Below are 71,278 nucleotides of genomic sequence, written 5' to 3' on the forward strand. Positions count from 1 at the left end.
ACCGAAAGAGTCACGAAAGCACATCGAGTCGCCTCCTGCCCCGAGCTAGAGAGGTCGGCTAGGCAATGGGAGGCACGCTGAGTCGTCTGTGGCGTCCAACCCCCGAGCTTGGGAACCGGACGAGTCGTGGAAGCATGTCAAGTCACCTCCCACCCCGAGCCAGAGAGGTCGACCGGGCGACGGGAGGCATGCCAAGTCATCTGCGGCGCCCAACCCCCGAGCCTAGGAGCCACACGAGTCACAGAAGTACGCCGAGTTACCTCCCGCCTCGAGCTAAAGAGGTTGGCTCAGCAACGGGAGGCACGCCGAGTCGTCTGTGGTGCCCAGCCCCCGAGCCTAGGAGCTTGACGAGTCTCGGAAGCACGTCGAGTCGCCTCCCGCCCCGAGCCAAAGAGGTCGGTCGGGCGACGGGAGGCACGTCGAGTCGTCTGTGGTGCCCAGCCCCCGAGCCTGGGAGCCGGATGAGTCGCGGAAGCACGTCGAGTCGCCTCCCGCCCCGAGCCAAAGAGGTCGGCTGGGCGACGGGAGACACGTCGAGTCGTCTGTGACACCCAGCCCCTGAACCTAGGAGCCGAATGAGCCACAGAAGTACGCCAAGTCACCTCCTGCCCCGAGCCAAAGAGGTCGGCCGGGCGACGGGAGGCACGCCGAGTAGTTTTTGAGTTGTTAAAAGGACAAACAAACATTATGTAGCATTGTGTAGATCATTTAATAATTGAACAACTCGGAAGTTTGATTCGCTGTAGACGTAAATTCTTGCACGTCCTGCTCTTGTAGGTCATGTAATTTCCCCGGGTAGTTAGCTTGTTACGTTCAAGCACCTAGCCCAGCTGACCACTACTCACGGAGAGGACGAGTTATCTCAGGCTATAGCGCTAGGGCTAACCCGATGCTGGCATATAGGAGACGCGTATGATGAGTCAATGTTTCACAGATTAAGGCATGTATTACCTGAGTACTTTAGCAACCATTAAGAAAAGATGTACAAGACATAATAGAGATCACAAAGCAGTCGGAAATGTGCGAAAGAGCGAGAGTGTGCACTAGGCACTCGTAGGTCACAGTCCTGACTACCTGTGTAGGGGATGGATTAAGCCAGGGGTGAAACCAGGATGAACACCTCGGGGGGGCTAAATAGTAGAGATTAAGGGCTAGAGGTAGAAATTAATGGTGATTTGAGACTTTATCTACAGTATTTTACAGGTAAAATTAGGCTTTCGAGGGGTGCAGCCCCCCTAGCCCCCCTGGATCCGCCCCTGGATTAAACTGTATGAGCAATCGGGGTATGACCAAAGTGGTCGGCGGAAGTCATAAAGACAAGGAGGAGTCGAGGCGTATGTAGGTATATGAAAGCCGTAAAATATTTAATTATAAATAAACCTTAGCTTGATTCTTGGTCGAGTCAGAAAGTCAGCGTCCTGTCCGAGGGTCCAATGGTTGAAGTTGTCGTGGTCAATCATTAACGCTGCTCTGCTATGGAAGGCGTTCGAGCAGAAGTAGACCCGCAGGCCAAGCCATGCAAGGAGTAGTCCCGATTTGCATGTGTTGAGAAATAGAACGTGCTTAGTGTAATCCTTGTTAGCCGTCCCAAAAATAAGAGATGTACAATAAATAAACTAACCAAAAGGAAGAGAAGGAGCTTCCTATTCCATGGATGGACCGATCACGTAAAAGTCAGGTTCCTCATTTGCGAAGTGCATGCCGAGCACCCTTCACGCTTATCTGACAGGGCCTTCGGCCGTTCCTGTATGCCGTCATGTTATGCTTGTGCATGTATGCCAAAATGCACAGGTATCTCCTTGATCCATCGACGACGGTAATGCAAGGTGCCCGATGATGGCGACTGCGACAAAGTGCTTGACGATGGTGCGAACTGATAGGTCGCCGGTGATACCGCTACTGGTGAAGTTGCTAGAGCCCCAGCGATGTCATGGACTTTAACCGGCCACCGTGCGAACTATTCCCGGCTTTCAGAACCGGGCGTGGTTCAGAACCGGACGTGGGTGGGTGGGTGAGCGCGAGGAAGTTCTTTATGCTCTCGGGGAAGATGATACCGAGGCGAGATGCTATCAAGCTCGTTGGGGAGGATCTACAATCACCCATACCTGGCATGCCAAGTGTCGGATTTATAAGCCCGGCAGTCCACCAGGAAGTTACCCAAGTGGTTGATTTGTAGGTGGAGGGGCGATTGTGAAATCAAGAACTCAGAAGTGATCGTGAGAACACAAGAGACACGAGGGTTTTAGACAGGTTCGGGCCTCCGTAGAGTAATACCCTATGTCCTGTATGCTTAAGAGATCCGATGCCCTCAGGAGGCTTTCCTGGCCGCCTTATATAGGCTGATGGCCTAGGGTTACAAGTCGGTTTTTACTTGGTAGTTACATGGAAGGTAGTCTGAGTCGGACTACAACACGTGTTCCGCAATATTCGGGCTGATTTGAATCCCCCTGCCTCCTTAACTTATGCTCCAAGTATCTTCATGTCCTTAACCCGCACGTTTCGATCGAGCGGGCCCACTTGTCAAGACTGGCCAGTATCCTGGTCGGTGGGGACCCATAGGGTACCCATATCCCTCAGGCATTCATCAATGTTTGTTGATATTTATTAACATTTCGTAACACATTTGGCTTAATTGTCACCAAAATTTCTTGACATTAACCAACATTTTTTATATATACCAATATGTTTCTTCAAGTTTTTTTTACATTCACCAGCATTATTGTTCAACAACTGTTACACACACCAACTTTTTTCCATTCACGAACTTTTTTGGCTCAACATTTTTTTACATTTACCAACCTATTTTTACATTTACCAACCTTTTTACATTTAAAAATATTGAGATAGTTTATCTAAAATATTAATTTTAAAAAATACAATAAAAAAATAGTCATATTGATCTCATTTTGTAGTATTAATTGCAACGAATATCATGGTCAAACAGGTTTTAAATTGCATGCATGGTTTAAGGGAAAAGATCATTCAAAGATTAGAGTTTGCTTATATTCCCATCCTCCTCTATCCACTCACCATGTATTACTGGCGCACCACGTTGTGCGACTGCTAGCCCAATTATGATCGAGATGCAATTGCAACTGTCCATATAGTGTACCACGGATCTGAAACAGTAGAAGGTATGTAAAGAAAAATCTTGTGGAAAGCTGCGAGGACTAGACCGAAGGATTGGTTTTCTTTCATGCCTAGAGTAGAATCATAATTGGTCATTATGGTTTGATAGTAGTCGGTAGGTGTTTAGGTGGGGAATTTTTCCTCAAATCAGGCATAAATTCAAAATGCGAAGAGATTAGGCACTTTAAGTAGGAGCTTAAACTTTCTTAAGTTAACCCCTTTTATATGTAGAGACGGTACGGTCGACCGACAATTCTACAAGTCAACGTGCTGCCCACGACACAAAGACATCTGCAGATCCTCACAGTCCAGACTGGATTATTATTAGCAAAAGAATATAATCTGAACGAGGGCATGTTTGACCAGACAATACAATAATCATTCCCGTAACCTGTTCGCGACTTCGCGTACATGGAGAAGATGCCAATTGGTACAGATTGGACGCTTCCCCCAGAATTATACGACTTGTTAATTGGCGATCACTAGTACGTCTCTCTCTCCCCCTCCTTGACAGTACGCTGTATGCAACGTCGTGCCGAGCACTAACCAGGTAACCATGTCAAAAACCAGAGACAGCTGCCGGAGCTGCTGCGCGTTTCAGACCAACCTCCTAGATCATCACATCACAAGCTGGCAGCATTACGTGGAAACCTACAGATTACATACGAAATAATGATTTCCTGTCACCCTGATATGCGTACCATAATTATTGATCCTAATAAGGGTATTGGATCAACGTGAATGCCATGCATGGCCACCATAGTAGGACAACACCGATAATCATGTACATGCACAAACACTACCAAAAATGATCTTTTGTAATTAAAAATATTGCAACTGCGTACAAATTGTGGCAATATATATTTAGGTGATATTGCCACAATCTGAAATTTTTTCGGCAGTTATCATAGTTATATTGCAACAAAACAAAAAACCATGGTCCAATCATTTAACCACACAAGTACTTGCCACACCTGCCAACAAAAGTGAAATTATGGCTATAAGTAGGTATTGCCACAATTTTAGTCCCATTACAACAATTTTTGTTTTCTAATAGTGAAAGTTTGGATCAAAATCGTCAACATGCCCACATCAAGCAGGTACATGTCATTTCTAAAGCCATAATGACTTTGTCCAATTTCACGTAAGTATTGAAATTTTTGCAAACAGAGCGTTGATGACGTTAGTGAACATGTGTATGGTCGGTATTTCTAACAAAAGGGTGAAGTACAATATATCGTGTGCGTGTGCGTGCGCGCGCGCGCGCGCGCGTGTTGTACGTTGTAATTTGCATTTACCATTATGTACTCATTGCTTTCAACTTGGACGAAAGCACGATCCTGGTTTAGGACTCAAAGGGAGCCAAGAGAATTGATCCAACGTCTCATCAACTGTCTAGACAAGTAAACACGGATAATCATCCTATCAAATTAATATTGTTGCCAGATATGCTTCCATCTTGTTATATTCACTGCTCTTAATGCCACGTAGGGCATTCGAGAAGTACCATAGAAAAAAAAAACATAGACCTTTTTGGAAGGATTTCATTATAAATGACGAAATTCATCCTAAGGCAGCCGGTGCCCAATGATCAATGTGGGTTCTATGTAATGTGTTTCATGCACAACTACACTGGAGATGACGTGTCCGCTTGCGATCACCAGGTCCGTATAACTTGGTTGCGTGCGTGCGTGTGTGACTTCACAGTTGCTACTAAGAGATATATGGGCACTTCAAGAGGAGTTTGCTGGGTTCATTATGGATGAAGTGTGAAATAAAATGGACAGTTCCATCAATTGGCGAGTGATTTGTTCCTGTCAAGCTTATTTAATATATGTTTGATGTATGGACTTGTCGTTTAAGCTCGATGTATGCACTTTTCATTTCAATTTGATGTATCGACTTGTCATTTGAGTTCGACATATGCACTAGTCATTTGAGTTTGATGCATTGACTAGTCATTTGTATTTGATGGAACCAATAATATCATTTGATTTCTTATGCTTATTACATTTATAAGTTAAATTTGATAATAGAGCATCACCAACATGGCAGCACACACTGCTACCAGCAGCCTGCCAGGGGCCTGGCAGCCAGCGCCCAGGGCATCACTGCCGGCCCTAGAACCTGGCCGGTGGTTGTTGTGGCCCATCACTGCCGGCCCAAGATGCAGGCCGGTGGTGACGTGGACAGCATCACTGCCGGCTGGTGTTGCAGAACGGCAGTGACGAGGCATTCTGGCCACCGGTCCGGCAGTGATCCGCTGAACAATCACCACCGGCATCTAAGCACGTGTTTCCGGCATCTAAGCACGTGTTTGGATCTTATGTACAAATTAAAATTTATATCACATCGAATATTCAAAGATTAATTAGAAGAACTTAACATAAGCTAATTATAAAACTAATTACATAGATGGAGGCTAATTCCCGAGACGAATCTATTAAGTCTAATTAATCCATCATTAGCGCATGTTTACTGTAGCACCATATTGTCAAATCAAGGACTAATTAGGCTTAATAGATTCATCTCGCAAATTAGCCTCCATCTGTACAATTAGTTTTATAATTAGTCTATGTTTAATACTTCTAATTAGTATCTAAACATTCGACAACAGGCATAAACCGCAGGGATGGGGGAGTCAGCGGTGAAAAGCATTCTGTAGTAGTGATGGTACGTGACAGGCTATGGAAGGTGTTCAGCGTCCACCTTACCTAACTAATCATATACTATGTACATACAAATCAAAAAACTGTTGGTGTTCTTTTCAAATTAAAAAAAAGCTGTGCAAAAAGAAAATGATTCTCAAGCTATCAATCTAGCAGTTTCGAGTTCAAATGGAGACTTTATACCTCCTTGTTCACATTATCACCATGTTACTGTGAATATGACAAAAGCATGTCAAATCCATCGATTCAAGGATGCATATCAAAACAGCATAATGAATTTTTCTATAAATTCATCATATCTTCGTGAACTCTATAATAATCTAATCAGCACTGTGGCTTGGCGCTGGCAATAATGGGGAAGCCCTGCGGCGTTTGAAAGGTGTTGTAGGTGAAGATCACCGGGCCCTTGATGGATTTTTTTGAACTGTGATGATTTTTTTGAACTAAAAACCCCTTGATGATTGGCTTGCCATCTGCAATGATGCAAATTAAGCTCACTATCTAGCTCGCGGAGCTTGCTATTGTCTATTGGCTCAGACCGCAGGTGTCCACAACCAAGCAGCGCACTTTGACATCACATCAGCCTTGGGCACGAGCACCTGTTCTTAGGCCAGTCAAACACAAATGTCACCTAGATAAAGGTGCGAATAAACAACCTTCTATTTGGAGCTTACCTCAGAGGAGTTTGAAAAAATTTCCAAAAATACCAAATCTAAGGAGGAATGTTTTATTTTTATTTTTGTTTTTTTGAGGAGGTGGTTATAAAACGTAAGTTTATGCCATTCCAACCTTCCTTTTCAACTTCTATCTATCATTTCTAGCTTCATTAGGTTGTCATCTAGATCTAGACCTAAACCCAGAAGAGAGAAGTGGGAAGAGAGAGAAAATAACTAGACATGGATTATTTTTGTAAATAAAATTCTATGATCATATTATAACCATTACAATACTATATTTATCATTTCAATGTAATATAAAATTGAGTTTCATTATATTTTTTAGCCGAAACCGCCGCCCTCCTCGCCGCCGCCCGTCGCTCACCCGTGCGTTGCCGCGGCCCTCCTCCACGAGCGTCGCCGCGGCCTCCTCCCCGACGCCGCCTCCTCTCCGACGTTGCCTCCTCCCCGAAGCCGTGCAGCTTCTCCGTTATGCCATGCCACCTTCTCCCCAGCCACCGGCATGGCGCCGCCTCCCCAGCGACGCCGCTCCTCCTCGAGGTGTCGCTCATCCTCGAGCCCGCGCCGCTACCGGTCCTCCCCGAGGCCACCACGACACCACCGGTCCTCCTAGGCCGCCGCACCTCTTCCTCTCCCTTGAGCCGAAGCGCCTCTTCCTCTCCCTAAGCCCGAGCGGTTGGTTTTTTTATTTTTTTCATGCAAATATAATTACTGGATTGTAAATTATTGTAGAAAAAATATAATAATAAATTTGGTGTATAAATATTTATGGATTGAAATTTTCATGAATAATAAATTCATGAATAATATATATGTTTAAATTGATGATATTGATATATATAAATTCATAAATAATTTTTAATTGCAAGTACTCCAACTTTGCATATTAAGAGTGACGGACAACAATAAGAACAATGTTGAATCCTCTGAGGAGGATTCAGATACTAACAACGATTGTGGATCATATTCTACTCCACCTGAGTACGAACTAAGCCCACCTAGGTCCCGCAGGCATCCAGATGAAGATGACCCTGATAGGTATAAGGATTTCATAGGCATTATACAAAAGTAAGACATTCCTTGGCGGTACTTAAATGCATGTCGACATTCTATGCACCTAAGTTGTATTACTAACTCTTGTCTTTATATCTTTAAAGTGTGTACAAGCTTTACATACTAAAAGGTGGGGTCCACAATCCAGAAAGGATGAAAGTTATGAAAATAGTATATCATAGATTTGTAAGAACATTAAAACTTGATTTTTTTCATATAATGTAGACTTGTCATTAATAACAACTCATCATTTTTCTATTTGTTTGCAGTGCCACAAGCAACCTCCCGGCTCTGTGCTATGCGGATATTGCATGTGCGAGTTCATCAGAAACAATGGGAGGTACCGGACGAACCATGAAGACGTAAGTCTGTTATACACTGCCATGAGCTAACTTTCTAATGGTAATACATCCTAATCTTCATTTATTGTATACCTGTAGATGCCTATCATCGACAATAACTATAGGAAGATTGAAGACAAACAAATTGACAACATTTGTACGGACATGGTGAGGATCATCCTACGTGAGATTTGTCATAAGGATGAAGCATTCTTTGATAAAGATGGCATGTTGATGGCGGACGAGTGCACAAATCTTCATAGATGGGAGTTGTAGTTTTAATATTAGCATGGCAAAGAATAGCTCTATTCCAAATGTTGGATTTTTAATAATGTGAATTATATATTATGTATGATGCAATTTTTAATAATGTGAATTATTTATTATTCAAGTTTGTTGTTATGTGGTTGAAGATACATCTTTCAATTTGACGGCTAAAAACTAGTAGGAAAAAATAATAAATAATTCATGGGAAATAATATATTGAATGGGAATATACATATTCCTGACGAGCGTCATAAGCACCCGCCAGCATAGAAAGCATCTGTGCTGGCTGGTGGCTAACGTCGCCTACTAGCAGAGAGCGGTCTGTGCTGGCGGGTGAGCACCTGCACAGCTAAACATGCAACACAAATCTATTCTAACTGCTAGCACAAAGTTTTTCTAGCATAATATTTTTCGGAAACACAATAAGATGTAGACACTCACATAAACACACATACACTTAACTCAATGAATACACACACGCAACTTTGTCCGTATGCACCTTCGAGTTGGCTGATCTTCGAGATTGACAACCACCAGTGGAGAAGTGAGCATTAGTCCTAGTTGGAGAGAGTCATATCTCTCGAATATCCAGTCGGGACTAATCTTTTGGGACTAAAGGTCCTCCTCTTTAGTCCCGGGTCACTCACCCAGGACTAAAGACCCTCTTTAGTCCCGGTTCGATCGCCATGCAGGCGCATGCACGTGGCCTCTTTAGTTCCTGTTGGTCTCAAAGGGACTCGACACCAACAGATGTGTAAAGAAAGCAATAACACTTGTAAGTTTTCAAAAAAATAATGAGTCTCCCTTTATAACGGGGTAGGGCTCCCCTTTTAAAGTGACTCGTGAGCCACTTTACATCCAAAAATGTCATTTATCACCTACTACATTCCTAGCATATGCCATCATAAAGGTCATTAGGGTAACGTGTAAAAATTGGATTCTTCTACGTAGTCATGCTTCTCACACCTTTGGGTAGTCACACTTCTCACTGTTGGGGATCGCCCAAAATAACGTTTAACCTCGAGGTTGTGCGAATCGCAACCTGTTTCACTTTCAGGTCAAAACCTCTAACCTCGGGCAGGTCCCAAAGCACGCGAGCTTCAAGTGAAATCTAAGGAAGGATATCCCGCCGTTTTCGTAACCTCTATCTCATTCTCTGATACAAATGACTTCATCTTTCCAAATAAATCATGTCTGTGTAGAATGACAATAGGGGAACACCCGAGGATGAACTACCGATGTGCGAAGCCAAGCAGAGGTAAAGAAGCATCCGAAGCCACATTGAACTTCGGATGCGAAGCCAGCTCGTTGAACCCTTCAAAGCATCCGAAGCCACGTTGAACTTCGGATGCCAAGCCAGCTCGTCGAACCCTTCAAAGCATCCGAAGCCACATCGAACTTCGGATGTGAAGCCAGTACGCCCAATGACGTGAACGATAAGGAAGTGTGATTTGCGGCACCATATGAGAGCACAAATCTCGGGGCTGTCGGGTAACGAAGAAAATGTGACACTTTTATCACCAATTTGTAAGGCATATTCCAGGAATATAGTGCTTAAGAATGGGTAAATGAGTCATGTAAAAAAGTTGCCTCGAGCACTATAAAAGGATAGCCTTGCCTCATTGTAAACGACATGTAAAACTATTGGTACATTAGCCACCTAAAATTCATCCTCCGGATCGAGGCCAAGTGGATTGCACGTTCAATTCTATTCCGTATAACACTATGCTCTGAACAAAGTTCTCACCAACATTTGGCGCCTTTCGTGTTGTAAGCCATCAAGGAGCCCACGATGCCACCACAAAGACAAAAGAAGGTTGTTTTAGAGCCCAAAGTCATAGAGGAGCGACAGCTTGTTTCGTCCGAACCAACGCAACAAATTGAGATGGATAAGGAAGGGGGTTACAGGAGAATACAGAAGGTCCTACATGCAAAGGCACTAAAAGCAAACACCGCACAACATGCCTCCAACGAGGATTGGCCACAAATACAAACAGAAGATGAACAACAAATTGGCTCAGAGGATGAGCTAGCTTCGGTCCTGAGGCAACCGGAGCAAGTGAAAAGGCAGAAAGAAAGTTTCACACAACAACTACAATCTTAGAGAGAAGTAGCAGATAAACTTGCCATGTTGAACGAAGCCAAGAAACAATTGGAACAGCTGTAGAGAGAACTAAAAGAGCTAGAATACCTACAAGGCACACCGCAGCAACCGATACCACAACCTGCACAAACCTGCAATACCAACGCCGCTCGCGTGATATTCACAAACCATAGCTTTGGCTTGCAGGATACGCCACCAACTTTGAGATTCTATGCAACAATAAACAAGACCTTGCCATTGTCTGTTGCACTACAAATAGCTCCATGGCCACCCACTTATAAGGCAGTAGTGTTGCCCAAATTCAACGGTCAGTCTGACCCTCACCAGTTTCTCATGAGCTATGAAGCTGTAGTTGCCTCGGCCGGGGGGGACGACACCGTGCTAGCGAAGTCATTCATTATTGCATGTGAATGTGCCACATTGAATTGGTATTCCTTGCTTCCACCACAGTCAATGCACGGCTAGGCTGATTTAAAAGTGAAGCTAGCCCAAAACTTTCAAGGTTTCCACCAAGCTATGACTGATGTGGGAGACCTTTACAACTGCACGCAAAAAGACAAGGAACTTCTAGCAAGTTACGTCAAAAGATTTGTTCAGCTCAAGGCAAAGACGCCGCACATCGCGGACAGTGTCGCTATTTCAGCTTGTATTTTGGGGCTCAACGCCGGCACAACTGCCTTGAAGCTGTCAAGAAAGCCATCAAAAATAATGGAAACCAGCTCAACCACGCAACAGACTGACCTTTTATACTAACTCGGAGGCCATTTTACATACCACAAATACCCTTTCTCACCTACTACATTCCTAGAATATGTCGTACATAAAGATCTTTCGAGGTAACTTGTACAAATTGAACTCTCCTAGCGAGTCACGCTTATTACGCTCCCTGGCAGTCATGCCAATCACACTTCCTGGTGTTCACGCTTCTCATGCCTCCTTGTAGTCATGCTTTTCATGCCTTTGTATCTTTAGCCTTGTGTTGGTAGACTCCTGAGCCTTGTGCTTGAAAGCTTCTTAGCCTCATGATGAAAAAGTTGCTTAGCTTCGTGCCTTCATCCTTGACGTGTATAGTTCAACAACGACCCTGAGTAGAACATAGTGAAGAGCTCGGCGCTCGAGGTTAGCTTCGAGCGCTCGAGGTAAGCCATTTCATATTTTAGCCATCGGCAAACAACTCTTAGCTTCAAGACCAAAACGACAGAAGGGACGCGAGGTTAACATGGTTTTCACAACGGTTCAGGCCTGGCGAGGTTAACCGACCTTGAACCATTGTCTTGATTTTGCGAGGTTAACTGGATCTTGCTGAAAAAGACAACCTCGAGGGTGACCGTCTTTTTGGGCGATCCCCAACAACTGTGACCACTACTCAACTCACCGAATGGATTGAATCCATCAGTAGTTAAACCAAACCTGGAATGCTTTATGAATTGATCTCCACTGGGCCCCATCAGCGGGGTGTCTCAGCATGTCATCTTGCTTACGTTCTTCTTTATGCCATCGCATCAACTTAGCATTCTCCTTGTTTCTAAACAAACTCTTCAAACGTGCTATTATAGGGAAAACCACATCAACTTCGTAGGAATTCTATTCTTGGGAGGCTGACCCTCAACGTTACCAGGATCATCTCGCCTGATCTTATACCACAGCAATCCACACACAGGACAAGCATCCAATTTCTCGTATTCATCACCACGATAGAGGATATAGTTATTAGGGCATGCGTGTATCTTCTAAACCTCCAATCCCAGAGGGCAAACAACATGTTTAGCTTCATATGTTGTGGACGGAAATTCATTATTCTCGGGAAGCATGTTCTTTATAATTTTCAATATCCCCTGAAATGTCTTATCGGACATACCATTTTTTGCCTTCCATTGCAGCATTTCCAGTGTGGTACCCAACTTTTTATACCCCTGCTTACAATCTCGGTACAATATTTTTTTGTGATCATCTATCATACGCTGCAACTTTTCTAATTTCTTCTTAATTTCACAGTCTTTCTGTGCATCCCATAGCACCTAACCAAGATCATTAATAGGATCGTCTTCTGCAAACTCTTCTTCATCAGCCTCGTCCATTGTAGTATCTACAAAAGCTTGGCCTGCAGCTCAGTCTGGAATGTTGTTATCATCCTCCTCTTATTCACCATCTTCTATTATAACCTCTGTTTCATCGTGCTTGATCCAAACCAAATAATTAGACATGAAACCATATCTAAACAAGTAGCTACGAAGAGTCCCCCAGGAAGTTTAGTCCTTCTTATTAGTGCATTTGAAGCATGGACAACATATGAATTCGTTCTCTAGCTTGATGGCTTTGGCCACTTCGAGAAAATAATGCAAGCTATCAACGAACTCTTTGGTACGTCTGTCTGCATTGTACATCCATTACCGATTTATCTACATCGTATTACGTGAAAAATGTGCATAGATCTTCGTATTAGATAAAAAAACTTGATCAATATTGATAATTTACACCAATCAACCTTCATAAAGATAAAAATAATTCACATAAAAATTGCACCAGCCAACCTTCATATCATTCACTAGGTCGACAAAAATAAAAATGCTAAAATTCTGGAACAAGACAATAAAGATATATATACACACACATACTAAAGATTACAGACGCTCCATAGTGGACTTCACGTAGTCAATAATCCTAAAATAATGGTACAACATAGCAGAATGTTCGCCCTCCAAGCCATCTCTGCACATGACTCAATCTTCCCCAAAGTCTAGGGAGAGTCACCTCCGCTCCTCCAGCACAAAAAAATAATGGTAGAACAAAATATCTTCGAGTTCACTTACTCTGGTTGAATATCATAAAGGAGTCTTGAAATAAGTGTCCAAACGTATTTTGGAGCAAGTGCCATATTTTCATAATATAAGTACGGTGGCACAATAGCCTGTACAAGCAAAAGACCTGTTCACTGAGCAGGGCCCATTTTGGCAAGCCAAAACCAACCAAAAACCAATGGGTCAAGCTCAGTAAACAAATATCTGCCTGAACAGGCTATTGGGCTACATACTTCTATTATGAAAATGTGGCTCCAAACGACATTTGGAAAACTATATCAAGATTTTTTTATGATATTTAGTCAGATTTTTTGGACTCGAAGTTCTTCTGTTCTACCATTATTTCAGGATTCTTGACTCCGTGAAGTCCACTATGGAGCATCTGTAGTCTTTAGTGTATCTTTGTTGTTATGTTCCACAATTCTAGCATTAAGTTGACTGGTGTAGTTTTCATGTTAAGTTGACTGGTGTAATTTTCATGTCACTCTAATTTAACATGAAAACTATCTAAAAAATTGTAGCAATGATCAAATTCTATTTCTTGCACCTACAATTTATTTACCTCTATTTTATTGTAATGACTAAATGTTAAAAACACATTTACTCTATTTTTCCCATACCTAATATTGATCAAGATATTTATCTAATATGAATCATATATAACAAGCAAACTATCCATCAAATTCTAGCTCAAAAACATGTATGAATAAAAAATCCTCTCCATTCTCCCTTGTTCTAAAAAAACTTATTTTCTCTATCGCTAAAGCATAAAACAAAGCATAATAATAATAAATGAAGGAGGATGAAGTAGCTAATCTTTACAGACTAAAGTGAAATCCCCAACAAATTGAAGAAAAAATTGGGCAGCACCTCCCTAAGCTTGAAGCCTTGCCATGGAGAAGGAGCCCGAGCTCTCGGTTTGATGAGTGGCTCGGTCTCGGCGAGGAAGAAGGTGATTTTTATAGCGCGGGCGTTTCTAGTTGTTTCTAGTCATTATAACCGGAACTAGAGCTCCCATCGGAGGTGGCTGTCGGTGGTGGCCGTTTGACCTGGGACTAAAGCTCTTTTAGTCCTAGGTCTAAAAACGACTGAGACATATGTAGCAGGATGGAAAGTCGTTTCTCTACTAGTGAAGTCATCACTGGCGCCTACCATTGAAAGAATAATACCGGTTAAATCCTAAATTAAATTTAGAAAAAAGCAAGCACTAGTGCCGAGTCGAAAATTCAAACCCTGCCAAGTAGGTTACACCACAAGAAACCTTACCAGCTGAGCTATGCTCGGTTCGCTTGGAGTGGAGTTGTAAACTTGTAATTGGCTGTTATGGTTTGATAGTAGGTGGTTTGGTGGGTAATTTTCGTTCAAATCAGGCATGAATTGAAAATTCAAAGAGATTAGGCACTTTACGTAGGAGCTTAAACTTGCTTAATCCTTCCTATATGTAGCGATGGTACGGTCGACCGTCAATTTTACGAGCCAACATGGTGCCCACGACACAAATACATCTGCAAGTCCTCAGTCCAGAGCTGGAACAAAATTGGCAGGAGATTTATATGTCTCAGTTGAACCAGCCAAGAATATAATCTGAACGAGGGCATATTTGACCAGACAATACAATAATCATTCCCGAGACCTGTTCTTCGTCATGTACATGGAGAAGTTGACAATTGGTACAGATCGGACCTTGGTGGTTCCAGGTGATCCCTTACAATTTGGAACCGAGGCAACACGTAGGTGCATCTCTCCTTCCTTGACAGCTACACGGTATGCAACGTTGTGGCCGAGAACTAACCGTGTCAAAAACCAGAGACAGCTGCCGGAGCAAGCTACTACTAATAACTAGATCACATCACAAGCTGGCAGCACTACGTGCAGCCTGCAGATGATAACAAACAATAATTTCCTATCACCCTGACATGCGTACCAACAACTCTCTGTTGACTGGAAACCCTGGAAACCATTAGGACGACAGACATACTATTAGTATATAAGCAGGTGTATGTATGTCTGTTTGTCATCAAGCCTAGAAGCATACAAGCAGCCATTCAACGGTTTGAGAACATTTCCAAGTAGAGGAGCAGGCTCGCATTGTCTTTCGGCAAGAAGAAGATGGAGGGCTCGAGGGCTCTCCTCCTGGTCGCGGTCGCCGCGGCGGTGGCCGGCCTCGCCACCGCCAACTTCCGGGACGATTGCGACATCCCATGGGAACCCCAGAACGCGAGGTTCACCAGCGACGGCAACGGCCTCTCCATGTCGCTGGTCAGCAAAAACTCAGGTACTGTGCTGAATCCGTTGATCGCCTTATCGGTTCTTGAATTTTATCTCGCTCCCATCTTAGTTGATTATCCGCATCATCCCATCCCCATCCATCGTCTTGATCGATGAGATGGAAATATACTCTCTGACTATGACCACGCGATGATTCTTATGCTACGTACGGCCTGCCGGCCTGCAGGCTGCATGCTCCGGACAAAGAAGCAGTTCATCTACGGGACCGTGTCAACACTCATCCAGCTCGTCCCTGGCGACTCGGCCGGCACTGTCACGACATACTACGTACGATTGCTCTAATTACTAGTCTGCCTTCCTGCCTGCTTCATCTCGTGTCAATGCAACATCCTGCTTCATTCTGATACCACCAATATGACATGATCTGCATTCCTCCAGGCATCCTCCGTCGGCGACAACCACGACGAGATCGACTTCGAGTTCCTGGGCAACGAGACCGGGCAGCCCTACACCTTCCACACCAACATCTACGCCGACGGCGTCGGCAACAAGGAGATGCAGTTCAAGCCCTGGTTCGACCCCACCACCGGCTACCACAACTACACCATCTCATGGAGCCCCTGCATGATCGTGTAAGTATCATCATCATCAAATCCCACTTCCTGAGTTCCTGTATCTCCCTTCCCATCATTACATGAACTCAAACACAGCATAGACATCAGCGGCTGCGACGACGACGACGAACAGAAACTGAGATCCATTGATATATCGATCAATGCATATATTTGCCAGGTGGTACGTGGACAGCGTCCCCATCCGGGTGTTCCGCAACTACCAGGCGAGCCACGGCGTGTCGTTCCCGACGAGCCGGCCGATGTTCGCCTACTCCAGCATCTGGGCGGCGGAGGACTGGGCCACGCAGGGCGGCCGCGTCAAGACCGACTGGTCCAAGGCGCCCTTCGTCGCCAACTACGACAACATCCACCTCAACATCTGCGAGTGCGGCTCCGGCGGGTACGGCGGCGGCTGCGCCACCGGCTGCCCGGCCGCCGCCGCCACGCCGTACAACGGGGCGTGCCAGCTGAGCCCCGCGGAGCTGGGGCAGATGCAGTGGGTGCAGGGCACCTACAGGATCTACGACTACTGCGTCGACTACAAGCGGTGGGTCAATGGCCAGAAGCCGGTCGAGTGCGACCTGCCCCAGCACTGATCAACTCGACACAAGAGGAAAAGGGCCTTTCGATGGCCTGTTACTATTATTACTTTTTTTTTACTGAGATGGATTGAGACTTCATTTGATGATTCTTATTTTTTTTTGTGTTCACGGTTCTCTGTATTATTTTTTTCCAAAAAGAATATGTATACTTGTATATTGGCATACTCCCATCAAATATATGAATATACTTGGTTAATTCATGATCAATCATTGCCCTGTCTCTTTGATTCCGTCTTACAACCCTCCCGTGGCACATTCTCATTCCTTCCTTTGGCTTACTAGAGCTCGACCTGCTGCCCTGAAAGCGAGATCGAAGAACGCGTGGGATCTCAATGACGGTCGGCCAAATGCAGGGGCGGTCGGAAGCTCAAATGTGGTGGTAGGATCCTAGCTTTACTCCCTCCGTCATGTAATACGAGGCATTCAAGTGTTCCAAATTTATCCTCAAATACAAGGCATTATAGACATATTTGAATGATTGCTCATTTAATTTTTTCTGGGTAAGGGGTTGATTGGTGGATTATTATTAAAAATAAATTCCTTATTATCTGCAATTGTCATTAACTCAGTGGTAAATGCGTCTTCTGCTACTCCTGCTTATATGTCCTAAATTTTTAGAATGCCTTCAGGACGGAGTGAGTAGGTCATATTTGGAAGTCCGGTTTAAATCTAAAACCAGTGTAAATTAGAGGCCCATATCTTTTTACGGGTCGGAATAAAATGCTACTTGGGTGGGTGGTGAGTCCAGTAATGTTACATCCGGTTTGGACCAAAACCATTGGAAATCTATTTGCTACTCTGCCACTCAACTCACTGAGATCAAAATGTGTTTGTGCGTACTGAGTTCACAACTCTCCTTTAGCTGACTAATTGGTGCTCTCACTCACCACATCACTGCGATTATGAGTTAAAAATCAGCTTATCCAACTGCATACGCATTCTCGTGAAAATCAACAGATAATCAAGCCACAAATTGGCCTATATATTTTGATGAACTACTACTACCCAGGGCATATATAGAAATGCTATAGAAATGCTGGCTGATTGTGATATTGCTAGAACGGATAGAAATGCTAACTGAATGATTGTTATAATTGATAGAACATTGAATGCCATATACTCCTTGATGCATTTGTGCGATATTGCGGTAGCAAATATTGGAGCCAATACTTTTCCATTATGTCGCTGACTAGCAATGTCTCATTTAAATACTGTCTTCTTGAGTGCTACTAGATACATTCAACCAATTGATAGAAAGAGGACATAAAGGATTTGATGACAAGTGTTTTCTTGGCCATAGAATTTGATTTGTTCTAGTATATAACTTCTTGTTTCACTGAGAAGTGAGTAGCAATCATTATGTGATATTCTTGAGTGTTTGATGAATTCTCTTTGCATGGTTCAGTTCTAGTTTAACACTACTATGTGCAAGGCTGTACAAGCAGACCATATTGCACATCATATTTATAACATATTTCTCACTCACCTTGCTGGCTAGTGACTTCCTGTCAAGAAGTTTGGAAAAAGCAAGTGTTTTATTAGCTGAATGCCTAGTGCTTAATTATGTCATTATGTGACATCCACATGATATATTTATACATAGACTATATATATGGTTGAGATTAATATGTTTGCTATACTGTTTACAGAATCTACATATCCTTCCTATATTGGAACATGACGTAGAGGCATCGGCCGTTTGATCTTTTTTTTGATGTAGTGGATAGTTTCGAAAACATTGCACATAGGCTCCATGTAGTGGATGGTGAGTTTATTCCATGGCTTTGGATCTGAATTTTCTGGGTCTCCATTTGAGCCTCCGATTCAGTTTAAAATAGTAATAAAAGCCAAGAAAGCCACAATAAAAAATTATAGTCCCATTGTTATTATGCTTATAGATCCTAATGGATGGCAATGGGTGCCCGAAACCCACAACCTTATGAATTTTTACTCCACTAGGGCATAGGTGTGGATCAATTTTTCTGTCAGACCCATCGGGTTTGCGGACATAGATTTGGGAACACAAAATCCGAACCCGTGAACCCATGGGTTTTTTTATAACCTACCATATATACCACCAAATAAGCCCACGTCTTTAGCCCACACATCAATTTTGATGGCCAAGGTCCAACTCTTATATGTATGTGCTAATTCCTATGATGAGTTGAATTGTTAGCTGATCTATTAAGATCTGTACTATGCATTTATGACATTGATTTATTAACGAAGTGCTTTGTTAACATGTGATATTATGTTTGAATAGCTCTTATGTACTGTCTTCCTATATTTCCGTGATTTATATAAATGTTGTATGGATATATATTAAATTGTGAATATATATGTATGTATGACAATTGTTTTTTTCTTGCTTTATAACCGTGGTATGTGCTTGGCATAAAATTAAACCTGTGATCCGTCACGAGTTTTTACCGAGCGGATTTTATATTCGTGAGCCTGATTTGGGATGGCAAAATCCAGAGGTTTGTGCCGTTGCCATCTCTAATTCCAATCCTTCCCTCCAAAAGCACGCACGGCTAAAGGAATTTAAAAATCTCTATACAACAATTTAAAAGTCCTATAAAATCACGTAAATCACTTTTTTTAAAAAAATTATGGACGTTATCTAAAGGTTGTCAGCCTTTCTTTCCAACAACGGTTCCGTTACCCGGAGGACTCGAGGAGACCTGCAAATCTAATCCTTTCCGACCTCTTTGCCTCTCTCCTCTTTCCTCTTGCTTCCCCATTTCGTCGCAGCAGTCCAAACCCTAGTCTATCCCCGTTCCCCTTCCTTCCACCCGCCGACGCGGCTCGGACCGGAGGGTGAGCTGAGAGAGAGGACCAGGAGGAGGCGGAGGAGGAGATGGATCGGATCGTCGGCAGCAAGTACAAGCTCGGCCGCAAGATCGGGAGCGGCTCCTTCGGCGAGATCTACCTCGGTTCGTTCCCGATCCCTTGCCCCTCCTTTGTTCGATTCGCTTGGTATGCTGGATCTGACGAGGATTTTGTGCTGTGTCGTTCGTTGTTGTCCTCCCTCTGTCTCCAGCGACGCACGTCGACACTTACGAGATCGTGGCCGTCAAAATCGTGAGCACATCCTCCTCAGTCCTTCCCCGCGTTCGTTCGATTTTGTTGGGATTCGTTCAGAATTCCGCGGCCTACGGTGCCACCTGTTGCGGGATGCGCTATAGGTTCGGCGATAGGTTGTGTGGTGGAGCTTGATAATTCTGTAATGCGGATTTGACATTTGGGCGCCCCACAGCTGTTGGTTCCATAGGCTTGCTTGCGGCATGTTGGGCATGCTTGCGCAGTCCGACTTTTATAAGTTTTGAGTTAATTTGCTTTTAGAGATTGGAAGTATTAGAACTGGGCAACACACGTATGTGTTGCTGTCCGCTGGTATTGTGGGAACTGTGAATTTGATGAAGCTAAGTACACTAGGTTGGACGTCAAATCCTCTGTGATCATGGGTTGTACATGATTATGAGTTGTTTTAGCTAAAAGGATCAATGCTTTGGAGGTGTGTGATGGTTCAGTGCTCTGTAATGTATATCGTGGTTTCAAATTTTCCAACGGCTATTGTAGTTTCAAATAATTTTCCTGCCACCACAATGCTACTTTTCCGTTACCTTAGCCTCATAGATGGGAACAATTCCTGGTAAAAGATCCTTTTCTTTTTGAGACCTTTGTGGTGAAAGACCTTGTATTTTGATGATATGAATCTTTTATTTTGGCTCTATCCAGTTTCTTTTATGCTTGTTCATATCAATGGATTATTACTATTGCGATGCCTGGCGCCTTGCATTGAAGCATGGTGCTATGGGATAGGAAAGTGCTATGTTGCACGGAGGAGTAGTTGTCATTAATAAGAGCTGGAACATAATTTTTTTTATCCCCGAACAGATAACTTTTAAGTAGGCAGTGATTTGACAATTATATGATAGGAAGCAGCTTTGGACCATGAGAAGTATTTAGACTAATCACTAAACATTCCATTATTTGTGTGCAATCATGTGACTGTCTGGCCTGGCAGAACAATCAGCCATGTGTCTGTCTAGCCTGGGAAATTTACTCCCGATAATATCAATTGATGCGGTTTTTTTGTATCCTTGATTTCTGTATATTGTTAAAATCCTGTGCATCGTTACTTGTAGAGTTGTCATAAGGTGTGGTGTAATGAATTTAAAAACTTTTATTTCCCTTTTGTACGATGCTGCACGTAAAATCGTCAGTGATCATGGGTTTGGTGCAATTTAAGTGTTCCTACTAAAAGGAGCAGTGTTTTTGAGGTGCATATTGTTTCAGTGTTGTGTAAGGTCCTGTAGTTTCAAATTTTCCATTACCTTAGGCTCATAGATGGGAACAATGCAAGGTAAAAGATCCTGTGTTTTGATGTCATGAATCTTTTTTTGGCTCTATTCAGTCTCTTATTCTAGTTCATATCAATGGATTATGACCATCTTTGATGCTTGGTGCCTTGCATTGAAGCATGGGACTGCGAAACAGGAAAGTGATATGTTGCACGGTGGGATATCTATCGTTAATACTAACTGGAGTGTTAACTTTTTAAAGTAGACAGTGATTTGACATTATATGCTAGGGAGCAGCTCTAGACCGTCAGAATATTATTTGCCAAACATTCCAATATTGGTGTGCAATATCATGGGGATAAGCTTGGCAGAACCACCAGCCACGTGACTATATAGTCAGGGAAATTTGCTCCCTAAAATATGGATGTAGTTTTTTTTTTATCCTTGATTTCTTTATTTAGTTAAAATCTTGTGCATTTTTGCTTGTAGAGTTGTCGTGAGGTGTGGATAATGCATTACATACAAGTTTTAATTTTCTTTTGGGGGGTTTTGTTAAGTTGGTGCTCCATGACATCTTATTATGTCAAACCTTTTCTTACCTTTTCAGGGTTGTGCATGCTATTCATTCATGTCTCTGCTCCTGCACTGCTAAGTATTTGTTCTTTGTCTTAGGACACCATTCTATTTCTGCAGTAGTAGTACCTAGAATTTGTAAGTTAGCTTCATTTGATTTAAATAGATGGGTTTGTGGTGCTCCAGCCAGGCATAGAACCAACTGCGGACCTAATTCTTTCTTTGTTGTTCTCGAACCCATTAATGTGAAGGCCCCTTATCACCTACCTCCTGCCATGACATTTGGTGAGTGACATTGCCGCCCTACTTAAAACAAAGATGGAGTTAACACTTCAGTTTTCCAGGGAGAATCTGTCCTGTTAACTGTATGCGACTTAATTCATCTCTCATTAACAAGCAATGAATATAAGAGTTATGTGCAAACAATTTCCTCAGAAAATAAAAATGAATCACAAACCATGCCTGTAAAATGACATCTATTATGACTGGGTGAGTAGTTATTTAATGAAGTTGCAGCCGATGGGAGTTTTTACTTCTCAAATTATAAGTTAATTTATGTTGTGTAAATGTATTTTTGCCATCCTTCTTTGGGAATTTATCTTTCCTTTATTGCTATGTACAGGAAAGCAGTAAAACTAATCATCCACAGTTGCTATATGAGGCTAAACTGTACAATGCTCTTCAGGGAGGGAGTATGTGCTACAAACAAATTTAACTTCATTTATTGTTATACTCCCTCCGTTCTCAAATATATGAGTGAAGGTGGTAGCATTTATATGTGTTGTAACTGTTGCTATTTTTTACTCCATGTAGCTGGTATTGCAAACATCAAATGGTGCGGCATTGATGGTGATGAAAATATTCTTGTTATTGATTTGCTCGGACCAAGCCTTGAAGATCTTCTTGTTTATTGTGGCCGGAGATTCTCACTGAAGACGGTCTTGATGCTAGCAGATCAGATGGTAATAATACTGTATTTTTATTTGCTAATGGTGATGAAGTTGTGAAACCTGCCAACCACTTAAGTTTATTTCTCAGTGGTGCTTGTTCATGATTCTTTTGGTCCACACTCACACCACATCCTAAATTTGCTATTCATGCTTATGCCACTGGTACTTGTGTGTGGTCCACTGGCTTCTCAATTGCCTTTGTTTGTGTGCACCAGTGACATGATGCAGCACACTAAATTGGAGGAACCACTCCAAGGTGCTGGTAGGTAGACCAAGATTTATGATTGGAACATCAAGTTCTATTCATAAGGTAGTGGGTACATGCAACTTACAAATAAATTTACATATAACAACTCATCTACTTCCCATTGGCACCTAGAGATAACTTATAGGACAGCCAAGTACCTTCTAGCAATATAGTGACATATGCAATGACATGACCATACTTCTTGACCAAGGTACTTCATGAAGCATATAGCATAGTGGTAAAACTCAAATTATCTTCTTGTTCTTAGTAGCAAAATCCAGATTTACTTGTAGTACTTGTAGTTTATGAATCATCATGGCATACACTCAAATTCAAGTGGATTACACACAAATAGCTAGTTTGGGATGGCACATGAGCAAAACAGTGAAACCTGTTGGCATGCACTTTTGTTTGTCCTTGTGTGTTTTGTTCCTTAATTTAACCTTAATATCATGTCTTTGTATACCCATGTCGTAGTTGGTTGGTTTGAGCTGATATTTTTCATTTACGTTTGCAGATAACAAGAATAGAATTTATGCATTCTAAAGGCTATCTGCACAGAGATATCAAGCCTGATAACTTCCTCATGGGCCTTGGTAGAAAAGCTAACCAGGTTTGTACTAAATTGGCTAGTGACACTTACATTATACCATGAATATTTATCGTGATTATACGTGACTTATCTCAGGTTTATGTCATTGACTTCGGGCTTGCAAAGCGATATCGTGACTCAACTACCAACCGCCATATACCTTATAGGTGAGCCCATGACTGTGAATTGCACATTACTCCCTGAACTATCATTTTTTTTTCTCTGTATTTTTATTCCTTTTCACAATTGTGGTAGTACATGTTTATCCTAGTTAACGTACATGTTTGTTTTTGCAGAGAAAATAAAAACTTGACAGGCACAGCTCGTTACGCAAGTCGCAACACTCATCTTGGGATTGGTGGGTAATATGGCCAGTCTATTTGGTATTTATATCTTGGTGTCACTATCTTGAATGCTTTTATTGCACAGATGTATACTATAACACTACAAGGGCACCCGTTTCATAGATTACTGAACAAAATTATGGGCATGTTTATTAGAGTTTTCCTTTGGCTAATTCACTTACTTTTTGTTACCAGAGCAAAGCCGTAGAGATGATTTGGAATCCATTGGATATGTTCTTCTGTATTTCCTCAGAGGAAGGTATGACTTGTGTTAATGATCTCTCTACAGTATTTTTTTTATCTTACCATTGTCCCAGAATAATGCTGCATGTGTAGTGGTCATTACTGAAAACCATGTGTTTCTGCAACTTTTTAGACATACTCCCTCCGTCCCTTATTATTTGTCGCTCGGGAAGCGGGTTTGTGAGGGAAACACGGTTTTCTAGAGACAGATAAAAAGGGACAGAGGGAGTATAGTGTTACATGTTATTCCTGAAGCCTAAATAAGTAGTACATTGACTTACATCAATCTATTCCTCTGAAAACGACTGGTCAAATATGCCAATAATCTTTGATCTTGATTTTGATGTATCCTTGTGCTTGTGTATGAAACATTAATGGATCTGGTGCAACTAAATATTTGTTGTGTCCAGTCTCCCCTGGCAGGGCTTGAAAGCAGCCACAAAAAAACAGAAGTATGACAAAATAAGTGAGAAGAAGCTTTCAACTCCTATTGAGGTTGTTTGAGTAACATGTTTTACATTTATGAATGTTTACTTATCATTGATGGGAAGATTACTCATGGGTTTTTGTTACAGGCTCTATGTAAATCCCATCCTGTGGAATTCGCTTCCTATTTCCACTATTGCCATTCTCTGACATTTGATCAGCGGCCTGATTATAGTTTCTTGAGACGGCTCTTTCGGGATTTGTTTGACCGTGAAGGTATACCATTTGGAATTATAGTGTGTAATCTCTAATCATGACTTCCATAATTTTTCTTGATAACTTGTTTATTGTTTGGCCTTCTCCAGGTTATCAGTTTGATTATGTCTACGACTGGACTTTGTTAAAGTGTAAGCAATCCCAGAAGGCGAAGGCTCAACAAGGATGCTCTGTGAGTACTTGTTTCTGGAGCTATAACTTTGTTTAGTATTTCAATTTTCTTTGCAATATGCTGGGGTTTTCATAAGGTAATACCTTTTAATATGATTTGATGCAACCAATGAACTGAACTTATTTTTCCCAATTGTTATATGTGTGAATTATGTTTCAGCACCTTTGCTGATTTTTCTCGCACCAATGGCAGCAAGATGCAGGGGCAAGCAGCCGTCCAGTTGCAACGAACGTGGACAAGCACCAAGGTAGCAGATCGCACACATTTTATATTTAGTATCAAAATAGTTGTGCTTTTTTTTTATAGTTGTTTCCTTTCTTGATATGCAGTGCATTGTGCTTGCTGATTTAAATTGTTTTGCATAGTTGTTCTGTTTAGTGTCGTTGGAATTTTTTGTCATGATAATAAACTTCTTTGTTGTAACTTCTATAGAATTGCAGTTTACAGTTGCATGTTTATGACATTATACCTTTTCCAGTTAGTGTTGCACGCCCGGTTGAAGCTGCAGGTCTGCTTGATGCAGAGCAACGCCCGGCAATCAGAATGCAATTCAAGTCCAGTGCTGAAAATAGCCGTTCAAATAATCTGCATCCTGATAGATTGGTAAGACAAGTTTACTTAACGTGTCTTGGATAAAATCTTGATGTACTTAGTCATGTATGTATGTATGCGACTATGCACTTGTCATGTGTAGGAGTTTAAAAATGTTGCATGGTGAGCATGTGGTAGTGCACGCTGGAGTGCAGTGCTCTGGAATTATCTAAGCACACATAAGTGGTCTGTACAGTGTACCAGAGTTTAGTTGGAGTGGATAAAAGGTCTGTTAAACCCCACATGTAGGATGGGTATATCTGCTTGCGCATGGTGCACATGTTAGTGATGTTAGTAGCTGAGCCTGTAGTTAATGCATATGCTAGTTGAGTCGTGAGTTTGCCACCTAGTTTTGTACCGTGGTATTGAGAATAGAAAAGGCAGAGAAAAATGTAGCTGCAAATGCATGTGTGATTTGTGCTTGCTCATAACCATTTTTGGGAGAGAACAATACAGGAAGGACTTTGTGAGTGAATCTCCATGAGTTGTGTGCATGAGGCACTTTTGAGAGAGGGCGACAGAGTTGAGTGGTTCAACTCTAAAAATGGAGTGTGCTCACCTCTCGGCCAAGTTATAGCATATGTTTGGTTTTTTGCTTGTACATATTTAAGTGCTATATGAATTAAGAACCGTTTCATTTTCTTCATAGCTCTCTACATTTTAATACCTGTTAGGCCTAAAGTCTGATTTACATATTATATTGGTAATAATGTCCCCCATTTTCAATTGCAGAGAGTGGCTGCTAGCCCGGATAATGCATTACTGCAATCCGCACCACTTGGCCGTGTTGATGCTCCAAGAAAAAATGCGACAATCTCAAAAACACATGGATCCATTGACCCACACACTCATGGAAGTTACAGTCCAGGGCCCTCTAACTGCATTTGACCTTTGGATCATTTAGTAAACGGTTGGTGAGATTACCTTCGGTGCTACTATGTCTTGCATCTTGAGTGTATTTACCGATGGTTCATGGTTGTATTGGTGTTTTCCCCACTTACATGTGGCATGTTTGGTTTTACAGTTGAATATTCTCCCCATATAGTTAAGGATTTGTCTTAATGTTGCATCCTGGTAGTTTGTTGATGCTTGCAGGCTAGGTTATAATGATTATTACAATGATTGATGGTGCACTGAACAACTATCAGCGATATCAGATAAAAATATGTTCCAAAACAATCCTGTGATTGATCTAGGCCAAGATATCAAATCTTACAATCCAAAATCAATTGTAGAATGCTGAATAAAAACAAATAGGTTAAGATGCCAAATCTTCCAAATGAAACTGAAAAGAAGTAGAGTGGACCTTATAAATAGGCCATATTTAAATAATTGTTTTAGGACACAAAAATGCACACAAGATTATCACTTATGATGTTGGTTGTAGCCCAATCAGGCTAATTGGTGAGTGTGTACCTAGGATAGCTACACCATCTGTTTATAGCTCAAGTTTTATCATGGTAAGCATGACTGCCAAACAATCACCTATTTGGAACTGCTATGATGTGGAACATGTGGTGATGTAGAGTATTCACCATATCTAGTCAAAGTTTCCCTTTTTTTTTTGTTCTAAAGATGTTCCCAATAGATTTCTCTTGAAAAAGAAGGGAAACTAAGAGGTTGTAACGTGTTTACAGCTCAAAGATTTTGTTTTTTGCCTTTTAAAAATGTATATACTTCCTAGCTGTCAAGTTGGTACTTCCTCCGTTCCAAATTGTAGGTCGTTTTGACTTTTCTAGGTTCATAGATATTATCATGCACCTAGACATACACTATATCTAGATGCATAATAATATCCATGAACCTAAAAAAGCTAAAATGACCTACAATTTGGAACGGGGGAGTATAATCTTACCAAGTTACCAGTTGATGTTTAGGTATCGGAAACGAAATAGATCTGTATGACATAGTGCTATATATTAGACGGGCACATATCAGCCAAATGACATGCAGATCAACTGATGTGGCCTAGAACAACTTAAAATTGTTTGAGATGTTCCTAAATCATGACAGTGAAAGTTATAGGATCAAATCGTAAAACTCGGATGCATATCACCTTGATACGTGATGTGCTGGAATTTCAATGATATGATCGATATCTTTTGATTTAAATGTTGCCTGACTGCACTTACCCTCCATTCAATACTTTCCAAATTTTGTGACATTCCCTTTTTTGTTTTCACTCAGTTTTGTTTTCTTGCCAAAACTTAATTCATCGTGAACAATGTGCTGGCCTATAATTACTGGTAATGTTACAATAAGATTTCAGCATGGCAAAACTTGGTTAATGCTAAACAACCCCCTTTTTTAAACTGCTATGTTGTAGAAAAGGTTTGTTGTTATATGTAAAAAATATTTCCTGTTACAATTAGGTGGTTTCCAATTAGTGAAGAAAAGGTTTGTTGTGCCTAATATATGCATCTGGATATCTTCTGGAAAGCCACCCTTGTACTGAATGGAAATTTTGAAGTTTAAAGGCTCGCAAGCCATATAGTTTACGGAAATTTTGTAGCTTGACCAGCTTTAGCCTCTATTTGCTTTCATACACAAAATTGGTACAATTCCATTTTTGCTAAGTTCATTTTCTTGCTAATCTTGCTAAAACATGGATAATCTTTTGGAGATGGTTTGTTGACCTGACCCTTCCAGTTCTGTCCAAATTTTCACATTACTGAAATGGACTGTAAGCAGTTATTGCTGCTAGTATTACACTAAGGTTTTAGCATTTATACTTGGCCTTGGCTAGTATTAAACAACCACTTATTTTGAACTGCTTTTTTCATGGTACTTTATTTAGGAAGACAATGAACTTAGGAGCAAATGTAAAAAGAAATCACACCTTTTTTTCTAGTAATTTTGGCTTCAATGGACTAAAACCTATGTAAACCCTGATTTAATAATTCGAATTCTTATTGGCAAACTTTAAGTGATGATTTTGTTCACCAACCAGACAACCGATTTTCCTGGAACTTTATTGGCATGGTAACAACTTAGTCTGCAATGTGCTGGATTAAGTATAAAATTATTGGCCAGAAACACAAAAGGAATGTAGTTTGTGACAGACAAACCTTTTAAGTATGATGTTCTAATACACAAAAGGAACATAGTTTGTGACAGGCGGAGCTTTTTATTTTTGTTTTTTCATATATATTTTATTGGAAAGCTGCTACATGTTTATTTTCTTATTCCAAAACTGTCCTTTTCCTATTTCGGGATTGCCTATAGATAATGGTCAAAGCATAAAAGGAGCCCACTTTTTATAAGTTCTTTTTAAAACTTCTACATGATTATTTTCCTGTTTCAAAATTGTTTTCTGTTCTTTGTCTGTTGAACCATGCTTGCTTGGTTTGATTGTTCTACTTCCACCATTCAAATTATAAGGTGTGCATCTTGAAAGATTTTGTTCATAAGCATAAGGCTTCTACTTTCCCATGAAAAATATGTGTTGGTTCTTGTATACCTCAATAATTACTGCCCTTACTTTGCATTGTTTTTATGCATACATTTAAGATTTGCTCAGAGATAATAATTAGTGGTAATCTAGTCATTTTTTTTTTTGCCTTGAGTGCTTTCTTGGTCTAAGTGCAAGATGGAAATAGGATTTATAATTTTGGACATCTTTGTTAGAAATCTACTCCCTCTCTCTAGGTGTTTATTACAAAGAAATTAGAATTTCTTCTCCGGTGGCACACTGTAAGGACACAGCAACACACAAGTATTTTATTAACACAGGCCACACTAGCCCTCATCATTTTCTCACATATATATAGCCAATACATGGCTGCACACCGGCCCATGATATCCTCCTAATTAATGCAGTCAATGCCCATATGATCTGCATATTATTCTCTTTAACTACAAGCTAGAATCTAGCTAGCACTAATATGAATGGACCTAGACACTAGCTGAACCTGGATACAACTCTCCAGTAACAAGATTAATGCTAATAGTCTTAACTTACTTTGGTTGTACCATTTTGGTCACTCGTGTTCATATTCTTCCTGAATTTCTTAATGACCTGTATATCTGCTATTGTAGGCTGCCTGATGTGGTTTCATGGAAGAATCTTGGACAAACTTCAATGCTTTTATTCTTGATGCATGAAGCCATTGCTGAAAATAGCTGTCGGGTTTTTATGGGGGCATCTGTATTGCTTGAGGTGATTACTACCAACCAGAAATATTGGTTGATGCTGGTTATGAATTCAGCATCGGTTAGCTGTTCTGGTTTATTATTATTCTTTTCCATCTGTGGATAATATGGAAACTTGCTTAGGAATGTCAGCAATCTATTTTGTGCTCTACTCGAGTGGATACATTGTAACTCCTCATCCATCTGGGCTCGTTGATTCAGGGTCCTTTCCAAATATAGTAATGATGCATGTATTCCATGCTTAAAGAAAACTTGGGGATTCAGCAGGATAGCTTTCATTTTAATTAGGGGCCAGCTACAGAGGGACAGTGTGTGTTCTACCCGGCTTGCGACTTACAACTTGTTTAACTTGTAAGACAATTTGGTATTGCTATCTGTCACACTATTAGAAGTAACTTGATTTGGATTCCATTCCGTAATATTATTCTGACCATATCGTGCTGTCATTTTACTTGCAGAAAGTGGCTTGATATCCAATTTGGATTGGCTGCAGCTTCCAATGTGTTTGATACCAAAATCACACTATGCAAAGATTACGAAGAGGTATCTTAGAAGTTTGTGATTTTGTTAGCATGTTTCAACTGTTCTCACCAGTTTGCCTATCTCGCAACAAATAGATAGGCATGCGAAAAATGATCAAGTGTATTCATCCCCGTTACTATATCCGACTTTCAAGAGCTACATACTGCAGCACAAGGGCTCAAGATAAAGGTTCCTGCATCTCAGTCCACAACAATCTGTTCGAGAGGAGGCAAAACATCAACGTATGTCATGCTGGCACTGACGTGGTTTATTCCATGTGATTTGTTTGAATGCCAGGAATGGTATGAACTGCTTATAACATTATGAGGAAGTCATAACACCTCTTGATTTCTCCAGCTGCAGTTTTCTTGTGGCCATTTTGTAGCCAATGGTCATATGAATTTCCTTAAAATGATAATGTACTATGAACTGTACATTAATTATCCAAGAGCTGTTAACGTGCCTAATGGTAGTGCTTGGTTCAAGTTGTTGAAGTGAACCTAGATAATTCACATGTTTATACTGATAAATTTTGGTGTCCATCCTCCCATCTAGTGTTGATAATGTCATTCTTCAATTGGTTATGTTGCTGGTTTACCTGTGTCATAGGTGTATCAAGTGCTGTTCCGTTCTTGAATTTTAGGAATTTGAAGTGTACTTTATAGAAAACCATCTCTGTTAGTTTCTGCAGTCTACAAAACAAGCTTGTCCGCTATCCTAGAATCCAGAACTTCCAGCTTTGAACTGCACAACACTAGTCTAATCTTTGCACAACATTCTGGTGGAACTATTAGTCTAAGCTTTGTATTCTTTGGTATCTCCACATCTGGAGCTGGCAAAGCACATACATTTGTTCTTAGTGTTGAGACAATGTTTTTGCAGGGTGTACAGGCTCATTTACATGCAGATGTTCCCCCACGAGCCAATGAACAAAGAACAAAAACAGTTACTGTGACATTGCTACTCCAGTTCCACGGCGGGCTCTGTAGGCTTTGTCGGTGCCAATGGTGATTTACCTCCGTGAACTCCCAGGAGTTAAGTTGCTTGCCGGTTGGTAGTGCAAAGGGGTCAACATTGTATGCACAGGCATATGTATGTTAGCTGCAGCACTCCATTCCCGTCTTCAGGGCCGTACCCCAACTTTGCCACAGCAAACTGCAGACCATGGCCCGTGGTAGGAGCTGAGTGGTCGCTTGTTTTCTTGGTGTCCTGGAGGCCCTCATCTTCCCTGCCGTGCTGCTCGTGTTCCTGGTCAGCCTCAACGGGCAACGGCTGCTCCTCGCAACAAAGCATTCCCGACGGGGTAGGGGTGCTGGTACTTGTGGTTTTGCATCGAGTTGAGCTGCATTAGTACAGTAGCTTCTGGGTAAGTCCGTGAGTACGCTACAATCTGCAGTGGCTGTGCAGAGGAGCAGCGGCCTCCTCTGCACTCCCGAATCCACATATTTGGCTCTCCTCAACCTAGCCGACGACCTGTTTGTGTCCGAATAGTGCACAGGATGCCAGCTAGACGTGTGGGTTTTGTTACATGCGTGTTTGTGAATCTGATGGACGCTGGTGTGAAAATTTCACTCAAGGTCTTGCGAGTTTCCTTTTTTAAGTCTCCATTTCGTACTACAATAGACTTCATTTTGCACATTTGGCAAGTCAAACTTGCTTGCCAAGTTTGGAGAGTACGGGGGAGCACTGGGCAAATCAGATAGGATGGATAGCAATTCTGTTGGATTGAGATTTTCTAATAGACTTATCAAATTTTAGCTTGAGAGGGAGATGGCAAGGCTGTTGGAGTTACTCTCAGTAGTGTAAAGGTTTGCTGTCTAATCTCTCCTATGTGTGAATATGTGCGTGAACGTGGTGGTGTCATTAGTTTGATATTCTCGTGTAGTATGCACGTGTGTGTTTCTTAATTGAAAACAAAACAAAACTGCCCCAATTTAATCATTCACGCTTTGACATATGCGCTATATATGTTACAACAAATTAGAGTGTCGAGACCTGTTGGAACTAAATAGCCTTAGCTTTGCATTCTTCGGTATCTTCTCAATTGGGGCCACCGCTGTCTCAGTATCCTCTGTTTCTTATTGTTCAGAAACGATCTATTTGCAAGGCTTAAGAGCACCCCGCGAGGGGAGACCGTGTGCTTATATATGACTTATGAGCCGATGAACAAAGAGGAACAAAAACATTTCGCTCTTCATGGCTACTCCAGCTCCTTGGCAAAGTCAATGTTATCAACAAACACCTGCGCAAAAGGAGATGAAATAGCGTGAGTTTGATCAGTCTGGCAGATTATTTGAGATGAATATATCAGAAGTTCAGAACAAGAGGGCTGATACCGATTTCCAGCCATCAGGGTCCAGGATGGACGTGATCTTGGTGTTGATCCCCGGCAAGGGCCCCGGCTCCCGCACCACCTTCCCTCCGAACAGCTTCACCACCTCCGCGGTCTTGTAGACATCGTCGGTGCCAAGGGCGATCTGTGGGCAGTGTGCATGTTGATGTCCAGATTTCAGCTTCAAGTACAGTTGCTGAAATGCAATGCAGGGAATCCACATCACATACCTGCGCATATGCGTTCCCCTTATCGTACTCGGTGACGCCATAGTTGTAGGTCAGCTCCAGCACTGCGTTCTTCTCTTCAGGGCCGTAACCCATCATGGCTACCGTGTACTGCAAAACCACTTCTCCAATGAGCATACATGTCATGGAATTCACTGTGAGTTGAGTAGCTGAATCAGAGTGGTCACCTTGTACTCAGGGTTATCTCTCTTCCGTAACAGCTCCATTCCACAGGCCTGTGATCACGGGCAAGCAGGACAACGACGGTGAGTAATCAATCAGACAGACAGTACATTATACTACTGCCTGCTGGTTGATGAATTTTCATGACCAATGGCTACCTTCTCGTAGAAGCTTATGGCGCGGTCGAGATCGCCGACGCGGAGCATCACCTGGCACAAGGGCTCTGGAGTGCCCGGCCTCTCAAGGATCTCAAACTTGTAGCCGTTAGGGTCCTCGACGAAGGCGATCACGGTCGTGCCGCCCTTGACGGGCCCGGGCTCCCTGGTCACCTTGCCTCCCTTTGCTCTGACGAGCTCAACTGTCTTGGCCACCTGTTTCATCCAATCATCAAGATTCAGAAAAGTTCTACGGACAATCAGAACACAGAGCATTTTGTTTCTGACTGCTCACTGTCAAAATCTAAACAGCTGATGTAATTACATCGTCGACTCCAATGCCGAAGTGGCCGAAACCTGCGCCGATGTCATACTTGTCGACCCCGTAATCTGCAAATAGATTGTGTGGATCCGCAATCAGCATCCTCAATCTTGCAAATAGATCGTGTTCTTGCCTTCTTGGAAACGACTAGGAAGGAAGCAGAGGCACGATCGAGTGCAGATCAGGCACTAACTGTAGGTGAGCTCGACGACGAAATGCGAGTCCTCGGGCCCGTACCCGAGGAACGCGTTGGTGTACTTCTCCTCGGGTATGTCCCTCTTCCTCAGCAGCTTCATACCCAGGCATTCAGTGTAGAACCTGCATTGTGTTCAGGACCAGGCCGGGAGAACGTTGATGCCTTTGTGACTTAATTCTCCTGTGGTAATTTAAGAGATGGGCAAACACATGTAGTAGTACTTGATTGTCTTGTCGAGGTCGCCGACGCGGTAGACGACGTGGAGGAAGCGCCGGTTGTCCTTCTTGGCCCACGCCGCGGCCTCGTCCGCGCCGCTGAAGGTGGCCGCCTGCGCCGCGTCCGCCGAGGCCCGGATCTTCGCCGCCGCGCCGCCGGTCGCGTTCCTGGTGAGCCGCAACGGCCGGGTCCCGGCCAGCTGCTCCGCGTTCAGCTGCAGCGCCGCACCTGCGGCGGCGGTGGAGAGGAGCAGCGACCTCCGGGGGACGGGCGCGGCGGCGCAGGCCACCGCCCCGCGGCCGGCCATCGTCGGGAGAGCCCTCATTGTTGCGGCGTGGTGGTGCCACGTGCAGCCTCGCTGCTGTGCCGGCCTTGGTTGGTTGGCACCCCTTTCTCGTGCTATCCTTAACTCCTGGCCGTTTGCTGCAGCCAGATATTTGGCGTGCACTGCTGCCGCTTTGCAAACCCGTTGGTGGTAGACATCTATCAAGCTGGGATTCAGTTACGTATAAACTCTTTAATCTTTATCAGCACCTAAACCTAAAGTTCTACATGTGGTACGTGGATATTTGAATTATTCAATATTCACATTAGATAAAACGTAAATATGGGTATCCGTATCCTCGTATGTTTTTAATGTGGTAGTTAAAATGAATGTATTGGAATTTATTTTTATGATCCCATTCCGAATTCGTATTTGAAATAAATATAGATACGGATATCACTACAAGAAATCTTCCGACCTATACGAATCAAAAAGTGTCATAAACGCGTTTTTTCCATCATAAATCATGATTTATGATGCGGGAGTGATGAAAACCCTTCATCATTAGTCGAGTGTCATAAATCGTGACCAGTGACGTTCCTTATTTTGGAGGGTCATTAAGATTATAACGTCTACGAATCGTCAAACAGAAACATCATAAATTGGATCCTACTGTTTTGCCACAATGGACAGAATCTGATGTGGCATGACAACTGTGACAAATTGTTTCGTCATATTGAATTTGGCTCATTTGTTGTTGGGTCGAGCCCAAAATTATTCCCACAGGCCAACGTTGTTCAGATAGCCCAAAATTATTTTCGGTAGGCCTATTTGTTATTGGTTCGATCCCAAAAGTTCTGCAAATTGTTTGCGGCCCTTTTAGTCCTCATTTATGAATGAAATTAACTTTTGGCCTAATTATACGTGGGCCAAGCCCACTTAAGGTAAACATAAATTTAACCAAACGGGCTGATAAATAATTGATTTCATTTTAATTCCGATCTGGTTGGCAAAGTAATAAACAGAACACATATTTATGTATACAAGAAAATAAATTATTATTCCCCATCGAGACAACCACTACCATATTGTTCATCACATATCACAAACTATTACAAGATAACTGTCTCACAAATAACAGAGATTAATAAAGCTGCATCCAAGTCATAATCTCACAAGACAAAGTAGAGCATTGATCTTAATCTCTTCTATAGGTTAGCAGTTTATGAAGGAGTGCTTTACTATCTTGTGTTACCTTCTTCAAGTTCATAGCCTCGGCTGACTGCAATTTGAGAGTAGATTCTGATTCTTCTATTTTCTTCTTTTTCAAGGTAGCTAACTCTTGCTGGTGAGCAACAAACCATTATCAAAGTTGTACCCCATCTTGTTTGTCGGCGTTAACTTGCTCCCCATCAACACTGCTGCATAAGGATTTGGTAGAGCTTCTTGAGTACTCCGCTACCTCATTAGGATTTTTTAGCAAGAAGCAGCATTGATTTGAGAACTTGTAATTGATTTAAACTAAGGAAAGAAGGAACATCAATAATCATCATTTGTTTAGTTTGTTACCCTGGAATTGGACTGAACAGGAGCGACTATAGATGTTGACCCTTTGGCCGGCTGAAACAGGATATAGTCAAAACTTTAATTGAAGCATTTGTTTAAGTGTAATTTACGAATAGACAAATAATCAAGCATAAGGACATGTGGCAATGGTTGAGATCATCTGCAAACTAAAATTTTTTTATCTATTAAGTTCTACAAAAATAATTATTGGAAAAGGTGAAATATAAAGGGGATCTGCTGGAGCAATAATTTTTTACCAATCTCGTAATAGGGTACAGCAGATCCACATTCACCAAAGCATGCAACTACATTATTGAAAGCCAAAAAGTATGGGAAAACAATCTAATAATTGAATTTACTGATACGGGGAAGAGATCGCTGACCTGAAAAACATGAAGAGATGGAGGTGCTGAATGCCGCCTCGATGGAGGAGCATGGGCATGCACCGCTGCCTCGGTCTTCTTTGCACATACTCGAGCACAGCAGCCGCCGGTGGTAGCCTTGGGAAGCTGACGGAGCGAAAGCCTCGAACCATCTTGTAGCTTTAAGCCTGTCGTCGAGGAAGCCCGCTGCTCGTAGTCGATTGTAGCCCGCCACCAGTCCAGTTTGACGGTGTTGCCGAGGTCACGCTTGTTGCTGCCGCCACAGATCTACTAGGGCTATTCGGCGGAAAGAGGAGAGGGGACTGATTTTGGAATTACCAGGCGAGATGTGGTAGGCTTGGCTTCCCTCTTTTATTTATATATAACAGGAGAGGACTCGGAGGAGGAGCGGGGAATTCAAAATTTCAGATCCCGCCTTTGTGCTCGGTAACGGGAGATGAAACTCTTTGGAAGCTGCCACAAGACCTGGGTCACTGGCACGTTGGACCGCTTGGGACTCAGACTCAAGCGTTAGTGACCTTACGTAGACGAGCGGTTCCAGAAGGGAGTTTGGGATAGTCCGTGGCATCATGGCATTGATGAGCACTCCATGGATTATCCTTCCTGATAGATTCATTTCAGCAGGATGATCCAACTATTACATTACAAATGTACTTCAGTGCAACAAATTAATGTACTGTTTCGACTGTTTACATGATAAAATACACTTAAATAATACATTAAAACTACAACGGATCCTGGCGGCGGCCTCCTAATCTCTACTCGACGTTCTTTAAAGCAAGCACGCGGATCCTCTTGATAACTTCGGGATGGTGGTAACACACGAACACAAAATCCTCTTTGAGAATTCCGTCCGGCGAGATTAGCGCTATGAGAGACATACACTTCTCCTGCAATTGGGTGCAGTTAGTCTCAATGCCCACGTAGAAATATGGTCACAGTTTTCTCACACGCCATGTCCCACATCTTTGACGTACAATGCAGCTTCAACCATTCGATGCAGTACATGTTGGCGATTGAGAGTAACACGGGCTAGGCGTTGACAGGGGTGTCCCATAAATCAGCGTCCTCTGGGAGTAATCCTTTGCAGGCGTATTTGATCAGTAGCAAGAAGCCAGTAGGGTTAGTATCTTTAATTGAAATAGTTTCTGACTTTGGCTCCACTCTGCTGCCATAGAGAAATGCCTCCATCACACGATATAATGCCGCCACATTGGCCCATCTTTCTCGAATCACCCAGCCGCCTATGTCGAAGACGACGTCCATAGGGGCTTGGGCTGCAATTGTTGTGCATATACTTCTGCCTACTAATGGAGGTGGAATTTCAATGCAGTCGTCCTCCAATACTGTAACAATGCAGGATATGTTTACACAACTGGAATGGTCCCACACACGCTCAATCTCAGATGCCCCACGAGGCAGTTAAAGCCTTGTTGTAGGTTTCCATTCCTGAATTCAAGTTCCTTTAAATCTTGAACTCAAAATGTATCATCATAGTCAGTTGCATCTCCAGCAACCGCACGGAACAAGGCTCGTACCTATGTGTAAACATTCACAGGGTTGACCATGCGAGAATATATGTGAGCATGTGTATTTATAGCAATGAGACACCTACCTTTTGCGCGTTGTTCATCAGAACGAGGATGATGGAAATTCCTTCTGGTCCTACTGGTGGGTACCACGGATCATAAATACCCGTAGGGTAGCAATGTATCCTTCATTAACAACCACCGATCATGAATGTACTGGATTCCTTGTACTGCCCAATAGTTCCTTCTACTTTTGCTTCCATGCTTGAGACTGAGAAGTCGACTTGCGACGTAGGGAACATGGTAGTGTGTAATGCCATAACTGCTGTAAATGACAATGATTGACTTGTGGATACACTACCTCTTATAGGTGGGAGTGTGTCTTTTCGAAACAACCATTCGTGAATGTCCGTTACCAATCTTGAATCGACACATCCCTACAGTGCGGACAATCTTGATTCCTGAAACTACAAATGCACGTTGTTTTGAAATGGCCATTCATGAACGCCTGTTACCACTCTTAATTCCCGCTCTTTGGCGGCATTTAGTCTGCCATATTCTGCCTAGGCCTTGTCGCATCGGCCAGTTCACGTTTTTCAGGATCCGCTGGCATGCGAGAATCATCTTGAGCGAATCCATGCCCTTTGCAGACCTTTTCAACCACGCACCACACAAGAGTGGGACTAGTCATAACATCCTGCACCATGCATCTAACAACGTAAGGACTATCCGACCTTATCAATTTGTGCAACATGCCACAATTATTCTCTTTCTCCAGCTGCAGTTGATGCTTATAACTATCACAAATGAACGGTGGCAACATCTTTCTTACATTAAACTCACCTTTAAAAGGGAACCTATCACTCATAATCTCGCATGAGTTGTTTCGCAGGAATGTCTTGTGTTGTATGCCGAATAGTCCAGCGAAATGTACACATGCACACGTTGAGCTTATCCTGTGACACCCGTCGTGCATACATGTAACGATGTGCAGAACTGAAGGTTCATACCTAGATTCGAGGCAGGTTTAGGCCTGAATATATTATGAGCATCTCACATTTTTCATTGCAACTTTGGCCTTCGACACCGAGCTCGCGTGCCCACCATAGTGTTTCATCAATAAATAGGCGGGTGCACAATGTTCTTGCAAGGCAACGCCTTGACTCAATTGTTCACCGTCTTGCATTGTTCGATTGGAGGTACGCAATGTCATTTTCTTGTCTATCTTGTTTACTATATACATGGCATTGATATGGTCAGTATTATAAGCACATGGTACCTTTGTTCTTCTCTTTTATGTATATAGTGGAGAATGGCCGAATATGGAAGAGACGGACCATAGAACTTGGAAGAGTCGGAGAAGTGGGAGCAACCTGCCCCCATGGCACCTCAGTAGCAGCCAGTTCTGATGGCACCTCAGCTTCTGCCGCTGGCAATGGCACCTCAGCAGCACCCTGTCCGCATGGCACCTCCGACTTAGCCGCTAGCAATGGTACCTCAGGATCAGCTGAACCTCATGGCACCACCTTTTCACCCGCGGCCCAGGCCACTACCTCTGCTGCTACCCGTTGAAATGCCACCTCCGCGGCTCGTCCTCATCGAACTAGATGAATCGCATGAGCTAAAATGGTCTGTGTTAGCTTTTCTTCAGCAGTCCAAGCTCAACCGTGTTCGTCTCCATGGTATGTCGGTCTACCCTTTTTGCCACATGGGTCACAAGCAATGGACCAATCATGACCTCTTATTCCATGCGCATTATTTCACCTGCGTGGCTGTAGAATACTAGGGTGAGGCATCGTTCTCTAGAAGAGTATCTATATCAGGATGACCGTTTTGCTGAATTTCGTACTGCCGTGGGGTTGCCATGATGGTAGTAGTATGTCAGTGCATCACTTGTATGCCTATGTTTGTCGTGCTTCATTCGTTAGAGTGTGTCATTGTACCGACAGTGGATGTATGCCTATGTATCCTTCATTCCTTTAGAGTCTGTCGTTGTGCTTGTACCACCAGTGGTTCTATGCCTATGTATGCTGTGGCCTATGAATGTGGTGCTGGTAATAAAAGGGTCATGTTTATCTATGTTGTAACATACATTGTTGCATTTGTGATTGGTACGTTGACATGGCCCAAGATATCTTTACTGAGGAAGGGGGAAAGTCCATTGCTACATTTTTGAACTAACTAGATGAAAGCCATAGAAATAGGCCTTCTTGGTCTCACAACAGTTGTGTAAAGTTGGACAAGGGGTAAAGTCCATTGTTAGGCATTTGAACAAACCGGATCCAGCGCCTTGCCCCCTCCCCTCCCCCGCAGGCTCCCCCGCCGCGGCACCTCCCCTCCCCCGCGGGCTCTTGCCGTCGGGGCTCCATGGTGCGACTGCGCCCTCTTCCCTCGCGGGCTCAGGTGTCGGGCTCCTGCTCTCCAGCCTCTATTGCACCGCTGGCCGTGACTCCACCGCTGGGCCTCTACGTCGCTAACTATGGCCAATGGCTGTTCTTGGCCATGATGGTGGTGGCCGCAGACGCTATATTTTCTAGGAGCCATCGTTGGCTCGTCCTCCTGGAATTTACTTCTCTAATCGCGTCATTGACTTGCCTACCGGTGATCGAAGCTAAGGATCAATGCCAAACATAGTAATATTCTTTCCTTCTTGTAATTGTTTTTTTGGGTGCTACACATGAATAATTCCTAAATATACTTACATACAATGTAGCGTATCAAACCTATTAGATGGCTCAAAGATGTTGTCGAAGCTCTAGGTGGTACTTCTCCTTTAGTCCAATCCGAGGTTGTTGGTGCAAGAAATTTTATGAGAGTAAACATCTCTTTTCAAGTACATGTTTGAGGAGGACAGGCTAACACGATGCAACCAGGACAGGCCATCGCAATGGTATCAATTATCGCATAGGGTAAAGAAGCACCAATTAGGAGCATTTTTGAAAAGTCCACCGTTGAGGCCTGTCTACAACTGCTTAAGGATCATGGGTACTTTGTGCTAGACTTCTCATATTTTTGAATAAAGGCGCTTGAGGAGGGAGAAAGCAATGTGACTATGACTACTGAGAGGCTTTGTCAGCTCAATTTACATGACATGGTATGGAACATATCTAATCATTCTTTTATGAGTTATGTTACATTTTTTAACTTTCATCATGTTTCTTTTAGGATGTCTTTGGTCAAACCATTGCAGCAAAGAGCTTTCATGCGATTCTGGCTCAACCTTGGATGTGTTGAGTTATAGTTACACCGATGGAAATCCGATAAGCACCAGAGATTTCAAGCTCCAGGCTCATCTCATTTTCTACAGGGCATATGAGTTTACCTCTTTGTTGTTCGAGATTTATGGAAGTGCATGCGACCGTTAATGTGAAGCGATAGAGAGTGCACTAATTCATGCTCTAGTTCATATTGATGAAGTTCTAGGCCTTAGGATTGGAGACTTAAACTATGTTGCATACCTAAGAAAGCTTAATGGAATATGAAATATGTAGCATGGATGTACCCCTACCCTTTTCCTATGGATTTGAACTTGTTCTCTCTAAGACCTTAACTATTGATGTAGGATCTATGCCTATGTGCGCAGCCTATGAATGTGGTGCTGGTAAGCAGTGGATCTAACAACAATTGACGAAGGGGGAAAATCCGTAGCTCTATTTTTGAACTGACCGGATGTACTACTAAATTAAAGCCTTCTTACTAACAAAAGAAAACCGTAGCAACTAGACCTAGATCGAAAAGAGAAAACTGCATCACAATGGGATTAAGATTGAAGATAAAATCGCATCATAATTTTTACTACTACTACTACTACCACCACCACCACTTCTTCTTCTTCACGGTTTCTTGGTCAATGGTGTGTCTGGAGCCTTGATGCAGCTGCCCAAGGATGAGATACCCATGGAAGATGGCGGACCTCCTTGGCCGCCGCCCATGAATGAGGCTATCCCTCCATTGCCACCGCCCGTGGAACAACTCGTACCTCCATTGCGCCACCCGTGGAAGATGGTGGACCTCCATTGCCGCTGCCCATGGAAGATGGTGGACCTCCATTGTCGCCACCTATGGAAGATGGCGGACCTACATGGCCGCCGACCGACGAGAATGATGGCGGTCCCTTCCTACCTCCTCGGGCCCTGTGCTTGATGACGGTGGTGCCTCGGCGAATGGTGGTGCTTCCACGCCCCTAACCACGACCACCTCTAGCTGACTTGCGGATAGTGCAAAGTCGGAGAGGCACCTGATCAGCGATTTCCATTTGTTCCACATACTCCGAATCATCAGAGGATTTGTCCGCTATTGCTCTAGGAGACAATGAATCGCTCGGCTCTAGATCCGTCAGCCTTGGAGATTTCTCCTCTTCATCAGAGGATGTGCCATACGCCATCGCTCTAGGAGACTATGGCTCCATGGGGAGAGGAAGAGGTGTGCTATCAGACTGGGTTTTTTGGTCGTTGCAGGAATGAAGAAATAGCTTACTCGACAAGGGAAGAGAGTGGGGTAATACCGTAGAAATATAAACACAGATGAGGTCGTCCCTCCGTTTCCCCACAAAGAAATGTAAAATCATAAAGCGGTCCTCCAATCTCTCCATGAGTGCCACGTCATCGTGCTATTTCCAATAAATTAATTTCATTTCATGGTTTACAATATCCATCAATGGCCCTTTCGTATTTCCAATACATTAATTTCATTTCGTGATAATATTTATATTATGAAACTAACTGGTCCACACAATGCAAAGTTTCATTAGTTTTTATTTCCAAGGCATACAAGCCATAGCATTTAAAGAAGCGATAAATGTGCCCATGAGTAGCTAAATATCATCATTATATATGAAATTCCGGTCTGGTAAATAGTAGTTAAACAAGATGATCCGGTGTACACGAACAGACAGATATAGTTGTCACTCAGGAAGGTCCTTTCTGCAAAAAAAAAAATACACCGATTCGCTAACCGCTTCCACTCCCTTATCATTTGTCTTTCTTGGTACTGCAACCTCTACCTCGTCCATAACTTCCCCCTTCTCTATTTATTACGAGTCCTCTATTGTTCTCCCTCTACATTCTTTTTTGACTGTCCAGCCAATCTCTCCTCAATCATGGTTCCTTCCTTGGCAAATCTTATGCCAGATCTTGTTGTGAGCATCGCCAATAAGATCAGTGATGCAAGAGATTTCATTAGGTTTAAAGTAGACTGTAAGAGTTGGAACTACGCTCATTTAGGTGAGGCACGCCTGTTTGACCCTTGGATTCTGAAATCCAAAGATATCGGTGAATCTGGAGCAGTGACATTCACATCTGTCACGGATTATTATCTTTTTGAGGTCACCTTTCCAGCATTAGCTGGGGCATCATCTTCCAGCACCTCCTCAAGCTGTTGGACTCCAGTTATCATGGGTTCTTGACATGTGCAAGTCTTCTCTACTCCAAGGTCGAGACCGATTGTTCTTTGTTGTTCGAGAGGAGAGGATGCATAGCACCGGGTCCTAGGACATCAATGAGATAGATGCTGACATTTGGCAACCTATTCTAGTCATCCTGTTTGGACCTGACAAGTGCATTGTTGTACAAGAGCATGCCATTTGTGGCTTGCCTAACCTGAAGGGAAATCACATTTACTTCTTAGGAACTTATCGGCATGATGAAGAGGAGCAATACTGGATCTACCAGCAGGGACTAAGAAATGTGGCAGGCGTCAACAATGATCCTGCGATGCGATCCACATTACACAGGTTCCTGAGAACTGGATTTGGTCACGAGGAACATGGTTGTTGCCTAGCTATGAGTAGAGCAAGTGATCTTTCATTTTGTAACAGCCGTGCCATCCATTGTATTTTCAGACCATGCGTTTCTATATATAGTACCAATATATATATTATTAGTGTTCCTCAATCATGGAGCGCATCTGAATCCTGAATGGTAAATATGCTGGATTCACATTGAAAGTAGATTAAACCAAAGCGGCATAATCAGATGGCATGTCATAGCTATTCATCACTAAAAAGTTCATAATATCATCATTCTTACTTATCATAATTTGCCAAATAGTACCATCAGCTACTAAAATCAAAGCGCGATCCAACCTCTCAACCATCTACCTCAGCAATAAGAACAAACATCACAGGAGCAATAAGCAACAAACATCACATCATCAATAGGTTTCATAAGATGGCATGTCATAGCTCTTTATCATTACAAAGTTCATAATCATCATTAATAGCTATCATAATTTGCCAGATAGTATCATCAGCTACCAAAATACAAGGATGATCACACCTCTCAACCGTCTACCTAGCACTAACACCAAACATCACATTATGCCTCACCATCATCCCTGAATGACCTTCTATATGAGGCTTGCAGTAGCGATTGCTTGACCTTCTTCACCACATTGGTGGCCTAATCCAGGTGTCCCTTGACCTTCTGTAGCTCAGCGGTAGTTGCTTCAAGCTCCTTGTTAGCCTTTGCGCATTCTTCCTTCCACATCCTTGCATCGTTTTCAGCTTTCATATTCTTGTTATCATTTCCTATTTTTAGGTGAGACATCACTGCATCGTGTCTAATTCTGTTTGACATGTTCATCAGCTCATTGGTTGTATCCCCAAAGTATCCTCGCTTCATCATGTGAATCTCATAGATTTTGTCATCGGCCTCCTTCTTAGCAATTCTCCATGCTTCTTCCCATGATCTTGCTACATCTTCAGCTTTTTTCTTCCTCTTCATCAGCTTCACCAGAACACATTTAGTCCTAGCATCCCATTCAGGATCAACCCATCTAAACGACGCGTATTTTATCCCTTTATTCTGCAAACACTAATTACATTCATACAATTCGTCATTTGTAACACTAACATCAAAAGTAGAAGTAAGGTTTATTAGAATTGAAACAAGTTATCGTTTACCTCGCAGCAGCATGCATACCGGCGCCTAGGGTTGTCAAATGTCCAATCATACCTCACATAGAAAGCACCCGTGGAAGCTAATAAAATACATGAACCTATCAAATTATAAACTACTCTCTCCATTTCAAATTATCAAATATATGATTTTTGCTATGCACCTATGGGAGTTGATTCTCTGAGAGAAGTGATTTTGTAGTTGAAAGTGATTCTCTTTGATTCTCTAGCATAAACTCTTAAAATCAGGATGGAGAATCACTTCATAAACTATAGCCTATCAACTTCTAACAGCAATCGGAATGCAAATCTAAGGGTACAACAAAATCGAAATCTAGTATCTTCAACCCAGATCCCCAAATCTAGAAATCCCCTTCCCTAGACGATAGGGGAAAGTAGCAGCACAAAACAGGGGACTGACCTGACCGGAGCTCCTCCTCATCCTCCCTTCACTGCTAGGCCTGCTAGCATTCGCCATCCCACCACGAGCGGTTGCAGATCTGCACACTGATGCTAGCTCTAGTCTTTGCCACAACCAATAGGAGCGTGGTGCCGGCGAGTCTCTTGTAGTAGTGTATGCCGTGTCGAGAAATGAGAAATATATCCCATACTTAGGTCTGCAACTAGCACGTGGACCACACTTATTAGAACCAAAATATATAAAATGTGTCCTTTCAAAAAAACATACATAGTTCATATTTTAGTGGTAGTGCTATCTCAGCACTTTCAAGAGGTCAAAGGTTCGAGCATTGCTATCAACACTATTTCACTATTTCCTTTTTATTTTTCTTTCCTTTTTTCATTTCAGACTAACATAATTTACCAAAACTTCTGCCACCAAGTCACCTAAAACTTACATGTGGGATCTGGTTGCGGTAAAGACTTCCCATTCGATCGGTAACAAGTTCGACCCATGGGAGGAGCACGTTTTCCTTTTTATTTTATCACCCTATTTATCAGCTTAAACTTACATGTGGACCCTAGTTGATTTATGACGTTTTTGCGGACCTTATATTGTCACAAAATCACCATTTAATAGCGAGTGGCGATTTCTTTTTTTGCTACAGTGGCACATTTTATGACGTTCCATAACTTTATCACTAAATTTTCTCAGATGTAAAATTTTATGACGTTTTCAGCTAGAAATATCATAAATCTATGATGAGAACAAATGTGTGATAAAATTTTCATCATAGATCACATTCTTGTAGTGTATATAACCAATATGTTTGTATAGAATGAACACCTCTTTTAAACCATGCTATAAATATATTATTTTAGCTTAGCTTGAAACTAACATTTTGTTGATGTTAATTACTTTCAAATGTTTTATTTTATTATTGTTATATATGCTTTTAATTATTTATTTTAATAATGTACGTATTTTTATATATTTTTATTTTATTTATTAATAATTATTATTAAAATATTTTATATAATTATTTTTCATGAGTAATATTTATTGATACGTTGTCATATTTGATCCGTACTTATATGTTTTATATTGAATTCTTTATTCTAAAATGACGATAGAGTGAATTGATATTTGTTAATTGCCATTGCTCAAATTATCCGAATTTGAGCTACCCGTTTCTGATCCGTATTCATAGAGATAGGTTTTAGATAGTTTCCCTATGTGCTTTATTCTTTGTGGATACAGATGTAACGTCGTGTGTGCTGTACTTTTTGAGAAAATTCCCTATTTGATACTAGTAAAATGACTACTTCCTTTCTTAGCCCTTGAACTTGCTTATTTGGCACTAGGTCCAAGTTTCATTCCTAATATGACATTGCCATAAAAAAATCACATGCTCCCAGAAGGCCCCCGCACGCCCCAAGTCACAAGTCACGCGATTTTTCACGCGAGTTATGCGCGTGCGCGCTACGTGGGATTCGAACCCACAACCTCCAGCCTCGCGTGTAGCTTCCTTGCCATCCCACCTACACACCACATCTGACTAGATAGGGGATGCTATCCTTTTGTATTAACTCGTGGGGGACCCTTTTATCCCGGTTGGTGTTTCAAACCGGGATAAAAGGTCTCTCAGGCTTTTTTTTTCCCACTAGCCTTTGCAACCGGGATAAAAGGTCCCGGTTGGTGAGCTTCCCACCAGTGACCGAGCTTTAGTTCCGGTTGGTGAACTTTTTATCCCGGGCCAACTTTAAACCGGAACAAAAGGGGGCGCATCGAAAGCTAATTCTCTACTTAGTGTTAGTGGCAACGGTGTTAAGTGACACGTAAAAAGATAATTTTGCCCTTGAGTTGGAATGTAACCGTATGTCACTGAATATTTTGCAAAATGGAAGTATACGAGGTCTAATGACTAAAGCATGAGTATTGCGAACGGTTCAGCAACTTAATGAGCAAGGTAATTCTGATTAACCTATACTAATAGCACAGAACAGCAGAATACTCTTCGGTCTTCCCTTGGAATTAATTCTGGTCACATGTCAGACCTACACTACTCATACAAATCAACACTGCAAATTACAGCAGCTCAATTACGTATAGAGAATCAGACATCAACAGATTCAATTATGCAAGTTTACGCCAAACAATGGCTTGCACGCACGCTTGAGGATCAGAAGAGTTCAGAACTGGCAGCAGCACAGAGCTACAGGCTGTTCGTCAGCGACGGCAACGGGACGCCCATCGGGTTTCTCCACGATCAGGTTCTGCACCTCTGAGCAGTACCCCGCAGCAGCCGCCGCCCGTCCACCCATCTTCGTTATGCGTGCATCCCATCGTGCCCCGCCACAGGTGCCGCCATGGCGCCATCAGCGCACCTGACGCCCGCGCGCTCCATGGGGAAGTCGATCTCGCCCGCCGCCCGCCGTCACCTAACCCGTCCGCGTCACAGCGCGGGCCTGGCCTCCCCCGCGAGCAGGGGCGGAACTAGGGTAGAATTTAAGAGGGGGCGCACCTTAAGAACTGCTAGATCAATGGAGCTTGAGTATGGTGAAAAATTAGTTTTTACCTTGGCGTCCAAATTCTGAGTGAGGGCCTGTGCCCTCTCAGAAAAAATGTACTGCTGCTGCTTGTTGATTGGCTGTACAACCGTAGCTAAACAGCTGCAACAAGCAGAAATGAACAGGCTTAATGTGGGTTCGCCCCTGCCGGCGAGGCGTGGCTATCCTCGCCCTCAAGTCTTGATACCTCACGCGCAGCCGCTATTGGCTGATTGAATTTGGATAGGTGGTTGAGGGTACTTTGGTACATTGAATCAAGTCAACAGGTGATTCAACAGGGAACTTCACGGAAGAACCTAGCAGAATTTATGGTAGTGTCAAATTGGGAATGAAAGTTAAATTCAGTATCAAATAAAGAAGTTTAAACTTTCCAAGACCAAGAAAGGAAGCAGTCATTTTACCGATTTCAAATAAGGTATTTTCTCATTTTTTAATATGATATTGTCGGAGACGTCTCTCCTACCTCCGAATGCGTCGATCCCAAGGTCTCTAGTGAAGGATACTCCTTGTAGCCCTGATCCAACTGTTGTACCAGGAGTCTCATCCTAAGCATTCCGGAAGAGCTGACCAAGAAGAGGAATCTTAGGAAGAACTACGGACTTGTTGCGCTGAGATGTTAACCCTGTTCAGGACATGTGTGGGACCACACATGAGGATCTGCTGAAGCTAAATATATAGATGATAATTGTACCGTAAATGTTGTAAAGGACAGCTTTACCCTGGTCAACCTCTGATCAACATCTTGTATTCAAGGGGTAAGATCGTTTTTTTACTAGGATTCACCCTAAGCTTATAAATACCACCATGTAACCCTCCACGAGGAAAGGACTTGATAATTGAATACTCACATTCGCAAAAGGTGAGCCCCTGACATACCTCACTTGGACGCGACGTAGGGTGCCTCGTGGCTCTAAACCAGAATAAATCTCATGTCAAGACAGTTCCCGGACGCAAGCCCGGTAAAACGGCCAACTCTCCCTTCGTTCTACCACAACAGATAGAGAATTGGATAGGGAAAGATAATAAAAATTGGATTTTGACATCTATTTTTGCATCTTATCAAAATCAAACGTGAATATGGATATCACATTAACGATTTGTGGATACGGATAATTTGAATGTTCTGACATCCGTATTCCTTTATGGATGAGAGTGACTTTCACTGTGTCTAGCTCAATCATCGGTAAAGTCTCAAGAATTTGTGGCCGTATGCCGTAACTTGACCGACTGCAGAGTCAACGGTGCCTGTGTGTGTGTGGTGTTGCCGTATCGTTACTGCACAGTGCCTATAGCCTGGATGCTCCCTCTGCGGCTCTGCTCAGGATTGGTTCCATGCCATGGCGCAGAGCACTGGCAGCGAGCCATACTGCGTCCAAGCTCCGGCTCGCCGCAGCGGCAAGGCAGCCTCACCGGAGAAGATGCTCAACTGCTTTGTTCGCTCCGTCGCGCTGGTCGAGAGGGCGGGCAACGCGCTCGGCACGCTGGCGTTCACGTGGGCCACCGTCGTCCTGCTCGGCGGCTACCCCACGGTGCTCCGCCCAACCGACGACTTTTGGTTTGCGACAGCCATAGTCTTCCTTGAAGCGGCAAGGTACGTACACAAGCCAGCAACACGACGGCACTCGCCCCTTGTTCTTAAATTCAGTCACGTTTTGCATCTTTGGCAAGGCACGCCCGCCAAGTAGAGACTCGCACCCTAGTTCCAATCAGACATGCATCTCTCTAACACCAAAATCCTCAAGAACCAAATTACTAAATTCTAGGGCCACAAGATCCTTCCAAGAATGAATTGTCCTCCTAGCTTGAGCCGTTCTTGCCCACGCTGAAGTAACCCCGTTCATCCATTGTGGACTTTATTCCTGTCACCCAACCTTCTACCTTCGGAACGATTTGCTCTGGTTCTTGCATGTCTTCCTATTGAGTCCAGCAAATTCTTTATTTTAACCTTTTTCTAACATTGTCCAACTAATTCTTTAAGCCAGGCCATGCATTAAGAAACACTTGCACGAAAAAGACAAATCAGTGTTGGTTCTAAAACCAACTCCTTTTGGGGCAGACATTTATACGGTCTTGATGTAATGTTCTTAAAATTAATAAAACTTCCATTATATATAACTAATGATTTTTATATTACCCCAAGCAGCATTAAAACTTGAAATTTCCTTTTCACCAAACACACATACTTATCATAGGCAAATATCTACATACACACATTCATAACAAGGAGTTCATCAATACCAACACATTGATCCTAGTTTATCTTGTTAAACTTATGATCAACAACACCTAAGATGATGACTATACTACTCAATTAATCCCCAACCCTGGAAAGAGCGAATGATGTAAACCAAAACATAAAGATACAAATGAACGGTACAACTTGCAAAAAGTTTGAACAATGTCTTTGTCTGCATGCAACAATGTAATTCAAAGCTATCATATAGTTGAACAAGCCAAAATTAGGAAGAAACAAGAGATATATATGCCAGCTAGAAATACGGAGACGATCTCTTTCATTTTCCTGTGTCCACGTGCATTATCTTTTTCTTTCCTTTTGCACCGAATCTACTTTGAATTAGGGCCCACATCATATTTAGGAAAAATAAGGAGGTAGTATGGCTCCATTTCTAGGAACTTTGTGATTTATGCTTTTGTCATATTCCATTTGCAGATTGCTTATTGCTGTCTTTTGTTTGGTTCCACTATGTATACTTCAGGATGTTCAGCCGTAACAACAGACTAGATTACCAAGTATTCTTCCATACTAGAGGTGCTGTTAGATCTCTTGGTTGGAAGGGGATGGTCGTCATCGTGAGCCTTTCCAATGTTATCAATTACCTGTTCATGATGTCGAGGAAACATCTGAAGGCTTCTCCAGAGTTGGGAAGCATCCTTATTATTGGCATGCTAATACTAACCGCTGCAGTTGGGCAGTTTCTGTCTCCACGAACTCTAAGGGGTTGTTTGACACACATGAGCTAAAATTTAGCCCCTGACATATCGGATGTTTGACACTAATTAGAAGTATTAAACATTGGTTAATTACAAAACTAATTGCACAATCCCTAGGCTAAATCGCGAGACGAATCTATTAAGCCTAATTAGTCCATGATTTGACAATATGGTGCTGCAGTAACCATTTGCTAATGATGGATTAATTAGGCTTAATATATTCGTCTCGCGATTTAGCCTAGGAGTTCTGCTATTAGTTTTCTAATTAGCTCATATTTAGTCGCCCTAATTAGCATCCGAACATCCGATGTGACAGGGTTAAAGTTTAGCCCATATCTCCCAAACACCCCATAAAATTACTAGGGCACATACCACCGCGCCGTTCCATATCCTTGTGTAGCCCCTTAGTTGCAATCCTATTGTTGGCTCCCTCTATACATTATAGCGACGGCCCCGATTTAATGCCTGAACGCCGTTTCAGAAGCACAATGGCCAAGTGGACAGTATTTATCGTATTGCTTTTAGCAGTGCTTCTCCTTACAATCAGCCGCCTACGTTTCCGAAGAATCACCGAACTGGTTGATCATGCTCTAGGAAGCAAACAAGTGCTTTGGCGTCGACTAATTATGAACTTGTGCATGTCTGTTGCACTAACGATGATGGTGTTCATCCAGGAAGGTCCAATATATCAAGGTCGCATGCTGGGATACGAGCTATATTCTATAGTTCTCGTGTCATTTGGCAACTTACAGATTCCTGTTGCAGTCTTACGTGTCGTGCTCGCACTAGTGCGTCTTATACCACATAACTACTATGATGGTGACAACACCGGGGACAAGACAAACCTCGCCCCATCTCTAAGCATCTTCTATGGGATGGTCCTCGGCCAAGGAATACTTTACCTTGTGGCCTGCACGCTCGACATCTTCACATTCATTCCTCGGAGATCCCTTGCCCGTCATGGTGGATTCAAAGGTCATCAACTGGGAATGGAAACTATCAAACTGTACCACGGGTATGTTTTGGAGAAATGCATGGAAAAGGATGCGCTTGCTCCAAAGAAGATCAGCCTCAGCAGCTTTGCCATGGATTCCCTGAACTCAGACTCACCCAAGATTCAGCTCCATGGGATCCAGTTAATACACAACCTTCTGCAGACAGAGCCTACTAAGACACAGCTCCTCGCAAAGCTCACCACTTGTCCAAACACTTCAGCTAGATTGATCAAAATGCTAGACTGGACGGATCCCAGGAATGCTACTATCAGATTATTCGCCGCCAAGGTTACCGCCGAGCTTGCAAAGGGCCTCCGAGTGATCACTATCCCTTGGAAAATTCAGAATGTATCTACACTTCTTGATTACGGTAACAAACAGGGAGAAAGAGGAAACCCACTTATGGATAAAGATGATGATGAACAAGAGACAATGCATGATCCAGTTCTGAATGGCTCTGGTTACCATGAGGAAAGGCTTATTGCAGTTCCAGACACTGGTAACCTATTGGAAACACAAGATCGCTCAACCCAGCAGACACCTATTGGCACTTCCGAGCAGAGCTCCTGGATAGTCAGATGCTGGCGATGTATGGCGTCGATTCCTAAGGATGAGCCACTGGCAGACACCGACAAGGATTTGCTCCCTGCACTGGGAATGTCAATTCTTTACAATCTTGCTGGTTGTGATCAGAGCAACTGTGAGGAGATCGTCAAAGCAACAGGACTCATTCCAAAGATCATAGGATTCACAAGCTACCGTAGAAGTGACACGACGTATGACACTCAGGGGAAGGTCCTTGTGACTTCATCATTACAGTTGTTGCACAGGCTCACAAGCATCAAAGGAGAAATTGGCATTACACTTCGGCACAAGATATCGAAGCATGCCTTCCTCCTAAGAAACCTTGCAAAGATCCTTGCAGACAGCTCGAGCAGCCAAGAATTGAGGAAATTGGTGGCAGGAATCATAAGAAACCTTGCTGTCGATGGGAACACGAGGCAGGAGATTGGGTGCATCCGTGTGATCATTACGAGGCTCATGCAAGAATTTCTCAGCCTAGGCCGACCTTTAGGTACATATGCTGATCACAAGCTACAGAAGGTCGCCGGGCAAGCGCTGGCAATGTTGGCAATGGAGAGTGCGCATAACTGCTCGGTTATGTTATATGAAACAGGGCACGTGTTCATCAAGGAACTCACAACTATGATCCATGATGATAAGTATAGATGTGTGGCTGCAAGTCTGTTGCGGAATATGTGCTTACACGCTCGACACGAGCTTAACGAGTTGGATTTGCAGGCAATATCTTACTCCGTGCGAGAGGTGAGCTACTAATCCAAGCTATATGTTAGTTCAGTGTCATAAGTTGATCATGTATAGCGAGAAGGGAACATTTTAGATTGCTACTTTATGTCTACAATTTGTTGAATTATGTTCTTCAATCAATCATGTTTCATGCATTACTACAAAACCCCGTATTTTGATTGCAGGTGCTAGAAAGAATAATGGATGCAGAGGGTGCAGAACTAGAGATCCTTATATGCCTTGGTTCACAGATATGTAAAGTCATTCCTGAAGAGTTTGCCCGAGAACTGGAGCATGGCTGTATTAAGGATAGATTCGTCAAGAGGCTCGGCGATGCACTGAATGCAAACATGGAACCCAGTGCTCTCTGCCCAGGGATCAGGAGGGTGATCCTCGAGCAAGTCATAAACATGATGGAACACGATCTTCATTACGCGAGCTGTTTCAACAATTGTCGCATGATGGAAGCGGTGTCCATGGTGGAAGACACGGCCTCAAAGGCTGAAAACTACTGCATCTTCCTGGGCGATGTTGGGCTCATGGAGCACAGGGAGCCTCTGACATCTCTCGTTGTGAGGGTTAAGCGGTTCCTCGCCGTCCGTTCAACTCAGTGAAACGAATCGGTGCTCATAGCCTAAGAATCTTAACCTATGATTTCTACTACTTTTGCATCAAATTTGAATTATATCATGCTATCAAGATGTAAAACTATGATTGATCTAGTGTACTACTTTTGCATCAAACTTGAACTATATCATGCTATCAAAATGTAAAACTATGGTTGATCTAGTGTGAAATCGTCCTCCCAAAACAAGTTCTGCAACCTAGAGTCAATCCTAGCAAGATACTACACTAAGAATGTAAAGGCACATAAGTTGCAAGAATATAACGTAGAAATGAAAAAAAAGAGGATGAGGGGAAGCAAACTCTTGACACGATGATTTATCCCATGGTATCGGTAGGCACTAAGCCACCACTAGTCCACGTTGTTGAAGCACTCACACAAGAGTATTGCTTACCGGTCACAAAGTCTCTTTCGGGACACCTCTTGACTTAACACTAAGGCTCACGCCAAGTTCCCCAATCACCTTGATGCCATCTCCTCTAAGGAGCTTCTCCACGAAGGAAGGGGGTCTCCATGTCCCCCGCACACGGTCGTCGACGCCGCTCCACACCAAGCCGGAGGGTCGAAGACTTGCAGGCAAGCCACCAAGGCTTCAAGGCGCCAGCACACCTTGTACAATTGTGGTTCACTCCTTGAACCGATCACAAGGTAGGCACACCTTGCACTCACTCTTCTCTAGGCCTATCATAGCACTGATCACTCTTCTAAGTTTGTGCTAAGCCTTTAACAAATCACTTAAGCACTTTTGGTAGCTTGGATGTATTCTTGATGGGTCTTGATCTCTAATGGACTCCTCCACACTCCAACAACTTCAAATGGACAAGTGGAGGGGGTATAAATATCCTAAGGCCTCAAAGAACCGTTGCTTCAATGGCTAGTTAAAGTCTACCATCGAATGTTCCGATGGTATGTTTTTGGGTAGCATCGGAATATCCGGTGCAACTAGCCGTTGGCTCCCCTGCACCTAACTTCTTCAAGAATTCATCCGACGCTTCATCCGATGCTCCCATCGGATCATCCGATGCTGATGGTTTTCTAGCCAAAACCTCTGTGGAACTTTCCAAAGTAAATATGCTTTGTCTGATGCCTCCAACTTTTGATTGTCGGAACATCCAGTGTTATAGAGTTTTCTCAGCCTCCTCTGCAAATTGCTCCGACGCTTGTAAAAAGACCCCGTCGGATCATTCGGTACACTTGAAGTTTTTCACTGTTCTGTTCTACCAATTAGTCCGATGCTTGCTCTGACGGTTGCTCCGATGCACCGTCGGATCATCCGATGATACTGAATTTTCTGAGTTGAATACCGTCACTTGTATTTTCTCTATCATTTGGATGCTTGAATACCGTAGAATAATCCTAGATAACATGGCTTGGTCACTTGAATACCATAGCTTGGATACTTGAATATCATGATTTGGATATCAAGAATATTATAGCATGGATACTTGAATACCATGATTTTGACCTTACCATGGTTTGATTTGTACACTTTGGATCTAGAAAACCTATAAGGTACATGCTTGATAAAGCATTAATCCCAATGACTATGTTGTCACTCAATCACCAAAATCACAAACTATAGCCTAATGGGCCATGTTTGCTACACTCAGCAGCCATCAAGTACATTGTTATGGTGAGAGCAGGATGAAGGGAGGAGCCTAAGAATGGGGATAAGGGGAATTGAACCTGGCCAGGTCAGTTCACAAGGGGTTCTCCGCACCTCAAACTTTATTGCCATGACGGACGGCCTGCATGGCACCATGAGTCAGCAAAACGGCTCCAGTCAGCAAAACTGGATTAGAGTGGGGTCAAAGGTGAATATTGCTATGATTTATTAGGAAAATAGAAGGGTTATGTAAACAGTAGTATTGTTTAGTGGTTATTCGGACTTTGCTGATAGTACATGGTAGTGATTTGGAATATTTCCTAATTTGTAATATAATTTTTTTCCCTCCGCACGTGAAGTTGAAATTATAGTGCTGAATGTATCTCTTATTTGTACCATCTCGTTGGATTCCACTAAGAATTTGTATTCATAAACTGAACTCAGCTACTACAGTGGCATAAGTGTATGTTTCAGTTTGCACAAAAGTGCCTTAGGTGTCTGAATTTTCTGTATCCAAGAATTAGGGGTGTAGTTGCATATTTTTTTTATGGAAAAAAAAGATCAAACTATCAATGGTTTGGTCAAATGCAGCAAATTTATCTAAAATAGTAACTTACATACCAACTAATTGTTTGTCATGGAGTAGGAAGGTAGCATAGGGGTTGAGTGGTACCAATGCCGCGTGAAACATGGACATGGACACACATGTTGCTATGGGATTTTTTCTTCATATGTTTGAAGTCCAATGATGATGGTGGATGTTGCACGAAGCATGGGTGTTTGTTACGGTGGAAATTTGTAGTTTCAGATCAAACCGTTAGTCTCTTGCAACGATCCAACGTTTATATAGAGCCGGACGTCTTGTCTGCTTGTGATGAAGGCCGAGATAGCCATCCTTGGTCATCTCCGCCGTCGCAATCTTGTGCAACTTCTTGGGTATTGCCGCATAAGCAACAACTCCTCTTGGTCTACGACTACATGCCTAATGGAAGCCTCGACTGCTACTTGCATACTCAAGGTCATAGCACCACCATTCTGTGCTGGGCTCAAAGGTTCCGCATCATCAAAGGCATTGCATCCAGTCTTTTCTACCTACATGAGGACTGGGAGCAGGTCGTCATCCACCGGGACATCAAAACCATCAATGTGTTTCTAGACAGCGAGATGAATGCGAGGCTGGGTGACTTCGGCCTCGCAAGGTCCCATGCTCATGGAGCTGACGCTCACACAACACACGTGGCAGGAACGTGGGGTTACATTGCCCCCGAGTTGGCCCGGCTTGGCAAGGCAACCAAAGCAACTGACGTCCTTGCCTTCGGTGTGTTGATGATGGAGGTCGCCTGTGCAAGGTGGCCAATCTGGGTGAACAGCGCCGATGGGGAGCCTCTTGCGCTTGCAAACTGGGTGCTTGCGGCATGGCGACGTGGCTCCATTACCGCCGCCATCGACCCGAGGCTGGAATGCTGGATGACTATGTGGAGGAGGAGATAGAACTGGTGCTGAAGCTTGGCTTGCTCTGCTCCCACCCCTTGCCGAATGCTAGGCTCGCATGTGCCTTGTCATGCAGTACCTTGAGAGGGATGCAGCTCTCCCAACAGTCTTGCAACCTGATAGTTTGCTGAGCTGCATCTGTGAGCCAGGATGAAATGCACGAGCAGCATGCCATGTCATGTCCAACCACGGCTATAACCAATCTTTCCAGAGGAAGGTGATCGAAATTGTTGATGATAATTACAATCGTGCTCTTTCTTAGCGTTGATTGCCTATAGAGCTGCCTTGGTTGCTCATCTGATGTGCTGTTCTGTGGCGGAGTTGCCATTAATTTGGCGTATGTATCAAATCCTGTAATATTGTCCACTCAATGTGCATGGAACTAGAGCAGTTTTCATTTGAGATTATTTACCTAGTAATATATATGGTCTCACTTAGCTACGTGCAGCATAAGAAGATTTAAAGAATAGTCATACTCGACGAGCATAAGGCCTTGAGACCCTTTCAGAATGTTGTAGGTTTTGGTCAAATTTCATGCTTTTCAATGATTACTCGGGACATCTTCGAGCTTCCCATTATTAGCAGTTTGGTTGTCTATATTTCAATAGGAAAACAACTTTTTAATGCTACTCCCTCCGTTTTAAAGATATAAACTAATTAGTTTGTCCAAAACATCATATATTTAACAACAGAGATCATACTATTTAATTAAGATGCTATCCTATTGATATACTTAGTAAGGATCACCCCAAAAAACAAATATATATAGCAAGGGTTTTCTAGCACTTAACTATCCCCTCCTATAGAATACAAAACATGCAGAGAAAGCATATCATCCTACTGATCAAAGCACAGATGAAGGATCAGTTGGGAGTGGATATACATCAAATGTAGCTTCTATATATCCAGTCAGATCAAGCCACAAATTTCATATATCGAGTATCATTGTGTATGACTTGAAAGCCACATGAACAGAACCTAGTTTCACGCCTCACACGTGTAGTTTGCAGAACTACCGCAAACTGAGTAGTAGTGGCGTGGAGATGCAGTGCTTGGTGGACCCACGGTGACCCTCAAGTATATGTTGGGACATGAGGATGCAGCGATTCCAGTTTTGCAAGAATCTTTCAAGTACCCTACTCGATCAGAAGATAAACATGACAAGAAAGAGACAGCACAATTACTTACTTTGTGTAAGTAACAGATCCATGGATGATCATGCCACCCTCTTCTCCAAAGGTTTCCCTTTCATTGCCTTGCCCTTCATAATCTTGGGCTGCTTCTTTTGCATGAGAACTGTCGAAAGGAAATAGGAAACAAAACATCACTACTAGATCACCACATCGAAACTTTAGCTAATATACGTGGGTAGAGCATTTGAAAATGTGAGTTAAATAAGTTCTTGATAAGTAAGTATTGAGATAAATAGTAACTAATTTCAATACAAAACTACTTATTTGAGCCAAACTAATAAGCTCCCAGGTGCATCCGCATCCATGGATTGAGCTTGATCATGTTAATTTGTTTCCAGTTTAATTTTATCCAAACTTCAAACTAGTACTTGCAGTACACAAATACACAATATTTTGTCCTTTTCTATATATTAGTGCTTCTTCAACAACTTTCTTCCACAAATCTAGTTTTAGTATATCGCACTCTCAAACATCTGGGTGAATCAGTCTGCGAAACACTGTGGTAATCGTTTTTGTTTTCGTCTTAGCACAATCATCTTGTGTGTATCTCGAGCGAGTCACAAGCACCTATGGTTTAAAGAGGATGTTCATGATCATCTTGCGCCCCCCCACCCCCCATTTCAATCCTGGCTAACCATATTACTTGTCTGCTTGCGTTTTTGACTAGTTCTGAAATAACACGGGCGGACTATTTTTTTTTGAAAGAAACAGGAGGGGCTAGCCCTACTGAAATATATTAAAAAGAAGGTCTGAAAAGGTTACAAAGCAGACAACACCAAAACAGAAACAAGTGAAATAGAATAAACAAATTACAAGAAGGAAAATCAGAGGGAGTGGATCCAATCTAAGCATTCCTGACTTAGAACGGAGTTCATCCTGTGCGAGGCTACCAACGAGAGCTCAGATAGAAATATAGATCGAGTTCCTGAAATCAACGGATCCACATTGTTAAATGTCCAGTCGTTCCTTGTTAAATCAACACGGGCGGACTATTATTCCAATTTGGGCAAGTTGCAGCCAGGTTGGATGATAACGAAAATGAAGTAGCTTGAGTGGATAAGGAACATTCAAGCTAGAGGATTTGTAATGAGCGGAAAAGGACGATCGAGGGGAGGGATGTGTGGTGGTGCTTCATGCACGCCATGTGGCCGGGTGATGTCTGAGTTCTCCTGATTTGGTCCAATCCATATATATGTGTATGCACAAGTAAGGCTGATGGCATCCTTCTCCACAACATTTGTCTTCTCCATCATCAAGCCTCACATTTACACGAGGAGCCATGGTCTTGCATTTGTACTCTGTTCCAACAGGAATCTGTATGGTGTCGTTCTTGCCGAGTATCTTGTTGCCCTTAGAAATCACGATATCATGACAAATTATTGGCACGAAAACGTGCCGCATCAAATACTTGAGCACTGAACGTGCAGCGTGCGCTCGTTGTAGCACCTTCGCACAGGCCGATCAGACTGGTTATGCAGGCTGGTCAGACGAGTTCGCCGGGGCAGCCCGACGATGTGGACCAGCGAACACTCGCCCGGGAGGGACCCCGTCAGGGCAGGCACACGCAAGGTTGCTCTAGGGACAGCATGCCACCTAGAAGACCATCAATCGACGTAGAGACGAATTAGGAACAACAAGTAATAGATTGGAAAAGTTAGGGCAAAGGAAAAATGTAAAAAAGATAAAAGATATCTTTTTGATCGATTGGATACCCTCAATCGGTCGTGACCTATTATATTTATAGGGTGAGGAGGTCTTGCCCCATTAGGAGTCGAAACCCTTATAAATCTCATGCAAAAATACAACTTCTACTTGGACTCTATAGACCTAAACTGGTCTGCAAACTGGTCTGACTTGTCTCCTCGGCGGCAGATCTTCCCGATGTCATAACTCTCTCATCCGAACTCCAAATCAGACGTTCTACATATGAATTTTGATCTACTCAACGAGAGTTACACAATGGTGAAATCCAATTTGCATTTGGATGACTTTGACCAAACCGGTCTGACCGGTTGGGAGACCGGTCTGAACAGGTCTGACCAGGTGTGCAAATTTTGGTCGTCAACACATGCCCCCCTGTTTTTTTGGCAAAGCATGCATGCTAGAAAACACTCTCCTAAACCAAAATTGCCTAAGGACGATGATGAACAATGCATCGGCCATATATTTTTTTTTCTCTAGGGCAAAACACCTTATCGGCCATAAAACATGCTTTTAATTCAAGGAACAACTTGCTTTGGACTCCATACCTGCTTAGTAGCTGTTGACCTAGCCAGCATCACCTCTGCATGTTGCTCCACCGATCCTTGCTTCTGTAGTCGTTGAAACCTTCTCTTTTGAGTATGAGACAAGCCTAAGGGACACCACCTCAGCTGTGGGGATTTTGAATCTTTCTTGTTGTATTTCTCATCTACTTTATGGCCAATACATGCACTTCTGACCAGATCATTATTAGCAACAATCGGTCTTTGCATTGAATCATAATTTGGACATATAGGAGGGTATTGAATGATATATGGTTGTGTTGGCGCTAGAAATCGGCTGATCGAATCTCCAGCGTCGGACACATGACCCAGGAGAATCTGCTTAACTCCTGTTCGAGTGATCGCCCTGGTGCGGTTCGCGCGGCGTGCCAGCCAATCTGACCTGTTGATTGGCAATGAAAGAAACGTGTCAAATCCCAGAGGTTGCGATCGGCTAAGGTTCCGATCTCGAGAAAGCTTATCAGCGAATCGACCGATTTGCTGTAATAAAGAAATCGGCTATAATGTAGCCGATTGCTGAGCAGCGTTAGTAAAGAAAACTGCTAGAATAATCTAAACAACACTACAATAACAATACTAGGAATAGATCTGAATCGGCTATGCGAAGAGCAATAGATTAAGTAATAAAGTACAAGAAAGCCGAAAGTTCCAATTCCTAGCTGGATAATCGGTGATAAAACTAGAACAACAGGCAAAACCTAGCTAGTAAATATTGATAACTAGTGAATAAATCTAAACGAAACGACAGCGATGCGCCCGAAGTTAAAGCTTAGATATTACTCGATAGACGGAACTTACAGGATCGGCTGGAGATCAAGCAGATGCAGCCCCGCCAACCCGTACGAACTCGTGAAAAGAAGAAAAGTATTGGCGAAGTCGCCTGCTCGAAAGTAAGTACGATGAAATAGTAGCTTGTTGTATTGATTTTGGTGATGATTACAGATCTATGAAGGTGGCTATTTATAGCCTGTCACAAATGATTTCTTAACCGACTAGAACTCTATCTCTAATTTTAAATGAAAATGAATATTTACAAGTATGATTCGTACTAGAGTTGATCATCATGCTCTTATGGGCTGACTCCCTCTTTATCTTCATAGTTCACTTTCAAGCTCATACCGGCCCAATTGCTCCAGCCTCCCAATCGGCCGATTTCTACCAACTCCATTCACGGAAACACTGCAGCACCAATCGGGCGATCCAAAACTGTAGCACCAATCGGCCGATTTCCAATCGTGACCTCCGTGTCTTGCCGCATCTCTTGATTTCTTCCTTTCTTGACGCCGATTTCACACGTGTCAAAATCTGGCGTCAACATGTTGCATATATAAACTACCACAATCCAAAAGTGAATAATAGCAAGGATATGACCAAGACCATGGTGTAGTCGGTCCAATACATGAATAATGAATAAGGTGCAGCAACATAATTAACTTGAGGTTCATAAAATTATGGTTGTTTTTTTGTGTTTCGATGAAGAATTCAACCTTTTACCTTTGTTTGGCCGACTTCCTTGTTTCTGGTTAGCCTGGCCAAAAGCTCTTCAAAGGTTGGCTTCACCTTGTTCTTCAATTTGAAGTCCGCCCCACTGCTCCTAGATGAGCTGGTCAGACCAATTCTGAGACCGGTCAGACCAGTCTTTGCTGCACTGGCATCCTTGCTTTTGCCTTACCCCCCGAGCATTGAAGTCTTCAATGCACTTTGAGGGGCCTTCTACAACAGCACTTTTTCCTTCTATTTTTCCTCACCAATGATTACATTTTTTCCTTTAGTCTTTTCAGCTTGATGTGGCCGAATTAGCACTTTAGGATTTTGTATTTCAATGGTGTTCATAAAGGCATTTACATGAAAAGGATTCTCATCAACCTGCATTGCATGAATCACTAGTCATCCTTCATTAATGGCTGACTGTATTTGTCTGCAGAAAACATTACAATCATTTGATGCATGAGGATGAGAATTGTGCCATTTGCAATAGGCATGCCGTTTTAACTCTTCAATCGGCGGTTTGGCATGAGACAATCTGATTTTTCCTTTTTTAGCAACTCATCAAAAATCCTATCACACTTGGTTGTATCAAAAGTGAATTTAACATCCTCTTGCCGATTTTTATTGACCGGCTTTAGAGAAGCATAATGTTGGCGCTAGAAATCGGTCAACCGAATCCCCAGCGTCTGACACACGACCCGGGAGAATCTGCTTAACTCCTGTTCGGGTAATTGCCCTGGTGCGGTTCGCGCGGCGTGCCAGCCAATCTGACCTGTGGATTGGCAAGGAAAAATACGTGTCAGGTCCAGAAGTCGCGATCGGCTGAATTTCCGATCTTGAGAGGGCTTATCAGCGAATCAGCCGATTTGCCGTAATAAAGAAATCGGCTATAGAGCAACCGATCACTGTAGCCGTGTGGACAAAAAACTACTGGAGTAGTTGACACAGTGCTATAGTAACAACACTAGGAATAGATCTAATCGGCTATGTGTAAAATATGTAAATTTGATAGCAGAATATAAAGAAAGCTGAAACCGCCGATTCCTAACTGAATAAATGGTGATAAAACTAGAAAAACAGGTAAAACATATGATTCTAGTAAATATTGATAACTGGTGAATAAATCTAAACGAAACGACAGCGATGCGCCCGAAGTTAGAGCTTAGATGTTACTCGATAAGCGGAACTTACAGAATTGGCCGGAGATCAAGTCGATGCAGCCCTGCCAACCCGCACGAACTCGTGAAAAAGAGAAAAGTATTGGCGAAGTCGCCTGCTTGAAAGTAAGTACGAGGAAAAAGTAGTTTGTTGTATTGAGTTGTTGATGATTACAGATTTACAAAGGTAGCTATTTATAGCCCCGTACAGATGACCCCTTAACTGACTAGAACTCTATCCCTAATTCAAATAAAAAACGAATATTTACAAGTACGATTCGTACTAGGTTGGTTATTATACGCTTCACGGGCTGATTTCCCCTTCATCCTTCTATTCCTTTCCAAGCTCATACTGGCCCAATTATTCCAACCTCCTAATCGGCCGATTCCTCATCGGCAAAAGGTAACCGATCAGGAACCTGGCGTGTCCGATCCGAACCCCAAGCGTTAAGCGAGGTAGAAGTCATCAACCGATCCCGCACTGTAGCATTTGGCCAATCTTGGACTGTAGCGCCATTCGGCAGATTTCCAATTGTACTTTCCCATTTCCTCTTCTCCTGGCGCCGATTTCACTCGTGAAGAAATCTGGCGTCAACACATGCCCCCCAGTTTCGGAGTAAAACATAATCTTTTACTTCGAAATTCTTTTCAACCTCCCCTCCGAAACAGCCGCAATGAAAATATCCTTCCGTTTCGCGGTCTTCCAGCTGATGATTGCAATCTTTTTGAAACGGGCGCCCACGAAACCACTACTCCCGAAAAACTCGAAACGCCGGCGCGGTAAAAATTCCATTTTTACCCCTCATCAGGCACTCTTTAAGTAGCAGTTCACCCCGCATCTTCTTTTCGAGCTCACGTCCTTCTTCCTCAGCGCGCGCGCCTTCTTCTTCCCTCAGCTCTTTCCCTTAGCTCCGAAGCTTCCTAACGTCATCTTCCTGTTGCTTCTTCTTCTCCCCTCCATTGGCGACCCCTTCAGGCAACTCTCCAGCACGCGATGCTCCAGAAATGGCGCCCCCGGCGGAAGTGACGACAGCGGTTGCTTCGTCGTCAGAAGAAGGAGCTTCATCGGAGATCCCAATGGCGATCCCCATAGTGGCCTCATCCTCCGCAGCTTCACCGGCAGTCACGCCGACTACAAGGAACTTCATCCCAGAGGTTATTACCGAATCCTTCTTCTATCGGCAATGCATTTACTTTAGATCTATTTCTTACTTTTTGCACCCCCCTTTCCTTTTTTAGGCGGTTAGACATCGCATTACTATCCATCTTACGGGAAATCCCGGTCTTGTCTATCTCGGACCCATGGGGAACCCAGATCCAATAGAGCTCATCAATTTAGAAACCCACAGATCCCCTTCAAACAATCCACCATGGACCTGGATCACTGGTTGGGCACCTTTAGGTCTTGGTCGAATGAAACCCCTGGTTGGAGGGAGTGGTACCAACGGATAGCCGAACCGAAGAGGGTCCAATGGGACGAACTCAAAATCGGCCAGTGCATCAACCTGTCTTTGTCCCAGATAGAGCGAAATGAACCGTTGGTGATAGCGGCTTCTTACTTTTGGTCTGATGCGCTCAATGCTTTCTTATTTGGGCATGGACCTATGACTCCCACACTGGCCGATGTAGTTCTGTTGACCGGCCTTGACATCTCCTCCCCGGACACACCTTTCCGCCTCTTAGCCGCAACGTCACATCGGCTGGACACAAGAGGAATCGACGGGTGGAAAGGATTCATCAGATGTAACAAAAGAGCCGGGTCTGTCGAGAATAGGGAGCACACGGCCTTTTTAATGATGTGGTTAGAAAAGCATTTCATTTGCGGAAGAGCAGCCGGCCCATCAACCAACACTCAGGCTTTAGCCGAAGCGCTATCGGCAGGAACCCCTATTCCCCTTGGGAAACACTTGCTAGGGGCGGTGTACCACATGCTCCACCAAATCGGCATCAAACTATCCAAGGAGGAGCCGATTGGAAATCCAGGTGGCCCCTGGTTGTTCATTAATTTATGGTTGAACCTTTATATGAGCAAGATCACTCAGCAGAGGGTTGAACACATGATGTTCCCCAACATTGAATCGGCAGAGGATCCTACTGCTCGTCGCCGATGCACATCTTTCGGTGAAGCGGCGTCTGCCTTTCCGAGTTGCTTGTACTCTGCTACAAAAGTGGCCGAGTACTTCCGATGCTTTTACAACGGCTTTAATGAAGATGCAACCGTCTGGTTTCCTTATCAGCGGGATGACCCAATCTTTGAACTCCCAACCTGCTTCGACTCGACCACTGGCCGATTCGACGAAGAACTCACCGATGAGTTAATCAAGCCAGGAATCCTGCCAGCCAACTTCTTTTCGGGGAAAGATGCCCCCACGTACGAGTTCTACAATCCCTCTGCTGCAGCACGCCAACTCGGCATGGGTCAGCTGCCGATTCAAGTATATTTTGCTGGCCGAGTCAAGTTCAGAGATGGGCTCACAACAGGTCTGGACTACAGTCGGGTGCGAGACCGGATTCCGGACTCCACCACTATTGATCTGAAACAACTGGATAGTAGCCCCCTTCGCCGTCCAGCCATTCAAACTTTGGTGGGCCGAATGGAAACAATTCCTCTTCTGCAACTCGGCATCGGCATACTGCAATCTCCTGGATCCAGCCAACATCGACCCGAATGCCGAGGTATTTTCCTTAGCCGATTTTTACTCTTTTTTCAACATAGTTGAATACTAATACTTCGCTTCATTTCTTCAGTCAGAGAATCGTGTCCCCCCAACACACAGCCGGAGTGGTCGGCTAATAGAAGATCATCCATACACCACCTACCCTCTGATCGGCTATGATGCTCCGTCCGTGGACGTAATTGCTGGCCGATCGAAGCAATCACAGAAGAAGGTCACCAAGAAAACCAGCCGCCGAGTCCGGGCCCGTATAGAACCGGCGGATTCTCCCATGCTCGTATCGGCAGAGACTTCGGCCGCACCACCCCCTCAAGCTACCAGAGAGATCGACACTCAAGTCGTCGCGCAAGCTGGGGCAGCCGCCGCGTCACTGCTGTTAGAGGCCGTGCAGGTAAACTCATGTTTAATCCTTCCGATTGTCGTTTCGATATTAATCCTTTTTATCTTAGACTGCACAGAGTACCCCCATGGACACACAACAATCGGCAGCAACCCAATTGGCCATCGACGTACCCCCGCTTCCATCGGTTGAGGTACAACACAATTTCGCTGATTCCCTTAGTGTTTGAATAATATGTTTACTCGACCTTCTGACACAGGTCATCGGCACGCCAAGCGCTCCTCAACCATTGGTCCCCTCTCGGGAAGCTGGTCCAAGCACAGCGCCGATCATCGTGGAGTCTTCCTCTTCTGATGAACCCATGGTACAAGCCCCTGAGCCGAGGACGACGGCTTCCCGAATGCAACTTGAAGAGATTCAATTCAAAGAGGTAAGACATCTTTCAGCTCTGTTTAGCCGATTTGCTATCACCGTCAGCCGATTTATCTTTTTCTTCTTTATTATCTCCAGGAACAGGACACCCCTGACAACAGCCTCTTCTCTTTCACGGTCGCCCTCTCTGACGACGAAGAAGTCGCTTCTCGCCAGGTTGCCTTGAGCTCCATCCCTGACGACGTCCGAGCCAAACTTACTAGCATCCGATCCCTTCTTCAAGGAGACATCGGCCGATTAGTAGAAGATGCCTCACCGATTCGGCAACTTTTCGGTGACGTCAGCGGACGAGTGCCAGAAGAAGCGGAGGAAGCTTTGGCGCCGGCTGCATTCATCGAGTCCATGAGGATCCCGGTCTTCAGAGCCCTTCGTCACATGGCCGATCGCGCCAAGCTGGCCAAAACTCGTGAAGAGGAGGACGCGTACAAACGTCAAGCTCAAGAAGTGCACCAACACATTCATTTTCTGGAGGACTCCCACCCAGGGATCGTCGGCGAGATAGACCGCCTTAAACGCCGAAGGGCAGAGCTTGCCAAGGAAATGGAGCAGGTGACCAAGGCAATTAGCGCTGAAGAGAAAAGGCTTTAAGAACTCCCTTCTGTCATTGCCGATTTAAAACAGGAGAGGCAGCACTTGGCTCATGAAGCCCTGAAGCTCCACCGTAGCGCGTCAGAAGTCCCCGGATCGGCGGATGAAGACCAACGGATCTTGGACTCTGCCGATCAGATCCGGCGTCGGGCGATTGCGGCTATCGATACCCTTCTTGGTAATCTGTAAAGGCACTGACTATTTTGTACGATCCTTTAATAACTGCTTTGACCGTCCTTCGCGACGCCTCTTTTATTTATTATCCTTCTTACTTCAATGGGACGCACCCTTACCAAATATCCACGCCTCTTTCTCTTATAAATGCCGGCCTAGACTCCCCCTTCCGAGAGTACTAGTTTGGCTTCGGCTTTATTTTCTCAACCCGTTCTCGTCGGCGCGACCTTCTGTCATGTCTTCGCCGTCTTCTTCTTTCTCTGTTAACCAGGTGAAAACCTTATCCTTCTCCTCCGTTTAACTCTTTTGCAGGAGATCACTTTTTTAATCTTTCTTTCCTCAGCCTCGACGCCTTAGTCCCGGACTTGAGCGCGCCATCGAAGTTATACACTCTGATGAACCATTGACGTCGGAGGATAAGGACTTAATCAGGGCTCATCGTGACGAACTTCATGAACACGTCTCTGCTGACGCCCGTCGGGTCTTGGACTTTCTGGACGGCAACGCTCGCCGGCAACCTCCAGCCGACAGAAGCCATCCGCTCCCTGCAAGAATCGCCCTTGAAGATGCGGCGGCGGGAACTTCGCGCCCGGCCATGGACCGGAGCCATCCTCTCCCCCGTCAAGTCGAAGCGGAGGCTTCGATGGAAGAGACAGAAGAAGAATATCTCCGTCGTATGATAGAGTTAGGTCGGGCTGAGAGAGAGCGTAAGAAAAAGAATGGTGAGGCTCCAAAAGAGATGGACGAAGAGTACCTCCGTCTTATGATAGAATTAGGTCGGGCTGAGAGAGAGCGTAAGAAGAAGAATAGTTAATCGTTATTTTTTGTTCTAAGGGCGACTCGTACTTTGTCGGCCGTGTAATCTACCGTCCGTACCAAATGAACACATCGGCCGATTTGGACGATTACATGTTTTTCTAGATGAGCCGTTTTGTATCGGCTGTGTGTCATCGTATTGTGGTTAATCCTTTATGCTCCGACCCATATACTAGGGTAGTATCTCTTCAAGTACCTTCCGTTCAGAGCCCTAGTAAACTCTTCTCCTTCGATTGTTTCTAAAATATACGCATTTCCTGGGGCACATCTGCCGATTTTATACGGCCCTTCCAATGTAGGGGACCATTTTCCGAATTTAGAATCTTTCGACCCGATCGGCAATACTAACTTCCAAACTAGGTCTCCAGGGGAGAATTGTTTGACTTTGACCCTCTTATCGTACCACCTGGCTACTTTCTTCTTGTTTTCCTCAATGCTTATCAAAGCTCTTAACCGCTGGTCAGCCAAGTCATCGAGTTCCCTCTTCATGAGTGACGAGTAGTCATCGGCCGTTAACTGGTCCTGGAGCGAAATGCGCCTCGATCCCGCCCTTGATTCCCACGGTAGTACTGCGTCGTGACCGTACACCAACTGATAAGGGGATAACTTGGTGGCTCCATGGCAAGCCATTCTGTATGCCCATAGGGCTTCAGTTAGACATAGATGCCATTTTTTTGGCTGCTCCTCTATCTTCCTTTTGATTAACTTAATTATCCCTTTGTTGGAGGATTCGGCCTGGCCGTTGGCTTGGGCGTAATATGGAGAGGAGTTTAATAATTTAATTCCCATATCGGCCGTGAATTCCTCAAATTCCCCTGATGTGAACATTGTTCCCTGATCGGTTGTAATAGTCTGGGGAATACCAAATCGGTAGACGATATGGTCCCTTACGAAGTCGGCCATGGTAGCCGATGTCACGGCTCTTAACGGAATTGCTTTCACCCATTTGGTAAAGTAATCGGTGGCCACCAGAATAAACTTATGCCCTTTGCTTGATGGAGGGTAAATTTGGCCGATAAGGTCTATTCCCCATCCTCTGAACGGCCATGGCTTGATAATGGGATTCATGGCTGATGCGGGCGTCCGTTGGACATTCCCGAACTTCTGACAATCCTGGCATCCCTTATAGTATTTGAAGCAATCTTCGAGGATTGTTGGCCAGTAATACCCATTATTCCTGATCATCCATTTCATCTTATGGGCCGATTGGTGTGCCCCACATACCCCTTCATGGATTTCTCCCATTAGAGTCTTAGCCTCCTCTGTTCCCAGGCATCTAAGTAGGACGCCGTCAATCGTTCGGTAGAACAGGTCGTCTTCGAGCAGTACGTACTTAGTAGCATGAAAACGCACTCGCCGTTCCACCTTCTTAGCCGGATCTTTCAAGTAGTCGGCAATTTCTTTCCGCCAGTCATTGGCCGCGAGTTCCAGAGCCATAGCGCCTAGAATTGGCCGATATCCAGATGCGTGCTGGGCGAGCTTGTTGGCATCCTCATTGTGGTCCCTTGGGATGTGCTCGATTACTGCCGATTTAAATTCTTTTAAGAGCTGTAGGCAATCTTCATAATAAATTCTCAATACATCGTCCTTGCATTCGGACCTCCCGGTTAATTGATCCACAATAAGCATGGAATCCCCGAAGACTTCGACAGAATCGACCTTGACTTCTCTTAGTAGTTGTAAGCCCTTCAATACAGCTCGATACTCCACTTGATTGTTAGTGGCGGTGGCTTCTATCGGCAGAGAAAAATCATAGCTTGCCCCCCGAGGCGATATGAGAACGATGCCGATTCTTGATCCAACCCCACATGACGACCCATCGAAGTATAAAGTCCAAGGCACCGGTTCTACGAAGGTAATCTCTGGTCCGCAGTGTTGGGCGACGAAATCGGCCATGACCTGTCCCTTGACGGCTTTTGCCGATTCATACCGCAGGTCGAACTCTGACAAAGCTAAGATCCATTTGCCGATTCGTCCTTTCAAGATCGGCAGTGATAGCATGTATTTTACTACGTTGTCTTTGCATACGACCACGCATTCTGCCGATAGTAAATAGTGCCTGAGTTTAGTGCATGAGAAGTAAAGACATAAGCACAACCGCTCCACCGAAGGATATCTTGTTTCAGCGTCCAGGAGTCTTCTACTGACATAATAAATCACTCGTTCCTTTCCTTCGAATTCCTGGACTAGAGCCGATCCAATAGCCTTTTCATCGGCTGATAAGTATAATTTAAATGGCTTACCAGTTTGAGGGGGAACCAATACCGGTGGTGAAACCAAGTACTGCTTGATATCTTCTAATGCCTTGCGTTGCTCCTCCCCCCATATGAATTCCTGGTCAGGCTTCAATTTCAACAATGGTGTGAACGCCTGGATCCGCCCAGACAGATTAGATATGAATCTTCTGATGAAATTCACCTTGCCGATTAAAGACTGCAGTTCAATTTTATTCTGCGGGGCCACGACTTTGTTGATAGCTGCTATGGTCTTCCGATTGATTTCTATTCCCCGCTCGTGCACCATGAATCCTAAGAACTGTCCGGCGGACACGCCGAAGGCACACTTATTGGGATTCATCTTCAGCCCATGTTTCTTGGTGCACTCTAGCACTCTTCGCAAATCGGCCAGATGCTCTTCGTGTCCTTTGGACTTAACCACGACGTCGTCGATGTAGATTTCTACCAGAATGCCGATGAGTTTGTGAAATATGTAATTCATGGCTCTCTGATACGTGGCGCCGGCGTTCTTCAAGCCAAAAGTCATCACCACCCACTCGAATAAACCAAGGTGGCCCGGGCATCTGAAGGCCGTTTTGGGTATGTCTTCTTCGGCCATAAGTATTTGATTGTACCCAGCGTTTCCGTCCATGAAGCTAATAATCTTGTGTCCCGCGGCAGCGTCTATCAGTACATCGGCCGTTGGCATGGGGTATCCGTCCATCGGTGTGGCCTGATTAAGATTCCTGAAATCAACGCACACGCGTAACTTTCCGTTCTTTTTGTAGACTGGTACAATATTGGAGATCCATTCGGCATAACGGCATTGCCGAATAAATTTTGCTTCGATTAGCCGAGTTATTTCGGCTTTTATGTCTGGTAAAATTTTAGGATTGCAGTGCCGTGCGGGCTGTTGGTACGGCCGATACCCTGGTTTTATGGGTAGCTGATGTTCAACAATAGATCGATCTAAACTGGGCATCTCATGATACTCCCAAGCAAAACAATCCTTAAATTCCCTTAACAAGTTTGTTAATTTACATTTGTATTCTGGGTCTAAATTTGCACTAATATAAGTCGGCCTTGGTTTGGTACCATCGCCTAAGTCTATCATCTCTAATGAATCGGCCGACGTGAACCCGTGCCCTAGCTTCCCATCTTCTCGGGCGAACTGATCCATTTATTCTGAGTCTTCGGAGCCGACTGCTCGGATCGGCTGTAGACCAAAATCGGACACCTTCAGGAAATCGGTATCCCATACTCTGCCGGATATGCACTTGACGGTTTCGCAGCTCCACTGCTGCGTGTCGGCTGCCGCGATGCTGTATGCGGAATCGGCGTTGACTACCTCGATGTTGTCGCCGACCCATTGTACAAGGCATTGATGCATTGTTGATGGAATGCAGCAATTTGCGTGTATCCAATCCCGGCCGAGTAGCATGTTGTAGGATCCCTTGCCATTAATAATAAAGAAGGTAGTGGGAAGGGTCTTACTGCCGATGGTGAGGTCGACGCAGAGGGCACCGCGAGCTGGAGACACGTTGCCTTCGAAGTCTTTGAGCATCATGTCTGTCTTGGTCAAGTCGTCATCGCTCTTCCCAAGCTTCCGGAGCACGACATATGGCATGATATTGACTGCAGCTCCTCCGTCTACCATTAACCTGGTGAGGGGGCGGCCGTTGATGTGCCCTTTGAGGAACAATGCTTTCAGGTGTTGTCGTTTGTCGTCCTCGGGCTTCTCGAACGTGGCCATCATTGGCTCCAAAGCCAACTGTGCCATCTGTTCTTCTATCGCCGACATATCCTGTCGATCGGCAGGAGTCATAAATTCCATCGGCAGT

General features: G+C 43.6%; 4 protein-coding genes and 1 long non-coding RNA gene across 20 annotated transcripts; 3 read left to right on the plus strand and 2 right to left on the minus strand.

Moving 5' to 3' along the window:
• Nucleotides 1–15,064: 15,064 nt before the first annotated feature.
• LOC117862900 (probable xyloglucan endotransglucosylase/hydrolase protein 12) lies at nt 15,065–16,690 on the plus strand. Its single transcript, XM_034746454.1, has 4 exons — nt 15,065–15,313; nt 15,494–15,594; nt 15,706–15,899; nt 16,060–16,690. Exons 1-4 carry the CDS (start codon nt 15,148–15,150, stop codon nt 16,475–16,477), a joined length of 879 nt encoding a protein of 292 aa, XP_034602345.1. The 5' UTR covers nt 15,065–15,147; the 3' UTR covers nt 16,478–16,690.
• A 2,444-nt stretch (nt 16,691–19,134) lies between these two features.
• Nucleotides 19,135–31,478, plus strand: LOC117834008 (casein kinase 1-like protein 4). Of its 16 annotated transcripts, XM_034714187.2 has the most exons (18): nt 19,137–19,419; nt 19,527–19,567; nt 21,986–22,055; nt 22,177–22,325; nt 23,078–23,173; nt 23,249–23,319; nt 23,449–23,510; nt 23,692–23,755; nt 24,150–24,234; nt 24,315–24,441; nt 24,531–24,613; nt 24,806–24,860; nt 25,092–25,216; nt 25,937–26,114; nt 29,243–29,707; nt 29,815–29,899; nt 30,048–30,120; nt 30,761–31,478. In XM_034714187.2, exons 1-14 carry the CDS (start codon nt 19,344–19,346, stop codon nt 26,090–26,092), a joined length of 1,260 nt encoding a protein of 419 aa, XP_034570078.1. In that variant the 5' UTR covers nt 19,137–19,343; the 3' UTR covers nt 26,093–26,114; nt 29,243–29,707; nt 29,815–29,899; nt 30,048–30,120; nt 30,761–31,478. The 16 variants fall into 16 exon arrangements, with proteins under 16 accessions (XP_034570241.1, XP_034569880.1, XP_034569831.1 ...); XM_034713989.2 differs by lacking the exon at nt 30,761–31,478 and having other exon boundaries at nt 19,136–19,419; nt 25,937–26,118; nt 29,243–29,363; nt 29,480–29,707; nt 29,815–30,345; XM_034713940.2 differs by lacking the exon at nt 30,761–31,478 and having other exon boundaries at nt 19,136–19,419; nt 25,937–26,118; nt 29,243–29,363; nt 29,558–29,707; nt 29,815–30,345.
• Nucleotides 31,479–31,785: 307 nt separating this feature from the next.
• On the minus strand, nt 31,786–33,917 carry LOC117835059 (lactoylglutathione lyase GLX1). The gene is made up of 8 exons (XM_034714448.2): nt 33,515–33,917; nt 33,291–33,415; nt 33,101–33,165; nt 32,779–32,991; nt 32,626–32,673; nt 32,441–32,548; nt 32,215–32,355; nt 31,786–32,120 (listed from the first exon to the last, which is right to left on the minus strand). The coding sequence occupies exons 1-8, from the start codon at nt 33,832–33,834 to the stop codon at nt 32,079–32,081; spliced, it is 1,062 nt and encodes a 353-aa protein (XP_034570339.1). The 5' UTR covers nt 33,835–33,917; the 3' UTR covers nt 31,786–32,078.
• Nucleotides 33,918–46,555: 12,638 nt separating this feature from the next.
• Nucleotides 46,556–47,384, minus strand: LOC117843584 (uncharacterized). The gene is made up of 2 exons (XR_004637778.2): nt 47,126–47,384; nt 46,556–47,043 (listed from the first exon to the last, which is right to left on the minus strand). It is a non-coding gene; the product is annotated as an uncharacterized lncRNA (long non-coding RNA).
• Nucleotides 47,385–48,360: 976 nt separating this feature from the next.
• LOC117853916 (uncharacterized) lies at nt 48,361–53,176 on the plus strand. The gene is made up of 4 exons (XM_072291343.1): nt 48,361–48,708; nt 49,835–50,094; nt 50,400–52,390; nt 52,558–53,176. Exons 1-4 carry the CDS (start codon nt 48,455–48,457, stop codon nt 52,984–52,986), a joined length of 2,934 nt encoding a protein of 977 aa, XP_072147444.1. The 5' UTR covers nt 48,361–48,454; the 3' UTR covers nt 52,987–53,176.
• The last annotated feature ends 18,102 nt before the right edge of the window (nt 53,177–71,278 follow it).

The sequence above is a fragment of the Setaria viridis genome, chromosome 1, assembly GCF_005286985.2.
Source record: "Setaria viridis chromosome 1, Setaria_viridis_v4.0, whole genome shotgun sequence".
In the NCBI taxonomy this organism is placed as follows: Eukaryota; Viridiplantae; Streptophyta; class Magnoliopsida; order Poales; family Poaceae; genus Setaria; species Setaria viridis.

Bases quoted from the DNA above. Each gene is read 5' to 3' on its own strand.
- LOC117835059 (XM_034714448.2), bottom strand. From the start codon at position 33,834: ATGAGGGCTCTCCCGACGATGGCCGGCCGCGGGGCGGTGGCCTGCGCC. The intron at 32,549-32,625 runs GTGACCACTCTG...GTGGTTTTGCAG, and splicing joins GAGATAACCCTGAGTACAAG to TACACGGTAGCCATGATGGG. The intron at 32,121-32,214 runs GTATCAGCCCTC...CCTTTTGCGCAG, and splicing joins ACCCTGATGGCTGGAAATCG to GTGTTTGTTGATAACATTGA.
- LOC117834008 (XM_034713893.2), top strand. From the start codon at position 19,344: ATGGATCGGATCGTCGGCAGCAAGTACAAGCTCGGCCGCAAGATCGGG. The intron at 22,326-23,077 runs GTAATAATACTG...TTACGTTTGCAG, and splicing joins TGATGCTAGCAGATCAGATG to ATAACAAGAATAGAATTTAT. The intron at 24,614-24,805 runs GTGAGTACTTGT...CACCAATGGCAG, and splicing joins AGGCTCAACAAGGATGCTCT to CAAGATGCAGGGGCAAGCAG.
- LOC117862900 (XM_034746454.1), top strand. From the start codon at position 15,148: ATGGAGGGCTCGAGGGCTCTCCTCCTGGTCGCGGTCGCCGCGGCGGTG. The intron at 15,314-15,493 runs GTACTGTGCTGA...GCCGGCCTGCAG, and splicing joins GCTGGTCAGCAAAAACTCAG to GCTGCATGCTCCGGACAAAG. The intron at 15,900-16,059 runs GTAAGTATCATC...TATATTTGCCAG, and splicing joins TGGAGCCCCTGCATGATCGT to GTGGTACGTGGACAGCGTCC.
- LOC117853916 (XM_072291343.1), top strand. From the start codon at position 48,455: ATGGCGCAGAGCACTGGCAGCGAGCCATACTGCGTCCAAGCTCCGGCT. The intron at 48,709-49,834 runs GTACGTACACAA...TGTATACTTCAG, and splicing joins GTCTTCCTTGAAGCGGCAAG to GATGTTCAGCCGTAACAACA. The intron at 50,095-50,399 runs GCTAAAATTTAG...TTAAAGTTTAGC, and splicing joins GGGTTGTTTGACACACATGA to CCATATCTCCCAAACACCCC.